Below are 64,473 nucleotides of genomic sequence, written 5' to 3' on the forward strand. Positions count from 1 at the left end.
GTGGTAAGCAGCTTAGTCCGCTTAAGCAAAGTTCCGATATCAAAACCTTGTGGATGCAAAAAATCCCCATTGGAAGACTCACCCACCATAGCCAGGTGTGTAACCCGGGTCGAACACTTGATTAGTCAGGGCAAAGCCTTCCATATCAACAAAACTCCATTGTTAATAGAGACTTGCTGATATGGCAATCCTCATTGGCATTGCTAATCATCATGAACACACAGCCACAGTTGATGGCCTGTTCGGATCTAAAACAAATGACTCAGTGGTTGCCTAAATTTGGAGGTCATTTTGGTCAATTTGAGTGATTCTTCGTTTTCTTGCTTAAGATGCTATAGATTTTTTGATATGAAAAATTCAATGTAGTGGCAATCATCAAGGACACATGGCCGTGGTCACCACCCAATCAAGAGACGAAATGGAGAAGTTATGGGTCACCAAATTTGAAGTGTGCTTCGGTCTATATAAGTGATTTCTCGTCCTTTGATGCAAAACAATGGAGTTTTGTTGATATGGAAGGCTTTGTTGGTAGAGGCAGCTGTCTTTGCAAACGTCACTCGATTAAGTGTTGAAACAGGGAAGTTATGGCTCTCCAAAATTTGAAGATGTTGAAAGAAACACCATGAAATAACGAGTCGAAAGACAAAACGAAAAAAATTCAAAAATTTAACGTGGTTCATACACTAATGTGGTATGTTACATCTTCGGGCAAAGAAGAAGAGTTTTTTTACTTTGTAGAAGAACATAAGTAAATCTTATCCAATCACCAAGAATGGCATTACAAAAACTCTCACCCAAAACTTGGAGAATCCTAAATATCTCAATAATGTTGTAGACGAACATAAGATATATATATATATATATATAGACTCCAATCAGTCAAACAGGTCGACCCATTGGGTTGGATGGTATTGTACCGCAAGGGCTCCACCCCCACATCCCCTACATAGACTGAGAATAGTGGTGGGCTTTGGGTTTAGGCCGGTAGGCCCAAGCCCTCTACTTCCACCATAGATCTTTGCAAAGTCAGTTTGGTCGCCCAACAAAAATATCGTTGCGGGTCCTTCTTTCAAATTGGTACAAGAATTCAGGTCAGAACATAACAAAAGGGCATTTTAGTTGATTTGAGTTTCTGTCAGTTTTCATATGTAAGATAGTGTAGATTTGCCAATTTTCCTATGTAAGATGGTGTAGATTTGCCAATACAAAAGATCCTATTGGTAGCAGGAATTGGCTTAGACACATGGTCGGAGATGAGACGGAGAAGTTATTGTGTAAATATTTTTTTTGGGCTGTGTTGTTTGTTTGGACCACATAAGGAATGATACACTGTAATGTGGCTAGCGAAGAGTTGAGCAGTTTGGATTTCGATCTTGGGTAATGAAGGAGATTCCGATCTTGGGTACCTCATTTTCTTGGATATTTGGTTCCGATCCAAACGTATAGATTAAGGGTCCCTTGTGGTCCTTGATTCAATGCATCACCAATGTAGAAGGCTAGTGTGGTCCTTAACCTCAAAAGATAAATAACATACAATGCCTTATATATATACAAAATATTTGGCTTCTCATTTGTCAACGTGGGACTAAAGTTTTCATGACAAAATATCATAAGAGAAAACAGTAAATAGATAAATACGTGAAAACATTTATAATTGATAATATTACATAATTAAATTTTAAGCATTCCAATAGGGATTTAGGTGTTTAGAGCAATAGGTGTTCATGCCATTTCTTGCCCAGACCATCATGATTCATGTGTATAGTTATAAGATAGTAGATTAAAAAAATTATGTAACGTGCTTCTAGCATAGTGATGGAGCTTCCTATATATGTAAATGTCTTAATTCTAAGAAAGTCATGGATTTGAACATCCATACCTACCACACTTTCTTTATCAACTTGATATTGTCAAACTAAATTAATTAAATTTCTATTTCTATCAATATACATCTACTTACTATTTGTTAAGAACATTTGAATTGTAAAAAAGAAAAGAAAATTGCATTAGGGTGCGTCATGTGATTGATGTACTCCTTCATTTAAATCATTACTACTGCAAAAACTACCCAAGGATATTGTCAACTATGAAGTTAACAAACTATTTTCTTTTTAAAAAACAAAAATCTCTCTCTTTCATCTTTGCTCCCAACATTCCATCCACAAACAGTCTTTTTTTGGGTCAGCTTCCACCAACAGTCTGTAGTTTATTTTTGGGAATCACTACCTGGTGGATGTATAATCAAGAAAATTATGAGAGTTCTAAGTTTATAAGGAAAATTGCATGGAGGAAAAGAGAATATAAAAATTTTAAATGGATTTCTTGTCAACGTTTAAGATAATGATGAAAGGAACATTGGGTAGTAGACAAGTTCTAATTTTCCTAAGAATATCCTTGTGACCTTTCTATTAGCCTAAAGGTTGTTAGGATTAGGGTTTAAGCACAAGGTTGTTTAAAGCATTACACCCTGAGTATCTAGATTGGAATACCCAGACCGTTGTTTCTAACTAGCATTTATAGAACCATACAGAGTTCTATTGGTAATTGAATTCTTCCACAAAGGTCCATTACACCTTTAGATCGTAACTAATTTGATGGCCCATATTAGAACATAACTTGAATATAACTTGAGTACCTCAACAATAAGTTGGGTATACTCAAATACCTCAACAAAAGTTGGCAATCAGCTAGCACAAAAACCCAGTTAGCTGCATGCATGATCACAAATTGATGCAGAAGCGTAGTCACTGTTCGATCGTTGGCTTGACTGGGCATTTTCTTGCAGGCCAAAATGTAATAATCTGCATATGCTTTTTCTTCATGTTCATGATGTCTTTACCTTACGCTGATGCACAAAACAACAGCCAATAACGGTTATTTAGGCATTACACTCTTCATTGTTTTTGGTTGCTTCTTCCTCTTCTTCGTCGCCAGTTGCATCGGCTGCTTCAGAAGCGATGGAAGCATTAATTAGTTTTCATGGCGGACATGCCATTATCTCAAGAGTAAGAAATCAAGGCCTTGAGCCCACCATGCATGATCGAGGGGTTCCCAACCTTCGCTTACCCAACGTGAAACTATTCTACATAACTCAATAAATACCAACTAGGACTCATCCATGTAGGCTCCATTTCACTCGTGTCTCTTGTATACCTTATCTCTTGTGTCACCATAAGTTTTATAGTGTTCTTTTTAATTATAATTAATTTTAAATAATAGTTTAGTCAGAAAGTAATGTTAAAATGGATCAAATTGGTTCTTTCAATGCCTCTTGTTTGTTTTTCCCTTGTTTTTTCCCCTAATCTATTTTAGTCGTCTTTTGAAAACCAAGTTTGTCACAAGCAAAACACTTTTGAGTCAACTCAAGACCCACAGCCTAGGGCCGGGTTGCTGGGGGAGGTGTCTCACAGGCCCAAGGGTTGGTGAGGTGGGAGAGGGGGCATGAAGTGACATGTCATACTTAAAGGCATCCTTGAATTCACTCTCTCTATACAAAAGGTTGCTAGTACTGTACCAAAAGCACATCTACGAGTCACATAAACTCTCCAAACTTACAAAATAACCAAAATTGATTAATAATTTTTTTTTCTTTTCTTTTAATTTAATTTGTAATCCTATACGATCAAAACTCACCAGCACTCTGCTAGCATTAGTCCACCATCATCACCAATTGCCCTGGAACCTATTCCATCCTCTTCAGGTCGCTTCCCTCCTCCAGTACCCTTTCCTTTTTTTGGTAATAAAGATGAACATTGAAGAAGGGGCCGAGGCCCAAGAATTACAGAAGAGTCATTTTGGGAAACAAGAGAGGAATGTGGCCACTTAGTCCGATAAGAACAGGTGAGCGCTTTTCGGCCTAGGGAATGGGCTAAACCATTTAACACCCTAGAAATATAGCCAAAATTACAACAATATTCAAACTGCTCCTTAAGGATCCCTATATCAAACAGAATCCCAACTATTGGAGATGGGGGTGAGGGTCCTGATATACAATAAGATTGATTGCCACTTCACAATCTGAGAACACTTGTAGCCTTTTAAGATCAAAGTGGCTACACTCAAGAAGAGCTGATCTAATTGCCAAGGTTTTGCCAACTAAAGCCTCTCCAAAATATATATGTTCAGACACAGAAGCCACCACTTCACCCTCATGACTCTGAATTGTAAAATTGATGCCACCAATATTGTCTTCAGGGGAAAAGGCTGCATCACATAAGACTACCCATGCATTTCGATCATTACAAGTTCGCTTGTCATTCACTTGGTGGGATGGATAAGGATTGTGTCCACTCTTTGGTTGATTACAACAAGCCTTTCCAAGTGCCCAAACATTTTTTGAGCTCTTTCAAACACTTCTTTTGGGTGCCAAGTCTTTGTGCCAAAAATTTAGTCATTCCTTGAAATCCATATATAACAACAAATGTACACACAAAGGCCAATGGTTTCTTTCTTCATTACCTTAGAGGGAATCATCATTTTGTAGAGAGACTCCAACCAACTACTGATATAGGGTATTTGATTAGATGGAACTAAGTAAGATAATGAATTTCCAAACCAGATTGTTTTTGCAAAGTTGTAACCCAATATGATATGGTATGAGGTTTCCATGACTGCTCCACATTCTCTACAAAAGGGGTCAATTTGGCATTGCCTCTTCAATAGATTTTCACATGTTGCCGTAGCTTTCGCACATAATCTCCATAGAAAAGACTTCATTTTTTGAACTAAGGCCGCACTTCAAATTATCTTCCACACACATTTGGGAACCGCATCCCACTTATGTACTCTAGAGGAGGAAGCTCTCATAGCTTGAGCTTTGTCTCTATTATTAACCAGCATATGATATGCAGATTTAATTGAGTATATCCCATTTCGCGAAGGTCCTCAAAGAAGTCTATCTTCCTTGTGGTTTAGGCTCAATTTGATTTTTCTCACGTCAGTCCGATTTCTCTCATTCAATATTTGATTGATTTTTCAGAGATCACACTCTCTATTGTTTTCATGTATTCAATCAACCACCAAATTTACCTGACAACCAAGTAGTTTCACTATTGACACCCTATAATCCTCATGTGAAGGAAGCCACTTGTTGTCCCAAATATTAATCTTTCGCCCATCCCCACCTCCCATAGAAGAGCATCCTCAAGTACTTCTTAACCCACTTGAATATTCTTCCATGCCTTAGAAGGTCTATTTCCAGATTTTTCTTGCATAAAATCCACTAATGGGAAGTAAATTCTCTTCATAAATCTTGCCCATAAGGACCCAGGATTTTGTACTAGCCTCCATGCCACCTTTCCCAACAAAGCATGATTATGAAATAGGGGTTCCCAGAAGCATAGTCTAGCTAGTTTACAAAATCCAATGAACCTTCTTCTCACTCTCCTTGTGCCCCCAATAGATGTTACAAATGTTTTCCTTATAGCATCATGGACTGAGGTTGGGATAGAAAAGTGAGAGCCTGTTTAGGTGGCCATAGATGAAGCCACCGATTTGATTAACACTTTACGGCATGCATATGACAGATACATATTCTTCCACCTTTGAGTCTTTGCCCTTATCTCATAGACAACTCCATAATACATCATTTTTTGAAACCTCAAATTTTGTAGGGAGACCTAAGTATTTAAAGGGTCCCTCCCCTTGTTTGACACCCAGGATTCTAGAAAACCACCTACGAAATCTCTGAGGGATATTTGGACTGAATGTTTGTCCATTGGCTGCTCAAAACAGCTCTATAGGGTTCTTCAAATTGGTCATTATCCTTTCTTAAGGAAATTAATATAAATAATTTATTATTGTTTTCAAATTATCAAATTATCCTTTTGATGTGTTAATCTGATGTAATCAAAATAAAAACAATTCTCGATCAAAAGTTATCCACTGACCATTCCATATGAGCATTCGAACTGAAAAAGATCTGCAATATTAATATCAACCCTTTACCAAAAAATCTAACAAAGTCAAAACTATGTAATTAATATAATTTTAAGAAATAATAAACGCCCATCATGTTAGTTACATTTCCCGAAATATTAATATCAATCCAAAATCCATCCAAGAAACTAAAAATGCAGGAAGGAAAAAGTGAATATAAAAAATTGAAATGGATTTCTGGTCAATTAATTAGCGTGCGTAATACTGGTTAGCTGCGAAGTTTCGTCCTAGGATTATCCATATTCACACTGTGACCCTTCGATTAGTCCAAGAGTTCACAATCAGCAGTACAAAAACCCAGTTATGAATCATAAGTAACAAAGTTCCTGCTATCACTTGTGAAGAAAGAAAGAAACAAATCGATGCCTAAGCATACTCACTTTTCGATCCTTGGCCTGTCTGGGCGTAGTCTAGCAGCCCAAAATGTAATCATCTCCATATGCTTTTTCTTCATGTTCATGTCGTTACCTTCCGCTAATGCACTGAACAACACCCAACAGCAAGCCCTCGCAATAATCGATTTCGGCTATTTAGGCATCACGCTCATCGTTTTCTCCTGTTGCTTCTTCCTCTTCTTCGTCGCCGGTTGCATCGGTTGTTCCCGGGCCGGAATCTATCTAAACGTTAGTTTTTATCATGCCGGAGATGCTGTAGTGGAAAACAAAGGTCTTCAGCCGACCGCGATCGAAGCGATCCCAATCTTCGCTTACTCATATTTGAAAGGTCAGAAATTGGGTAAAGCAACTCTAGAATGCGCCGTGTGCTTAACCGAGTTCCAAGATAAAGATACGATTCGATTGCTGCCCAAGTGTGACCATGTCTTCCATCGCGAATGCATCGATGGTTGGTTATCGAACCACTCGACCTGCCCAGTTTGCAGAGCTAACCTCGTTCCTGCACCATCCGAAGCATCAGCAGCAACTGGAAGCGATGAACCACATGAGGTTGTATTAGCAGTGGCACCGGAGGAGATTAGCCAAACCGGTAACTCAATGCAGAACCGGCCACCGAGTTATCCTGGGAGATTTCCACGGTCTCATTCGACGGGTCACTCACTGGTTCAACCGGGAGGAAAGGTCGACCGGTTAATCCTCGGACTTCCTCATATGGTGAACATGAGGCAACTGAGCTGGTCTGAGAGCATGGTGGCGTTACCGTTACCAACAGGGTTGATGAGTCAAAGAATGGGTTACCGGATAACCGGGGAAAGTGGTGGTAGAAGAGAGAAACCGACCGGAGCAGAAACCGGAAGGCTTCATGATCAGACCCTTCCGTCGTCGATAGTGTGCACGAAAGCCGCCGAAAGTGTATTGTCCTTGACTCCGTCTCCTGTTTGAGTCTCATGTACGGTTTTCTGAAGATCACGTTTATCCCATTATTCAAAAAGGTAGCCGATTTCCTAGCTAAGAAGGCCCAATCTGTGGCAAGTTGGACTGTGTGGCCTATTTACGTTCTTTGGTTTCTTAAAGCTTTGTAATCAGGATGTCTTGGCTTATTCTTGCCAATCTTAATTCTAATTAAATATCAGTTTACCAAAAAAAAAGCAATAATGTAAATACTAAGTAAAAAAAAAATACATTATAATATTAAAAATAAAAAAGAAATTTTTACATGGCACTCACTATTTTTTTAGATGAAACTAATGATCATTGACTATTATATTGTAAATTACATGACACCCACATAAAAAATTACAAGTTACCTACAATTAAGTTTTGTTGTTAAATGATGGATAAAATCACCTAAATACCTTTACAACCATTTAGTTTATTCAAAAAATAAAAATAAAATTACTGAAATGCCCTTTACGCAGCAAAATTATAGAAGTATTCCAACCTAAAACCACTGTGTGTCTCTCTCTCTACAACCATCTTCTCCAACCACCATTTGCAACCATCTCCTCTGTTTGGGTTGAATTCGTGTATCTTCCAGCTAGTGGATTTTTCCTTCCTCCGCTAAATGTTTTTGAGTCATGTTTTAAATCCTTTCTTCCAGAACCAAAACCCACAAGAACACCTAGCATAACAACGCTACCACCGATCATAGACCTAGAAATTAGGGTGTCGCGTTTCTTGTTGCTCGAAGTAGAAGAAGAGAAATATAGAGAGAACAACACATGGCAGTTCCTTTTTCATTCGATCCAAACCGATTAACGAAACCTGCAGCATAGATTGATGGGTGCCTAGTACTGACTGAGCCATTCCCAAATTGAGTGTTGCACAGGTAAGCTACCTGGTGGTTTGAAATGGTTGTGGTGCACAAAGTGCAAGGGGAGCCATTCTCAAGAGGTTATTTGCATGAATACTTGACATCTAGCAAAAGGGGATTTCAGAATTATTGATTCAAAGTGCGAATGAGAAGTGATATTCATATAACCCTAGGAAATCCAGCTGGTTGAAATTTGGAATGATTCATCGATTAAATATTGGTATGATGATGCTCTAATTTTCTAGCTTGTCTTGGGCTCGTCGTTGCAAATTTAATAAGACCCATTTAGTCAATTTCCAACATAGAGGCATAGATTTGGATATCATCTGGGGGATCTGAAAATTGCAATAAACATTTTCTATCAATGGCTTCAAATCAGAGTTTTGATAGCAGAGTTCTTTTGTTGGAAGTCAGTTCTTTCTTTGTAGCTTGGACGACTCTAGTTTCAATTCGGTCTTTCAAGAGCTTTGTCAGGTATACTTTAACACATCTCGAATGGTTTGCTTCAGCTTCTATTGCTACTTTGCTTCCTCTCCTTTTTCACTGCTCCATCACCTCTGTCTCTCTTCTTGATATTTGAGTTTTGTTTCTTTCTAGATATTAATGAATATAAATTTGAGTTGTGGTCGTTGTCAGGGAGGATAAGTTGCAGTGGAGAAGTCTTGGTGGAGAGAGAGAGAGAGGGAGACAAACTCGTAAAAACGAAGATGTTGAAGGAGAGGATAAGGGAGTTACCTGGGGATAATTAAGTAATTTACTAACCAAAGGACATTTGAATAATTTGAATTTCAAATTTTAAATGACTTAAAGAATAAGGGCATTTAAGTAATTTTATTAACCATTTAACAACAAAACTTAATTGTAAGTAACTTGTAAATTTTCAAGTGGAAACCATGTAATTTATAGCATATAGTGGGTGGTCACTAGTTTCACCCCAATAATAATAGATGCCGTGTAAAAATCTATATAAAAAAAAAAAATCAGATATCACTAGAATTTCTCCAATGTGGAGACCTGTTCAATAATTCCTAAACATTTGATAGGTTATTTATTTATTTATTTAAGGTTTGGTGAGTCTTTGACCTTGTGATCCATAACTTGTCTTTTCAGAGTTTCTCATTCTTTGATTGTTTTCAATAAAATTTAGAAACCTTCACCTACCCCTTACATTTTGGTCTGAAAGCAAGAATGTGTGACAAAAGCATTTTGATGTATCAATCCTTCACCTACCCCTTACATTTTCATCTGATAGCAACAATGTGTGATAAAAGCATTTTGATGTATCAATCTTCCCCTTGATGTACTTAGTGAAATATGCATTATAACTTGGTATTAACCTACCTATTTTAGCCATGCTTTTTTATTTTTTTAACCTTCTTCAAAAATACCAAGAACCACCTTCATCTTTGCTTCCTCCAAATAAATGGTAAACTTGCACTTGCACTCCACCCAATACACCCATAAATTAAACCATGCAACATGAGTTCCTTTCTTTATATTATCCTAAACTCTAAGCTTTGAAAAGTCAAATAATTTTATTTACAATGATAATTTGTTTGCATAAAAAATAATGAATTTATCAAAAAAAATTATAGAGATAATGATAATAAATCTTTCTAAATTGCAGAAAGCAAGTTATATCGTTATGACATAAGATATGTGAAATGAAATCATTCCATCATTTGGGCTAATTCTTAATTGTTTCCTAACAATTTATCCATTAATCTACCCAAAAAAAAATAAGTCCATTAAAATAAAAATATCCAACCAAAAAATTAATTAACAAATTATATATCCTGGTTTCAAGTACATCCGTACCATTATTCCAATAGTCATAATTTTATATTTAAAAATTCTAAGGCTTATCCTTAGAAGCAAAAAATCTAACCTTATTGTATCTTCAAAGGGGTTTACTCAGGAGGCAGTACTGAGAATTACCCCTTTATATTAATTATTAATATGAAGTGTCTATTACATTCATAGAATACATATTATTTTTGTATTGTAGTTTGAAAGACCATTGATGCATAATTATTCCACCAATATTTATCCATTTCAAACAATAATTTTCATACACAAACATTCTTAATTAGGAAATTATGTATTCTCGTTTAAGTGGTTTAAATTTCTTTTATTTCATTATTTAAGAAAAAAATGATGTTATAATTTAATTTTAGTTTAATTACTTGAAGCAAAGGTGTTTACTTCTCTTTCTTTGTACGCCATTTTATTGGCAGCTGCCAGCAAGGGTTGCAGAAACATTCCATTGATCCAAGTAGCCTCTAACTTGGGCAGCAACCAAAATTTATCCAAGACTATTTTAGTTAGAAAAAATATGTTAAAATAGATCAAATTGGTTCTTCCATGTCTATTTTCGTCTTTTTTAGTTGTCGTTTGAAAACCAAATTTATCACAAATAAATAATTTGAGTCAACCCAAGGCCCACAACCCAAAGGATGATGAAGGGGAATTGGGGAGGGGGTGAGGGCGAAGGTGTCATCTATTTTAATCATTGTCTGAATGTGAAATCCCCCAAAGATCCTAACTTGAAAATCCATATTGTAGGTCAAAGAACTCGAAGTGTGGGTAGAAGGCAACTGTGAGCTATCCAAGTAGAGACCATTGGATTGGAATTTGAACAAATGGAAGTGGATGGTGAAGATGCTGGATTGGAATCCAATGGTCATCCACATATAATGAACATGATGTTCTCCATGTCCTCTTACAGGTTAGCTACCGGTCTTGAGTGCAAAGAGCTCTTAACTATTATATGCAACTCTACCATTCAATGTGACAATGGGTTTGCTTGACAACACAGGACCCAACCACTGGTATCACGCGTTAATCGGCTTCAATACCCCTACCGGAAAGGTAGTAGCACTCATAGGGATATCTAGCAACACTTCTAGACACCTAGCATTCATGTAGTTAGGTTTAGATGCATTCATATACGGTCACTAAGGTAATGGGCAGACCCACAACCCTAGTTGGTAAATAGAAATAAGATAATCAAGTCTCAACTAATCTCATTCATTCTCATATCATCAACATAAGATTCGAAAAGAAAGAAAAGAATCATTCATATATCCTTACCTTTCGTTCGTGCAAAATCACACATAATAATAGATATAAAAATAAAGCAAGATATCATTAATGAAATTGAAATAAAAATATTTAACATGCAAGACATGGTTAGTTTATTCCTCACCTTTCAATTTGGTTTCGCTCTCCTAAGTCCCAAATTTCACACTCAAGAGTCGGTGATTATACTCAAAATAATCCTAATCACATAAGTGAAATAGTAAGTATTGACTAGGGATCAATTGGGGTTCAGAAGAAGCCCAACATGACACTTTCAGGACACAATCTGTTGAATGGCCTCAAACCCTCCGTTCTTAACCTAGTTTCGGCAAAAATCCTTATTTCACCTCCGATTCCAAATCGGATAGAAGCGAGACTTTGAGAACTTCTAATTAACAATAATAGGATTCTAAAAGTATCATTAATTTGTCTCAATTAGGCCTTAAATGAAAAGCCACAAATTTGGCTCTCGCGAGTGCTCGCGAGCATCTCTAAGAGGTTCAACGCGAAATCATTCTCAACGAATCGCATAAACAACTCTCAAAACTAAAGGGAAACATAAATAGGACTAATGGCAATCAATATGCCCCAACTACCAAAATCTAGCATTCATCATGAAGAAAACACCACTAACCTAGGTTTAGAGAAGAGAGGTTGAAGAACACTCACCTTTCTCAACGATTCCACAATGATTCGAGTCTCGACGTGCCTCTGTGTGATGGAATCCCAAATCTTTATTGGTTTCTCCTCCTCTCCAAGCTTCAACTTCACTCTAGCATTAGAAAATGCGTGTAAAGGGGAATAGAGGCATAAAATAGGGTTTTTAAACCCAAATTCCCAAAACTACCAAGAATTTGGGGATGAATGGTCAACCTAGACCGGTCAACCTGTCCGATTGACTGGCCCTTGGTTGACCCCTGAACCAAGGTCAGATTCCGGTGATTCTTGGCTTGAAATAAAGGTCTTTCAAATATTTTCATTGGGTATATTTACCTCATCGTTTGGATTCTCCATCATCGGTTTTCGGACAAGCCAAAATCGTCTTTTAATCCCTTTGTGATTGATCTTCTCTCTCCTCTTAAATTTTAGGAGAGAGGTTGAGTAATCACTAGGGTCATCCACTAACATTGGGTCCACTTCCGCACCTTCGGACTTGACTCGAATGGCCCACAGCTGTTGCCGACTCGAGTTCCAGGTTCGTCGCAGTCCTAAAATTCAGGGGATTTCACATATTTTCCATTCATGAGCATTGGTGGCAACAAACAAATTGAGATTGATCCTTGGGATTTCCCAACTGGAGCCAGTGCTTCTTGTTTATATGCTCCCAAATGTGCAAAACATTCATCGTAGTAAACACACATTTGAATACCTTGCAATTAGATTTTCAGCAAACGGAAAAGTTTGGCAACTAGTCCAAGAATAGGATTTCCCAAAACAAAGCTATAGAGCTTTGCAATGTTAGTGGATATCCTGATGCATTGCAAAAGAGGGTCTAAACACAGGGGTGGAATCTCAAGAATCAAAATTAGTAAACATAGGAAGGAGGCAACCAAGAAGCTGCTGAAAGGACGATTTCAGATTTTTCAAAATCAAAATATTCTTGCTGAAGATGGAAGATACCAGAACCATACGCCTCTTTTCATACACAAATTCTTAATTACAATAAAATCAATTGTGCATCTATGTAGCTTTAGTTGTGGCCCATTTTTTAGATTTCAGATTTTCAAAACCAACATCTTGCTTTGATGCTTCTACAAATGCAGTAGGTTCTAGAAGAAGACCATTTGCCGCTTTTATATTTTTCTTCCTCCAGAGATCAAGTAATTCATCACCAAGAGAGAGTAGATCTATGGGAAGAGGTACTATGGCAGCAGGGCTCAAGTCTGAAACAACAGGTAGAGCCACAAGGGCAGAGATGGGGGCAACAACAGCAGCAATAGTGGTTCGGTGATAGAGGCAGCCCTGGCCGAGTCAGAGGAAGGACGTAACCTAGTGGAAGACCTTACTATGTTCATAACAGGAAGACCTGAGAAAGAAAAAAGAAAACCATGATTTAACAAAATTGACTAATGGTTTGGACTAACGTATCCAAAACATGTCCAACTTTGGGGTGTGTGTGCTTATGAAACTTAAAGTGGGGTGTTAGCTAGTGTTTTAAGACCTCCAAGTTGGGGTGTCTCTACAATTTTCTCTTCTTGTTATATGGTGCAACACCACATTCAGTTGATTGAAGAAAGCGATTTTGATCTTGAGTACCTTATTCCCTTGGAACTTGAGATTGGGTCCAAGGGTTCAAATTTGTGTTCTACGGTAGCACTTGTTTTGAGGGGGATTTCGGTCTATATGAGCCATTATAAAAAATAAAATTAAAAAAATTATTACTTCACAGGATGGTGTATATTTCCCAATGCGCTAGATTCTGTTGGAAGCGACAATCACCGTGGACGCATGGCCGCGATCGACGCTCAATTTGGAGCTAAAACAGAGAAGTTATGCGTCGCCTGATTTGAAGGTCATTTTGGTCTATCTCAATTTTTCTCATTTTCCTATGCAAGACGGGGAATATTTGCTGATATGCCAATGTTCGTTGGTGATGGCAATAGTAATAGATGCATGGCTATGGTCGACACTCAATATCGAGATGAAGTGGAGGAGTTATGGGTTGTGTAACTTTGGAGGCATTTTGTCTTCGTTTTTCTATGTAAGACAATCTGGATTTTCTTGCATGAAAAACTTTATCAGTAGTGGCAATTGTCAATGGCAAATGGCCGTGATTGACACTCAATCTGAGGTCGAAACAAACAGGTTACTGGTTGCCTAATTCCTTTTGCCTAATTCTAAAAGGAATTCTCGTCAACCTGAGTTATTTCTTGTTCTCATAGTAAAATCAGTAGAGACTTGCTGATGTGGCAATCCTTATTGACAGTGCTATCACAAACACATGGCGCGGTTGATGAACAGTTTGGATCTAAAATGGATGACTCATGGGTCACCTAAATTTGGAGGCCATTTTGGTCAATTTGAGTGATTCTTTGTTTTCCTGCTTAAGATGCTATAGATTTTCTCATATGGCAAATTCGATAGGTAGTGGCAATCATCAAGGACACATGGAAGTGGTCGCCCCCCAATCAGGAGCTGAAATGAAGAAGTTATGGGTCACCAAATTTTGAAGTCCATTTTGGTCTATCCAAGTGATTTCTCATCCTTTTATGCAAAACAATGGAGTTTGTTGATTTTGAAGGCTTTGTTGGTAAAGGTAGTTGTCTTTGTGAGCGTCACTCGATTCGGAGCTAAGACGGGGAAGTTATGGCTCTTCAAAATTTGCAGGTGTTAAAACAAACACCTCGAATTGCGAATAAAAAAATAGACAAAATGAAAAACATACAAAGATTTAACGTGGTTCACACACCAATGTGAAATGCTACGTCTATTGGCGAAGAAGAAGAGTTTTTCACTATGTAGAAGAAGAATAGAAGGAGATCTCACGACCAATCGCCAAGAATGGCGTTACAAGAACTCTCACCCAAAACCCTAATTGGAGAATCCCAAATATTTCAATAATGTGGTAGGCGACCATAATATGTATATATATAAACTCCAATTGGTTAAATGGGTCGACCCATCGGGTTGGATCATACTGTACTACGAGGGCTCCAACCCCGCACCCGCTACATAAACCAAGATCAGTGGTGGGCTCTAGGCTTAGGGCAATAGGTCCAAGCCCTCTTCTTCCACCACTCAAATCTTTGCAAACGATCATTCGGATCACCCAACAAAAATGTCAATGCGAGTCCATCTTCCAAATCAGATACAAGAATTTGGTCAGAACATAACAGAAGGGCATTTTAGTTGATTTGAGTTGCTGTTTGTTTTCCCATGTAAGACAGTGTAGATTTGCTAGTACAAAAGATCCCACGGGTATTGGCAACCGGCATGGATGCATGGTTGCGAGCGGCTCTCAAATTAGAGCTGAGACAGAGAAGTTATGGTGTAGATTTTTTTTTCCCAGGTTGTGTGGTTCGTTTGGACCACATAAGAAACGGTACATAGTCATGTGGCCAGTGAAAACTCGAGCGGTTTAGATTTCTCTGCATTTGAGATGCTTTTTTGGTGGTTGAGATTGTTCGTGCTATATAGTGTAGCACCGTATTCGGTTGGTAAATGAAGGAGATTCCGATCTTGGGTACCTCATTTTCTTGGATCTTTGGTTCCGCTCCAAAGGTGTAGATTAAGGGTGATCCTTTTTTCTAGTGCATCACCAGCGTAGAAGACGCATCGCCAATCCAGCCGTTAGTGTTTTGGATAACACATTCATCCTAATCAAAGGTATGCAAGTGGTTAACTCAATGCGACTGTGTCACATGGAATCACGAGTGTTATGGTAGAACACCCACATAGCCTCATTGCCAGTTAAAGAGAGTCTTTATCCTCGCCGTTCTTTATATGGAAATCACAGGGAGCCGTTCCCTTGACTATGAGAATTTGACTCCACGAGAACTTTTGGCCTATTCCCTTGCCACATGGAATCACGAGCGTTATAGTGGGATTCTAATCGAACAATTCCCTCACCAAATGGCCAATCAACTTAGATATGTCCCTAGTCATAGATATATTATTAATTATTAATATTAATTAATATTTTAATATATTAATATATAGATCATATTCAATGGTTCTATCTAGTCTAGGTAGATGTCAAATTGTGCGAGAGTGGTCCTTAACCTTAAAAGATAAATAACATACAATGCTTTTTATATATATACCAAATCTTTGGCTCCTTATTTTCTGATGTGGGACTAAAGTTTTCACGATAAAATATCATAATAGGAAACAATAAATAGATAAATAAGTGAAAACATTTATAATAATTAATACTACATAATTAAGTTTTACGCATTCCAATAGGGATTTAAGTGTTTAGAGCAATCCGTGTTGATGCCATTTCTTACAGAGCAATCCGTGTTGATGCCATTTCTTACCTAGACCATCATGATTCATGTGTATAGTTATAAGATGGTAGATTAAAAAATAATGTAAATGTACTTCTAGCATAGTGATGGTAGCTTCCTATGTAGAGGACTTAATTCTAAGAAGATCATGGATTTGAACCTTTATACCTACCAAACCTTCCTCTAATTAATTTAATATGATCAAAATAAATTAAATTTCTACTTCTATGTTCTATCAACATTCATCTACCGACTATTTGTTAAGAAAATTATTTTTTTGGTCAACAGTTAAGATCATTCGAATTAAAAAACAAAAACAAATTGCATTAGTGCGCGTCATGTGATTTATATACTCCTTTATTTATATCAATACTACCCCCAAGAACTACCCAAGTATATTTGTCAACTATGAAGTAAACAAACTATTTTCTTTTCAGAAAACAAAAATATCTCTCTTTCATCTTTGCTCCCAACATTCCTTCTGCAACCCTTTTTTTTGGGTCAACTTCCACCAACTGTCTGTAGTTTATTTTTGGGAATCACTGCCTGGTGGATGTATAATCAAGAAAATTGTGAGAGTTTTGAAGTACTATTACCGGGAAAGTTTATATGGAAAAATGCAGGGAGGAAAAGAGAATATAAAAATTTAAAATGGATTTCTTGTCAACGTTTATCGGAAGAGAATATAAAAATTTCATATTGATTTCTTGTCAACGTTTAAGATAATGATGGAAGGAACATTGGGTAGCAGAGAAGTTCTAATTGTCCTAAGAATATCCTTGTGACCTTTCCATTAGCCCAAAAGTTGGCATCAGCTAGCACAAAAACCCAGTTAGCAGCATGCATGATCAGTTCCTGCTATCAATAGTGAAGAACAAATCGATGGAGAAGCGTAGTCACTGTTCGATCGTTGGCCTGACTGGGCATTGTCTTGCAGGCCAAAATGTAATAATCTGCATATGCTTTTTCTTCATGTTCATGTCTTTACCTTACGCTAATGCAGAAAACCACAAAGAACAGCGCGCTGTGGCAAGCGTCAATTTCGGCTATTTAGGCATCACACTCATCATTGTTTTCGGTTGCTTCTTCCTCTTCTTCGTCGCCGGTTGCATCGGCTGCTTCAAAAGCGATGGAAGCATTAGTTTTCATGGCGGACATGCCGTAATCTCAACAGTAGGAAATCAAGGCCTTGAGCCCACCGTGATCGAGGGGTTTCCAACCTTCGCTTACTCGTATGTGAAAGGTCACAAATTGGGTAAAGCAATTCTGGAATGCGCCGTTTGCTTGACCCAGTTCGAAGATAAAGATACGATTCGATTGCTGCCCAAGTGTGATCATGTCTTCCATCCCGATTGCATTGATGGTTGGTTATTGAAGCACTCAACCTGCCCAGTCTGCCGGGCTAACCTCGTTCCTGCACCGTGCGAAACATCAGTAACTATAAGCGAAGAACCACTTGAGGTTGCACTGGCAGTAACTGTGGCGCCGGAGATGATTAGCCAAGCTTCCATGCAGAACCGGCCACCGCGTTATGCTGGGAGCTTTCCACGGTCTCATTCGACGGGTCACTCGCTGGTTCAACAGGGAGAAAACGTGGACCGGTTCATCATCCGACTTCCTCACATCATGAGCATGAGGCAACTGAGCTGGTCTGAGAGCATGGTGGCTACTCCAAGAATGACCGGAGCAGAAACCGGAAGGCTTCATGAGACACTTCTGTCCGATTCCTCGATTGTGTGCACGAAAGCCGCCGAAAGTGTAGCGTCGTTGACTTCGTTTCTAGTTTAAAAAACAGAACAAAAAAGAAAAAAGAGCAAGGATCACGTTTTTACTGAAATGGATTGAAATCCTCTGCACTCATCCAGCAAACGTCTCTCAATGAGTGCCTTGAGAGCCACGTGTCCTTTATAAATTTTCATTAATTCTTGGATTACAACATTTTTAAGCCAGCTTAAGTAGTTTGATTCATCAATCAAACTGAATTGTGAGAATCCTAGGGTTGGAAATTCATGGAGGACACGTGGCACTCACTGAGAACAATTTGTTTGGATGGCCGCTCACTTGGACGTTGTAGCGAATTTGAATTCTATTCAAACGATATGGTAAATGCTTGTAAATTTCATAGAAGAGAAAACCATCAGAATATATTGTACATGAATTTCTGTAATGTGGAGACTTGTTCTTTTTTTTTTTTTTTTTATCAAAAATTGAAAATTTTCATTAAATAAAATTGTTTAAACTAGGAGGCTTTACGATAACAAAGAGGAATAAACTATAAACATTGGTGGAGTACTCCACCAAGACCTAGTCAAAGCTTTGATCCCTTAGCCATGAAATTAGCTAAGATATTAGAAGCCTTGGGAACATAACTAAAATGAACAAAATTAAAAATAGAACTTAACCTAACAATCTCTTGAACTAGACTATGATACATCCAATCTAGAGATGCTGGGAAGCCTTGAAGGGTCATGATTGCGGCATGCAATCCAAGTTGATTTGCAAATTTGATATATCCAAAGACCTCCCTAAAAGCAATCCATCTCTCACAGCTTTAAACTCTATAGCTGTAGTCGAGTTGTCGTGTCCCTCTTTGCATTGTGCTGCAACAAAATTCTCATTCGTATTCCAAGTAAAGCATCCCCTGCCTCCCTTGTTTACCACAGCATCCCATGAACCGTCCACAAACATTTGGAAGCATTCCACATCCTCACTTGTATTTTGCAGAAGACTTGGTTGAATTCTCCCCCTCATTGATAGAACCATTTAAATGGCTTTGAATATATGCACCCAGAAAGGAAAAATTAGTCATAGTGAGCACCATAGAAGCATCCTTACGACGATGTAGAGCTACATTCAGGGGCGGAGCCAGGATTGAATATTGGGGGGGGGCGAATATGCCTGGGCCAATGTGGGACCCACCGTGGGTCCCATCTCATAAAATTGTATTATAATTTGACATGTGGGGCCTACATTAAAAATTTAGGTAAATTAAGCTGAAATTCTAAGCGAGATTTGAATTTCCATTAATATGAATGAAATTTTAGAAAAAAGTTTAAGGATTAAAAAAAAAATCAATGATTATGATTAGATCTGATAAAATCTATGGTTGAATTCTAACGAGATTCAAATTGCTATTAGTAGAATCAAATTTTAGGAGAAAGAAGAACAACTAAATAAAAAAAATAAAATTATACTTTATTAAATGAATATTAAAAAAATCGTGATGAATGTGAGAGAGAGAGAGTGAATACTGATAACTGTGGAGAAGATTTCGAAAAATTCCAATGTCTGCTAACTACTCCAATATTTTGTGAGACGTGTGGAAAAAAAAAAAAGAGAGAAGAAATAGGAATAAAAGAAGAGATTCATTAGAGAATAAATAGGAATGAAAATATGAGAGAGAATATAGGGAGAAATTCATGGATCGTGAGTTAATTTTTAATTAGAATTTAACCATTTATTCCTTAAAACTAGGGGTTTAATGATAACCATTTGATTATGATTAAGAATGACATTTGTACCCATCATCTATATCTTAGATTTTTATTTTTAATTTTTGGAGGTGAGCCAAATAGTGGTATTTCACACGTAAAGTGAGAAAAATTAGGAGGGGGGGGGGGCCCTCCGGTCCACTGGCTACATTACACCAATGCACTCCATATTTGATTCACCCGGTCCATATTATCACATGCCCCGAATGAATTCCATCCAGTGATGAAAATGCTCTATCTGCACACAGAAAGGAAAAATTAGTCACAATAAACACCATAGAAACATCTTTACCACGATATAGCACCCCCTATTTGATTAACCCAGTCCATGTTATCACATGCTCTAAATTTACCTCGAACAAATTCTATCCAGTGATGAAAATGGTCTCCATGAAATTCAGTTGTATCAATACGTCTTGTTCAATTATTTCTTAACGTTTGATAGTTTTAAAATTTTTATTTTATTTTATTTTTATTTTTGAGTTTTTTACATGAGCCCCCTCCATTTTCATGGAAAACAAACTGCACCCCCTCTAAAATCAAAACCTTGCAAATACCCCCTCCACCATTAACCCCGTTACTTTGGATTGTTAAATAATTTTAATATGACCATATTACCCTCAAATATAACGTTTGAACTTCATTTTTAAGAGCTTTTTACATAAAGCCCCTCCATTTTCATGGGAAACAAGGCGCATCCCTTCTAAAATAAAAAACCTTGCAAATACTCCCTCCACTGTTAATCCCTCAAATATAACGTTTGAACTTCATTTTTAAGAGCTTTTTACATAAGCCCCCCATTTTCATGGGAAACAAGGCACATCCCCTCTAAAATAAAAAACCTTGCAAATACTCCCTCCACTGTTAATCCCGTTACTTAGAACTGTTAAATAATTTTAATATGACCATATTACCCTCAAATATGGTAACGTTTGAACTTCTTATTTTCAAAGCCATACCACCTCACTCCTCTCAGTTACTCACGATGCCTCGTAATCTGTCATCACCATTGCCAATCAACGTCCACGATTGTCACCGGAGCAACATCTGAGGAGAAGCAGTGCATACCTCATCTTGAGGAGAAGAAACGTTGCAAGAGAAGAAGAAGAAAAAAACACAAGTGAGATACACACTGCTTCTCCTCAACTGTCCCTCCGGTGTTAATCGTGGGTGTTGATTGGCAGTGGTGATGACAGATTAGGAGGCATCGTGAGTAACTATGAGGAGTGATGTGGTATGGCTTTGAAAATAAGAAGTTCAAACATTACCATATTTGAGGGTAATATGGTCATATTAAAATTATTTTACAGTCCTAAGTAACATGGTTAACGGTGGAGGGGATATTTGCAAGGTTTTTTATTTTAGAGGGGGTGTGCCTTGTTTCCCATGAAAATGGAGGGGGCTCATGTAAAAAAATTCTTGAAAATATAAAGTCCATACGTTACCATATTTGAGGGTAATATAGTCATATTAAAATTATTTAACAGTCCTAAGTAATGGGGTTAGCGGTGGAGGGGAGTATTTGCAAGGTTTTAATTTTAGAGAGGGTGCGATTTGTTTCTCATGAAAATGGAGGGGGCTCATGTAAAAAACTCTTTTTTTATCTAAGGTTTGATGATTGTATCATATTGTGGTCCTGTAACTTCTCCTTTCAGAATTTCTCCTTGTTCTTTGATTATTTTTAATAAAACTTAGAAACTTCCATTTACCCCTTGTATTTTGGTTTAATGGCAACGATGTCTCCCAAAACCATATTAGTATATCAATTTTCCCCTTGATGTATACTCAGCCCCATTAACTTCGAACTTAAAATATTCATTATAACTTCGTATTGAATGTGCTACATATTTTATCCATGCCCTTTATCTTCATCTTCTTCTTCGAAAATACGAAGAACCACCATTATCTTTGCTTCCTCAGCCTGATAATTGATAAATGGTAAACTCACACTCCATCCAACACGTGCAACCTTACAATTGAATTCGACCAAATACTAGCATCCCTAGATGTTATATTTTTATTAAAATATATTTTATATTAAGTTTTAAAATTAGTTTTGTATTTCTTTTATTTTAATTGTTTTGTTAGTGTGTTGGACCAATGAGTTAAGGGTAGTAATGATGCACTCATTGTTGTGAAAAAGTACAATGCAAGTGTATGCTGTTAAGTAATATAATGATAAAAGATCGCTCCCTCAAATACTCTAGATTAAGTACCAAATTAATTAATTAATTTTATTTGAACAAATAATAAGGAAGAGAATTATTCTAGACTATAATGCAAATTGAAATTTAAATTAAGATTATTAATAGCTAAAAACTTAGGGGTCAGATTTCACCATAACTAAGAATTCCCACCCTTTCATCCATCTTTATAATTTGAGAATTTTTTTCTAATTGATGTCGAGATTACTGTGGAAAACATTTCACCATAGAGACCAGCCGGTTTGCTCAGGCGCTTTCCCGGAATCCAAGAATTCACACCTTTCATCCATCTTTATAATTTGAGAATTTTTGTGGGGAAATGGATTTTTCCCCGAAACAACCCCCCCCTACCCACCGAAATCGCTCCTAAAGAGATGATGAACTCTATGTTTTTGAGTTCTAATGTAACACTTGATATGTGGGGGAAAGCTATGTTGATAATATGTTATCTATCAAATAGAATCCCACATAACAAGACCGGTATGGTTCCATTTGAGAAATTATTTGGTAGAAAATCAACTATAAAACATTTACGTATTTGAGGTTGTTTGGCTAACGTATTATTATCAGATTCTAAGAAAAGAAAATTGGGTTCCAAAACATATGATTGTGTGTTCTTGGGGTATGCGATAAATAACACGGCATATCAGTTCATGATAATTAAATTCATGGATGATGTTATCAAACCAAATAGAATCATTGAATCATAGAATCAAGGGGTGTTGAGTTTTTTTAAAGTATATTTCCCTTGAATTGTGCCATACTTATGAGTAAGGAGAACCAATTGATCAATGGGGAATTGGATCCAATTGAAAAGAATATCAATAAAGAATTGGCTAATAGTGATGCAATCAACTAAGAACGAGCAAGCGACACAAAAGACCAAAATATATGGATGTTGAGTGGCTTATTTACTTGGTAAATAAGGATCCTCTTAATTATAAAGGGGCTATTACATCACTAAATGCCATCTTTTGGAAGGAAGCAATCAAGAGTGCACTTGCTTCAATCTTGGCAAATAATACTTGGGAATTGGTGGATTTACCAATTGGCTATAAAACTTTAGAGACCAAATGGATATTTCAAAATAAGTTAAAAAATGATGGCTCTCACTTGATCGTTTTAAGGCTAGACTTATTGTTAAGGGATTTAACCAAAAACCAAATATCGATTATTTTGACACATTTGCCTGTGTGTCGAGAATTGCCTCAATAAGGGTTATGTTGGCAATAGAGTCAATTCATAACTTAGTCATCCATCAAATGAATGTAAAATTGCTTTTTAAAATGGTGATTTATAAGAATTTACATAAAACAATCAGAAGGTTGTATTATAAAAGGACAAGAGCAAAAAGTTTGCAAGCTTAAAAAAACCCTTATATGGATTGAAGGAAGCGCTAGAGCAATGGCATGAAAATTAAACAATGCTCTAATTTCAAATGGTTTTGTTGTTAATAACGCCAAAATGTGCTTATATAACAAGTTTTATGGTGATAAATGCATATTTATTCTACTTTATGTAGATGATCTGTTAATAATAAAGACAAGCTTACCAATAGTGAATCAGACTAAGCATATTTTGATGTTTAATTTTGTTACAAAAGACTGAGGGGAAGCTAAATTGATTTTTGGGTTCAAAATCATAAAGCAAAAAAATAATATTTCACTATCTCAAGCTCGTTATGTAGAAAACATACTTAAAAAGTATGGCTACCATGAGTTTTCAGTGGTCAAAACATATTTTAAGGTGGGATGTCATTTGAAAAGGAACTTGGGTGAACCAGTGAACCAAAAAAGGTATGCACAAATCATTGGTTCGATCTCATTTCTTATGAATTGTACACATCTGGATATTGCTCTTGCGGTAGGAAAGTTGAGTCAACGTACTCAAAATCCAAGTAAGGAGCATTGTAGTGCAATTGATAGATTACTAAGGTAGGTAAAAGATACTATAAACTATAGTTTATACTACAGTGGTAAACCAACGGTTCTGGAAGGGTATTGCAATGCTAATTGGATTTCGAATACAAACGAATTCTTAGCCACTAATGGGTAGTTACACTAGCATACGATGCAATCTCTTGGAAGTCCACAAAGCAATCATGTGGAACGGACTCTACCATGGAAACTAAGTTCATAGCCTTAGAGAAGATAGGAACAGAAGCCAAATAGCTTAGAAATTTAATGGTGGATATACCATTGTGGGAAAAATCGACACCATCGATATCACTATATTGTAATAACAAAGCTACTATTCACTTAGCCAAGAATAAGGTGTACAATGGTAAAAGGAGACATATATGCCTTAGGGACAATCTTGTGCGACAATACATAGATGAAGGAATGATAGTTATCGATTATGTAAAGTCAGAAAGGAATCAACCTGATATGATGACAAAGGCTATGTTTGTCAAAAAACTTGTGTATTGCATCTACAGGAATGGAGTTAATGCCTAACCTCGAATCATATGATGGATATCCTACTTATGTGAAGAGGCTAAATACCTTAATTAGATTCAAGGGGTACAAATGAAGTCATGGGATGACCGTACTATTTATAACTATTCCATTCTAGGGTGTAGATGAAGGTAGTAGTACTACCACAAAGGTAAGTTGAGTGAAACTCTTAATTAGTCTAATCTCAAGAAATGTGGGGGGTTTGGCCGCTGCCAATGATAACTTATAGCCAAGTTCTCTAAACATTCATGAATCTAAAATAAGGGACATGGCTGATTCAAAATTCTAAAGTGTAATACAAATGGTAGCTTCAAAAGTCGACCTCTAGGGCATGGATGATAGGACGGTTAGCTACACTAATGAGGAAAGATTCAAGGAGTTTGACTCTACTCATAGTTTGTAGGGTAGTTCATTAGATCTAGTGTAGGTTCAAGTCTAAAAGACACCTATAATGATGTGTCCTTTGGTGTTTAATATAGTCACAACACATGTCATTTGTAATTTTGAAACTTGTGGGGGATTGTTAGATTTTTATTAAGTTTCAAAATTAACTTTTTGCATTTATTTTATTTTAATTGTTTTGTTAGTGTGTAGGACCCATGAGTTAAGGGTGGTAATGAGACACCCATGAGCAAATGAGGCCCTTTATAACCTTGATTATGAGGCTCTTCATGACATTGATAAAGAGGTGTGAGGGGGTTATGAATATCAATTGCAATTAATATGAGAATTTTTAAGACATTGATCATGGTAATGAGGTGGGCATACTTGTAGGGTGGAATTTACTCAATTTCAAGCCATTGACCTTAAATTCTTATTGCACCTTCATTACCATTATCATGAGTGGGGTTAAGGCTATATTGAATGGATTAAATCTAGGTCATGCAAAAGAAGTGAATATGAGAATTAATTCTCCATTTAGTGGGGAGGTTAGATCAAGGTGATTTATCCTCATTAGTGGAGAATGACAAGTCCATTGACTTTCCATTAGTAGGGAATTGATTATCTCTTTTTTGAGGGAGGTGAGTCATTATGATTCAATGCCAATTCATTATTTTGAGAATCTCGAGGGGTGTAAGTTGTGGTTTGGGTCTATATAAATCCAACCCCTTTCTTGCATATTGAGTGCAATGGATACAGTCCTCACACTTACATTATTTGTTGCTTATTGTTTTACAAAGTTCATTTCTTTCTTTGAGTTTGTCATAGCATTGTATTGTAGCTTTTGGCTCCTTGAAGAAACTAGAAGAACTGTCTCATCTTCAAATTGAAAGTTGATTTATCTTGGAGGTGGTGGTGTGAAGAACCCTTGGTAGTAGAGTGCATCAATTACCTTAAAGGCAACACTCAAGGTATGACTTAATCTTGTTCATTGGTGGTTCATTCAATTGCAACATCAAGTTCTCTAGATTAGCAAAGTGTTTTCATTTTTCAGTTGTATTATAATTCCATTATTGTATTTTTAAAATTTGTAATATAATTACCCAACATTACCTTTGACTTTTGAATTTATAAAAACAGTTTAACCAAAAGAAACTTATTACACTAGTATATAGAATAAAATAAGTGAAGTTTCCATTACATGTAGAATAAAATACATTTTTTTTCTTCTTTTGAATTATAAGATGATTGATATATAATTATTCCCTAATAGTTACTCCATTTCAAATAATAATTTCATACGCCAACATTCTTAATTAGCAAATTATAATCATGATTTTATATATTATTTTATTTATTTATTTATTTTTTTGGAAGCTGAGGGTCATCCGGGCCAGCTTGCGTGCACTTTGATTACATCGTCAGGGGGGAGACGCTCTTTACAAGGTTCAAACCCACAACTCTCCACTGAGAAACATGAATTTTATATATTATTATTATCTTTCAAAGTTAACATGGGTACTAAAAATTATCTTTATATTAATTATTAATGTGAAGTGTCCATTACATGTAGAATACATATTTTTTTCTTCTTTTGAATTATAAGATGATTCCTACCAAAAAAAATATATATAAGATGATTGGTATATAAATATTATTCCCTAATAGTTTATCCATTTCAAATAATAATTTTCATACGCCAACATTCTTAATTGGGAAATTATATATTCTCATTTCAAGAACATCCAGAACATTATTCTACTAAGTCTCCAATTTTATGTCATTAATTAGGAAATAAAATGATGTTTTAATTTAGTTTTAGTTTGATTATTTGAAGCAAGGGTGTTTATTCTCTATCTTCTTACGCTATTCCAACAGCAGCTGCCAGCAAGGGTTGCAGAAACATAATTCCTCTGACCCAGGTAAGATTTTATTCTAAGAATATTATGTGATATACTTGTAGCCTTTCTCGCATAAAAGCTCCCAAAATGTCAACATAAAACCCTAATCAGGCGAGTCTCATGAGGCATGGTGAAGAGTTCCGACTATTACCCCTGAAGAAAAAGTTCATGCAGATGCAAAGCCACTGTTTGATCCTTGGCCTGTTTGGGCCTAGAGTAGCAGGCCAAAATGTACTCATCTGCCTTTACATGCTCCTCGTGTTCCAGTCGTTACCTCATGCTGTTGCACAGAACACTAATCAATTGTCAGCCTTGAATTACAATTTCATCTATCTCGGGATTACACTCATCTTCGTTCTTGGTTGTTTCTTGTTCTTCTTCCTTGGCGTCTGGTTCTATAGCTGCTCTGGGACCGAAAGGCATGAAAGTATTAGACTTAATAGCGTAGAAGATGGAATGTCACGAAGAGGAAATGGAGGTCTAGACCTGAACTTGATCGAGGTCATGTTTCCAACCTTGACCTCCTCATATGTGAAAGGACACAAATTGGGTAAAGAAGCACTGGAGTGCGTAGTTTGCTTAACCGAGTTTGAAGACAAAGACTTGATTCGATTGCTGCCCAAGTGTGGCCATGCGTTCCATCCTCGGTGCATTGATGCTTGGCTATTAAACCACACAACTTGCCCAGTTTGCCGAGCTAACCTTATTTCTGTATCGTGTGAAGACCCAGCAACTAGCGAAGAACAACAACAGGTTGCACTAGTTGTGGTACCGGATCACTAGCTGGTTCATCATGGAGAAATGTCCATTTTAACCGTGATGTATCTATTATACATACTCATCATTATCGCTCTCTCTTTGTCTGCATACATGTATATTCATGATGAGGCTTTAAAGTCTCGTAAAACCCGTGTTGATGTTGATTCAACTTGAAACTTGAACTGTGTTTTTTTTTTTTTTTTACTTGGGAGGTGGGGGGGGGGGGGGTGTTAAAAAAGGTCAAAACGCTAGTGTTGGTTTTTAGTGTGGGTGTGTTGGAGGGGGAGGGGGTGTTTTTAAAAAACGGGGTTATCTTAACCCAAATGGAAATAAACTTAAACATTAGGACCAGTATCCGCTAGGAGGATTTCCTTGAGGTTCCGTACAGGATCCAGAAAGAATAGCGAAGGCATCTCTGGTGCTGTTGATGCTTTCACCATCCCATTTGCAGCATAATTCATAGAGGTGTAAATGGATAATCGAAATCCGCTCCCGAATTCGCATCCGCATCCATTAGCAATATCCTAATCCGTCTGATTACTAATAAGATGCAGATATGGTAATGCCCCTTTCCAACCGATTATTATCCGTCCGATTAAAGTATCCGATTAATTTACTTATTTGGATTTATTTTTCTTATTTTTGTAATTTTTTACTTGAGATATGTGACTATTTTTCTAGATTTTCTACTAAAATAACTATCAAAGTTGTTAAATTCTTAAATTTCAAACCTAATCCTTACAAATAAAATGATAAAGCTGTCAATAGGTAGTTGAAAACTTGTATTAAATCTTTATTCATGCTCATTTATACGAATCTACATAAGAAAATAACTATCCGGTTATCATCCTGAATCTAACTGAATCAGTCTAAAAACTGATAGGATATTATCTGAATCTGTCCAAATATAATAGGATACAGATATGGTATTAACTATCTGATCCGAATCCGATCCGTTTACACCCCTAAATTAATTCAGTTCTCTATACACATGAGAGATTGCCATGGGGCTATGAGATGAAACTAGCAGTTTTATCTCATCGACTACTCTTGCAAGCTTTCCTTGCGCATGAGCGCTATGCTTTAGTATATCTATGGCCTTTTAAGAATCGATTCAAGTACACATTGGCAGCATTCCCATTTGCACAGTTATACTCATTGTTGTTAGTTCGGCTTCCAGAATGTTATTCTCTTGTATGCATTGTTGAAGACAATACCCAATCCAAGGATCCGGGTAATTGAACAAATCACCCTAATAAACAAAATAAACAAGGATCTTGAGCAACTAAGTTGAAGACAATCACAAAGCAAATAACAACAAACCACCACAAGAATGAAAGAGAAATACAAACAACACACAAGAATTTTACGTTGTTTACTAACCCAAAATATTCGTGATTAGCTACATCCATGGGGAGGGAATTCACTATTTTAATCTTCAAAATAGTACAAGATTTGAAAATAATACAATGTTACCTCAACCGGTTACATCACTTCTCAAACCTCCTTGAAAACACTCTTCCACCTTCAAGCTCTTGAAGAAAACCCTTCAATCCAAGCTCAAGCTTCAATAGAGTTGCAATGGAGAAGAATACAAGAGAGAAGAAACCCCTTTCTTGCAAAACCACAAGAAGAAGAAAAATCCCAAAAGTTCAATCCTGTTTTTGCTCAAAACCCACTTCAGAACTCTCTAGAAACTCCCTTTTTCTCACTTCATTTATCTCTCCCAAGGCCCTCTTAATGATACCAAACACCTAACCCATATTAACACTAAGTGGGACCCACCAAGTTCAAATTTAACTCAATAAAGATAAAGTGATTTTCATCACAAACCCAACAAACTCAATAAAGATAAAGTGATTTTCATCACAAACCCAACAATCTCCACCTTGATGAAAATCACTAGTTTGTCAAATCATGTTCTTGAAACCAAGAGAAAATAGATACCAATTCAACTTTTCTCCTTGGACAACCTTGGTAAGCATATCCGCCACATTCTCACTGGTTCCAACTTTTAACAATCGGATCCTTCCGTCTTCAATGACTTCTCGAATGTAATGATATTGTACCAATATATGCTTTGTCCTCTTGTGAAGTACCGGATTCTTGGCCAAGTAAATTATACTCATATTATCATAAAATAAATGCATACATCTTGACTCAATGCCAATCTCACTCATCAAACCTTGAAGCCACACCGCTTCCTTACAAGATTCAGTTGCCGCCATGTATTCCGCTTCGGTATTTGACAATGCCACTGTTGCTTGAAGCTTAGACATCCAACTTATTGGACCATTGGCATACTTGGAAACATACCCCATTGTAAATCGCCCTTTATCACGATCATCACAATAACTAGCATCCACTTGGCCTTGAATTTGTTTTCCACCTTTGTAAAATGTGATAGAGTAGTCATTTGTGCCTCTCAAATATCGAAGTACCCATTTTGTTGTCTCCCAATGCCTCTTTCGGGGATTTGCCATGAATCTACTCAACACACCAACCGCATGAGCAATACCCGGCCTAGTGCACACCATTAGGAACATTAAGCTCCCAATTAGACTTGCATAAGGACATCTTGACATCTTGTTCTTTTCATAATCCGTCTTTGGGCTATCATTGGAAGATTATTTGAATTTGTGATCGCAATGGAGTTGAAACTGCCTTTTCCTTACACTTACCAATCTTCTTAAAAAATTTCTTCACAAACGACTTTTGTGAAAGTGATAAAATCTCATTCTTTCTATCTCTTTGAATCTCAACTTCAAGATTTTGTTTGGCTTAACCAAGATCCTTCATTTCAAACTTTTTGCTCAAATACCCTTTAAGGTCTTCAATTTTAGTTTTATCATTGGATATTAATAGCATATCTTCCACATATAAAACTGAAATCACATATGAACTATCATAAAAAAACTTAATGTATAAACAATTGCCATATTCACTTCTTTTGTAGCCAAGACTTAAAATGAAATAATAAAAAAATTTGTACCATTGTCTTAAAGCTTGTTTAAATCCATATAAAGATTTCTTCAACTTGCACACGAGCTTCCCTTTGCCTTTCTCAACAAATCCTTCTGGTTGCCTCATGTACACCTCTTCAAGAAGATCACCATGTAAAAATGTTATTTTCACATCCATGTGTTCAAGCTCTAAGTCGTGTACAACAACAAGTCCAAGCACCAACCTAATAGTCACCAACTTCACAACTTGGGCAAATACTTCAAAGAAATTAATACCTTCCTTTTAAGCAAAGCCTTGGGCACCTCTCCACCTCGCCATCCACCCCTCTCTTGAGTTTGTACACCCATTTATAACCAATGATTTTTCTTCCCTTTGGCAATTCTACCAAATTCCATCTCTTATTCTTTTTTGAAGTGCTTGGAACTCTTCTTTCATTGTATCATTCCAATGTTTTGCATCATCCCCATTGATGGCTTCAAGAAATGTACTTGGTTCTTCATTTAAAGCCACCAAAGCTCTAAGAGTATTTGGATTAACACAATCCTTGTACCTTTCCGGCAAACAAGTTTGTTTTGTAGGTCTTTCTCCTAAAGATACCACAACTTCTTCTTCAACATCAACCGGTGCATTTTCTTGAATTTCTCCCCATACACATTGATTATCAAAATCTATAACATCTTCATCAAAAACACCCTCATTTGAAGATCTTGTAGGCTGCATGTGAAGTTCATATATATCCTCAACAATTGATTTTTCTTCATTACATTTCTTTTCCACTCCCTTAATCAACATAGAGGATTCATCAAATGCACATCACGACTTATGATGATCTTATGGGTTTTTGGATCCCATAACCGATACCCCTTCACATTCTTAAAATACTCTTTTGACAACTTGGAATCAAAGCATATACATCACATCCAAAAATTTTCAAATTCGAATAATCACAAAGAGTTCCATGCCATATCTCATTTGGAAGCTTTCCACCCAAAATTATTGAAGGAGACCTATTCACAAGATAGCATGTCGTCAACATTGCTTTAGCCCACAATTCTTTCTCCAAGTTTGCATTGTTAAACATAGCCCAAACTCTCTCCATCAATGTTCTATTCATGCACTCTTCTACTCCGTTTTGTTGTAGAGTATGCACAACCATATGGTACCAAACAATTCCTACCTCCTTGCAAAAACTACCAAATTCATTGTTTATATATTCCATTCAATTATTCGTTCTTAAAACTTTGATGCTCCTACCGGTTGTTTTCTCCACTTCAACCTTGAAGTTTTTGAATGCCATTAACACATCACTCTTTGACTTGAATTATCACCGATACTTTCCTTGAAAAATCATCAATGAAAGTAACAAAGTATTAAGCACCATTATAAGACACATCCGATGATGGACCCCAAACATCTAAATGAATATAATCAACAATCCCTTTACTTGTATGCATACCCGCTTTAAAAGCCCTTCTATGATGCTTCCCATAAACACAATGTTCACAAATTCCTTTTCTAAAAAAATTCAAACTTGGGGTAAATTTCTTTTCTATCAAAATTTTCATACATTTCTAGCTCATGTGCCAAAGTCTTCAATGCCACAACCTAAGAGGAATATATCCTTTGTCAACTGCCACATTTGCAACATCATCAATCATGGAACTACCCAACAACTTATACAAGAGATCAACCCACATTCCCTTCATGATAACAAGAGCACCTCTTGAAGTAGGTAAAAAAATCAAACATTTGTCATATTCGAAACATGTCCAACATTTTCAAGTATGCAAACAATACCATCAAACATCTTTTAGCGTACCGATCCAATGCCAAGTGTTCTACTAGTTGAGTTATTCTCTATCTTCACCAATTCTCCTTCACATGGCTCATATGTGCTAAACCAAGATTTGTGTGGGCACATATGATGTGTAACACTAGTATCAAGAACCCAATTTTGGTGAAATTCTGAATTACAACCCACTATCAACACTTCATCTTCAACACTAGATGTGGTAGCCATAACTTGATTTACCTCCTTAGAATTGGCACCCACAATCTCGTTACCTTTATCATTTTCTAAATTAAAACATTTTTCTTTCTTTTGGGACAATTCTTTTTAAGATGTCCACTCTCTTCACAAAACGAACAACTATATGTGTCATCATGCCCCTAGAATTTAGAATGATGTCTTGACTTTCTTCTTGAAAAACCTTTTGAAGAATCATGACGTTCCTTGCTTTTATCCCTTGTCATATTAGCTTCCGATTCCATCTCCATAGAACTTCCAGAGTTCCTCGGCAAGTAATGTACTACAAACCGAATCAAAGTTAAGAGAATTCCCCTTACTACAACTTAGGGTCGTCACTAAAGGATCATAAGATTCTAGTAGAGTCCAAAGTAAAATCATTGCCTTGTCTTCATCCTTCATTTTTTTCTTTAACACTTTCCAATTGACAAAATATGTTGTTGAATTCATTGAAATGATTAGAAATATTTGAACCATCCTTCATTCTTAAAGAAAATAATTTTTTCTTCAAGAAAATTCTATTTGTGAGAGACTTTGCTTGGTAGATGCTTTCCGACATTGAGCACAAATCTGCCATCATTTTTTTCATGTGCAATATTAAACAAAACTTCATTGGACAAACTCAACCGAATAGTAGACATGACCTTAAGATCCATCTATTTCCAATCACCATCTTTCATTCCCTCAGGTTTCTTTTTTTTTTTTTTTTTCCCCAACAATGCTTTGTGACAACTATTTTGAATTAACAAATCTTTCATCTTCATTTTTCGTAATACAAATTTTGTCTTTCTATCAAATGGCTCCACCCTAAATGTATGCGCACTCATTTGTCTCCAAAATAAATGCACAAAACCTATGCTCTAATGCCAATTGTAGACAAGACCCAATCCAAGGATCCAGATAATTGAACAAATCACCCTAATAAACAAAATAAGCCAAGAATCTTGTGCAAATAAGTTGAAGACAATCACAAAGCAAATAACAACAAATTACCACAAGAATGAAGGAGAAATGCAAACAATACACAAGAATTTTTGAATAGCTACATCCACGGCGAGGGAATTCATTATTTTAATCTTCAAAATAGTACAAGATTTGAGAATAATATAATGTTACCTCAACCGGTTACATCACCTCTCAAACCTCCTTGAAAACACTCTTCCACCTTCAAGCTCTTGAAGAAAACCCTTCAAATCCAAGCTTAAGCTTCAATAGAGTTGCAATGGAAAAGAATACAAGAGAAAATAAACACATTTCTTGCATAACCACAAGAAAAAGAAAAACCCCAAAAGTTCAATCCCGTTTTGTTCAAAACCCACTTTAGATCTCTTTAGAAATTCTCTTTTTCTCACCCTATTTATCTCTCCCAAGGCCCTCTTAATGATACCAAACGGCTAACCCATATTTAATACTAAATGGGACCCGCCAAGTTCAAATTTGAACTCAAAAAAGATAAAGTAATTTTCATCACAGACCCAACAGCATTAAACAAAGCCTCCTTTAAAAATTCCTTCCAAGTTTTTAAAAATTCCACCAACCAACAAAATCCCACCTTGACATTGTGTAGCATTAACATTGCATTTATGCATTAAACGAATTTATAGTTTGAAGAGTTGTTGCTCTCCCTCTTCCCACAGGCTGATCGCTTCATTTGGCAGCCCACTTCCTCAGATAAGTTTACTGTCAGTTCAGCTTACCGGTTAGCAACTTCTTCGCCCTGCCCCCCTCCCATTTGTACCCCACTTTAACTGGCTTAGGCTTTGGCACCTCCCCCTTCCTCCTAGAATTCTCTTCTTGTTGTGGAAAATGGTTATGGAAAACTACCTACGCTAGACCTGCTCCATCAGAGAGGCTGTCGTGTACAGCTCCATTGTCCCTTCTGTGGCCATTACCCCTTTTCAGCACATCACATGCCCTTTCACCACCCACTTATGGCATTCTCTTAACCTTCATCGATGGGATCCTACATGTCCATTCGACTTCCAAATTCAAGCCCTTACCACTCATCTTACCGGCTCTCCTCTCACAAACAGCAGCCATTTCATACTCTTATAGCCCTTTCAGCCCTTTGGAGATACTATAACACAATTATCCACTCTTCTACCCCCCCCCCCAAAGATTCTAGAAGCCATGTTGCGTTTACAACATGGGATCCATGCGTTTTCACCCCCAACCCCTCTTCACCTCCCTGGTAAACCTCTCTCTCTCTCATCATGTGGGAACCTCCACGTCCGGGCAGGATAAAATTAAATGTGGACAGCTCTTCATTTATTAATCCAACATGCTCGGGGATTGGGGATCTTGCTCGTGACTCTTGTCATCAGGTGATGTTTGCTTTTGGACAAGGATCGGGCTCTCAGAACTCTCTTACAGCCGAGGCACAAGTAGTTCGTCGCGGTCTTTGCCTCGCTCTCGACTTCCAGATCACACATATCCAAGTGGAAAGAGATAATCAGTCGCTTGTTCTTTCCCTTACACATCTGGAATCTTATGGAAGTTGGAAAATTTCACACCTCATTTCCGACATCTGTAGGCTGGTAGCGTCCTTTATGGAATGTTCCTTCTCCTACATCCCTCGTGAAGCCAAATTTACAGCCAATGAACTTGCTAAATTAGTGGCCCACACACATGATTGGTTTATGTACCGTTTCTCCCCCCCCCCCCCTTTTTAGCTTGGGTTTTACTCTTTGACTCTTTAATGTGTAAGATCCCCAAGGGATTTTAGTTAAATAAATAAAACTTTAATTTTCCCACCCAAAAAAAAAACTATTCTCTTTTTTATTCTTTTTCTTTTTTAAAATTTTATGTTGTGTAATTAATTGCAAATCTTTTAAAATTTCTTACTGAGTTGAATCCATTAGAAAGAAAAGTAAAATAATTTGTAATGACCAATGTCTCCTAATGAAGAGACTAGGTTCGATATTTTCCAAAGATATATTTAATTATATATAAAAATTATCCAAGATAGGCATAATTTGGTCACGATGAACTCAGATCTCAAAAAAATAATAAATATCATAATGAAATTTCTTTTAAAATGAGAAAATTTCCCTAGATAAAATTTATTGTCAAATAATATTTTAGTTAAAAAATATAAAATAGATCAAATCGATTCTTTGCGTCTTATGTTTGTTTTAAATTTTATTTTCCACTTGTCTATTTTGGTCTGGCCGGTTTGAGTAAAGTCGATCAAAAATGGCCAAAGTTCGTTAGAATAATCATATAAACTGAAGATTACAAAATGAACCAATGTATATAATATGTTTATATTGAATAATTCAGTTCAATCAAAACCACCTGAGTCCATCCATTTTTAAAACACCACTGCCCCTCATAATTTTTTTTTAGTGGGAAATGAGGACTTTATTTATTCAATTAAAAAAATATTTTTACTTAAAGGAACATAAAAAAATGGGTAAATATCAATTACCTCCCCTCTTAGCTGGACAAATAACATTTATACCCCCTCTTAGCTGGATAATATCACTTACATCCCCTCTTACCTAACAAATATATCAAACACCTCCCCTTTGTTAACTTTCTCGGTTAAATTTAACTTTTACCGTTAAATAATTTTCTAAAATCCTAAACCGTCCTTGGCTAAATATATATATATTTTTATTTTAAACCCTAAATTACCTTAATTACGCTAACAATTAAACTACTATATTTTCCTCAATTAAAAACTAAAATACCATAATTAAAACTTAAATTCTTAAAAGCCCAACATATCCTTTTTTTTTTTTTTTAAACACGTATTACTATCAAGTAAAATTAAAAACACTTAGTACTATTTTGGGGGTTTTTTTTAATTGTTTGATAAATTTTTTGATATATTGGGTTTTTAATAATTAAAGATAATTTGGGTTTTAACTATGGTATTTTGATTTTTAAAACTTATTTTAATTGAGGGTAATTTAGTATTTAATTGCTAGAGTGATTAGGTAATTTAGGGTTTAAAATACAAAAATATTTTTAATCCAAGGGTAGTTTGGGGTTTTAGAAAAATATTTAACGGTAAAAGTTAAATTTAATCGAGAAAGTTAACAGAGGGGAGGTGTTTGATATATTTGCTAGGTAAGAAGGGAGGTAAGTGATATTATCCAGCTAAGAGGGGGTGTAAGTGTTATTTGTCCAGCTAAGAGGGGAGGTAAGTGATATTTACCCTAAAAAAATTGATAATCTTGAGATATGATTCAGTTAGAGATTAGAGTTTATCCTCTCAAGATCAGGGGCTAAATATATAATAATCCTATACCGATATATAAAATCGGTGTGTTCCAAAGAAAAAAATATGATCTACCAAATGAATTTTTTTAATATCTTGATTTTTTTTTTCGTAATAATATCTTAATCTGATATCACAAAAAGATTCCATTTTCTATCAAGTCTATTCACTGACTATTTCTTAAAGGACTTGAAAATCAATTAAAGAATATGCAGAATCTGCAGAAGCATGAATAATGTCTCTAATTTGACGGATGTGCTTACAAGTTAGAAGTAGGTTAACTCTTTAAAGTCTTAACCTAGCTCTAAATATTCAATCGACCTTTGAGTTAATCTAAAAGTTCAAAAGCTGTCAACAGACTCGACACAACAAAGCAGGAAGACAATAAAGAAGCAGAAGAAGACAGTGAAGGCAACCACACAAGACACGAGCATCGCTTTCTTCTTTCATCCATCAAGAACAAATTGATGCAGAAGAATATCAACTGTTCGATCGATGGCTTGTTTGGGTGTAGTTCTTATGTTTTGTTGGTTACCTTTCGCCACTGCACAGAGTAGTAATCATCCTTCGGCTTCCAATTCCAACTCCTTAAGCGCCACTTTCACCTATTCTTGGGTCACACTAATCTTCCTTGTCACTTGTTTCTTTTTCTTCTTCGTCATTCTCTGCTTCTATGGGTGTTTCAGAACCAGAAGCAATCAAAACATTAGCATTCGTTGGGAAGAAAATGGAATATCGCGAAGAGGAAATAGAGGGCTCGACCGAAACCTGATCGAAACGTTTCCAACCTTCGCATATTCATACGTGAAAGGTCACAAACTGGGCAAAGGAGCTCTGGAATGCGCGGTTTGCTTAACTGAGTTTCAAGACAAAGATACGATTCGATTGTTGCCCAAGTGTGATCATGTGTTCCATCCGGTTTGCATTGATGCATGGTTATCTAAACGAACCACCTGCCCGGTCTGCCGGGCGAACCTCTATCCTGCACCGGGCGAACCATCGAAAACCCTAGATGCAGTACTGGACATAAGCGAAGAACCACCGGTGGCGGCGGTCGCGGTGGCGGTCTCGCCGGAGGTAATCAATCAGACGCCAATGCAAAACCCATCAATATATACGGGTAGATTTCCCCGGTCCCATTCGACGGGTCACTCGGTTCAACCGGGAGAAAACGTCGAGCGGTTCACTCTTCGATTACCGGACCACGTGAGGAAACAAATCATGAGCATGAGACAGCTGAAACGGACTACGAGCATGTTGGCTTTGCCAGTGCCAATGAGTCCACTGAAAAATTCCCGAACGCCTGATGAAAGCAATACTGGTGGCTTCGTGTTCTCCATGGTACCACCTTTCTTCATGAGATCCTCTTCTCCTCGGTAGTGTACGCATGGGATCTTGCTATGCTGGTGCATCCTACGTTGACTTCTTTTTTTGTTTGGTTTGCCAAAAATCTAATGAGTGGAAATCCAATTTCAGCAAGGATTATGTGTTTTTTTTTTTTTTTTTTTTTTTTTTTTTGAATAATAAAATAAAAGAATATGTAAATGAAAATGATGCAAAAAATCTGAATCATACATCATGCTTGGTGAAGGGCATTTTCTATTTATTCATTTTTTGAGACTTAAAAAACCTTTACTTGTTAAGGAGAACAGAGAAAGAAGGCTATACAAGCTAGCCCGCCATACAAGAATACAACAACATAACAAAGGATAAAGCCTGAATTTCTTGAATTAGCATTTGTTTGTTTAAGCCAAATCCAGAAAAGGAGGAATTTCTTCTGCTTCTTCATCTTTTCTTCCATGGTTGAATTGATGCATCTCAGCTGAAGAAGCTACAGTGATTGATCTTATGAAGGAAGGACAAGGCGAATTATATATAAACCCTTGCAGGTATATCTCTGCTAACTTGTTCGATGATGCCCAAATCTTATCTAATTTGATGAAGTGTTGGTAAGTCCAGTGATCATTCTGTGATTTCCCTTTCAGGGTTTAAAGGAGTCCTGTTTGCCCATTTCTCCATTGACAAGGTTGCTTTCTTGGCCTGTTAATAGGAAAATTGTCAAAATGAAAAGCCATACTATTTTTGTCTAACTCGTGGGTGCTAAGAAAATATTTTCTCTAAAAATTTTGAAAATTGAATTTACCTCATTTTCCCAATCACAACGAATGGTGATGATGGCTAATATCAATGTTTGGATGGCAGTCCCAATAATCATTCCAGTCCAAATACCCTAATTTTTACATTTATTTCACAACATTAGTTAAAAACAAATCATTAATAATCATAAAATTTATCCAAGATACTTCGAAAATCTATAATTATATTATGCATGGATCCAAGTAAATTTCATGCAATTAGAAAGATGAGAGCCGCGAAATTCACGTGAGAATGTAACTACATCCAAATCACCGAGTGGTAAAAGGCCAAGATGTCACACACGACAATGACAAGACCAAGTTGTCATGCACGACAGTACAATTAGTTTTTGAAGAGTCATAAAAGTCTTCGTACCTTTGCTCCGAGGTTGAAATACCATTCCAGTAAAAGTCCCAACGGGAGTCCAATGATGTAATAGCAACCCAAATTTATATATGCTACGTATGCTTGCCATCCAGATCCAATAGCAACTCCTACAACATAAACATATATTACTTGTGATCGATGAATTGAATACCTCAAAAGCCCAAAATTTTGTGTGTTTTTTTTCTTCTTTTTTCTCTCTCTTTAAAGGGAAATATTATCTTGAAGTGGGCAAGTAAGTTATATAAATAGAATTAGAAAAACACTTACCGGATAAGACAGGTTGAACGCTATTAAGGAGGATTGTGAAGGCTAGGAGAATGGACATCTTGTCCACGGCAGAAATGACATCTTCACTAGACGTAAAAATGAGGGAAAATTTGTTGTGAAATATCATAATTAAGGCACAAAATATGACACCAATAATTGTGGATGTTGTCACTGATACAATTGTTGCAAACCTAGCTCCTTTTCCATTGCCTGCTCCAAGTTCATTTCCTACCCTTACTCTTTAGTAAATTTTGCAACAACATGAACACAAAAGACCCCTTGTTACCATCTGAGATCATATTAAAATTAAGAAAAATTGCAAATGTAAAGAGAAATTCTTGGTAGTAGATGAAGACACAAAAAAAATCAGTATTTACAGCCATGAGTGAAGATAGAATCTCTTTAACAGAGGAATCTGCCCTTATGATTGGATTGGGACAATGACTTTCAACTAGAAACAATTTTGTGTTCATATTTTATTTCTAAGTTCCATAGAAGGAAGATTGCTTGTCAGGTATGGATAGTGACAGTGCTCACCATCTAGTCCTACTAATTTTGGATCCATCTTCAACTAGAACTTCTGTTTTGAATAAAATATCATCTAATAATTAGAATTTATGTATTCTTTTTACTCAATCTAGTGATATGATTGTTTAATTTTGAGTAAGAGAATAAGAGAACATAGAACATTTGTTTCCTTATTGCCGATTTGATTTTTCAATTCTACATGAGATTGACTGATGTAACTGCAGAGGAAATGTTAAATGGACAAAACAAAATTGAACTCTCCAATCTTCTCAGGGTCTGAATTCAGCCATGATTTGAGGCTTAACTTCATTGTTATGATTTGATCCCTCTCTTGCGGTAGACACTTAGTCAACCATTAAAGTCCAGTTTGGACCATCTGTAAGAAATTTTCAGTTTCTTGGAATGACTGATAACCTCTCCGCCACGTTTCTTCAGAGAAATAATCTAGAAGTAGTTTCCATTTGCTTATTTAATTCCGTGTTATTCTCTGGTCCTACAATTCTAATTTGTACGAATTGGGTTTTGGTAATTCAATCTTTTTAAAGCACGAAGAAGGGAAAAGCAAAGCAAAGATACAAGAAGCTTGAATTTTGTAAAGAAAGAAAATGATAAACTGAAAAGGTTAGAAAAAATCATACCCAGTTGCTGCAAAGAACGCCAGTGGAATCATCATCTCCCACCCATTAATGGTCATACTGCAAAAATTATGTAACACATTTAAGAACACCAATGACTTTCATCAGCTGAGAACCAGTTCCCTTTAAATGGATGTAGGTTGATGAAACATACCAGACGGACAGAGCATCCACTGCAATCTTTGCGTTCTTGAGATTTCCTGTCATCAATAGTAATATTCTGTAGTACCAGTTCTCCAAGCTGCCAAAGGTAGAACAGAGGGGTTGATTTAGGAAACCAAAACTGCAATAATCTACAAGTTTAAAAACATTGAAAGAGTTGCAGAGAGTGATATTTGTGTACCAGAGCATGACCCCTGAAGCAGCAGAGAGCTTGAGGAACTCCCAAAGACCAGTGAAGGCTTGAAAGGAGAAACCAGACCAAGTGAGAGGACAACCACCACAAACAGTGTAACCCAACAACCCAAAAACCAAAACCCACCATGAGAAGTTGAGAGTAATCGCAGTTCCAAACAAGCCCAGCTTAAATCCATACACGAAAAGCCAACTCACAAAGATATGAACTATCAGACCAGCTAAAGATACCCAAGCAATCACAAGAGTTTTAAGCTGGCACTGCAAGAATCTCTGCAGAGGGAATTGGAAAGCAAAGCTGAAGTGAAGAGGGAGAAGCCAAAGCGCCACCTGACCCGACAGCTCAGCCACATCGTCTGGTTCTCCTATCCATTTCAAAATCGGAGCAGCAAAAACATACACAGGAAGTAGCAGGAGAGAACACAAAAACAGAACGATCCATGATCTTTGCATGTAAATTCCCAACATGTGGTACTTCTTCGCCCCAAAAGCTTGCCCACATAGGGTCTCCAATGCACTAGCCATCCCTAACTGATTAATCCACAAAAACAAACAAAACCCAAAACAGAGGATTAACACTCAGATACCCTACAGAATTCTATCCATGCAAGAAAAAGGAATTAATACAGGAGTAGAAATTAGCTACCAAAAGACCAAAGTTGAAGCCAACAATGACGTTGTTGGCAATGGACATGGCGGCAAGGTCGAGATCTCCAAGGTGACCAGCGAAAGCTTGGGTGATGACATTCATGGAGAAGGAAGAGACACGGCTGAAGATTGCTGGACCCACAATGAGCCATAACATTTTTGATTCAATCCAAACCTTCCTCCATAGATCTCCCTCCCTTGGTGATGATCGCCATCTTTTTCAGACTCTTTTATTGATGTTTGGTTTTGCAACAGAGGAACCACCTCATCCCCTGTTCCACCGTTGCTGCTCTGCATGTTATGGTTATTTCTATCTCAGCCAAGAAAAGAAAGAGAGAGAGAGAGAGAGAGAGAGAGAGGGACAATGGGAAGAAGGTTTAATGCATTGAATCATGCATACAAGGATTTCATCCTACAGAAGCCGAGGTCCCCCATGAATTTAAAGACTAATTGTAGGAAATCTGCAGCACTAGTTATTTTCTTAGATTTGAAAGTTTTGATTTTCCTTCCTCTTCAATTCTCCACCCAATCAAAGGGAGCCAGACATTTGGATCTTTAATAGGGTCACTTGGGCCTTAAATTCTTTCATAAATTTAGCTAGCTAACTAGTCCTGTTAAAGAAAGGATCATGGCATCTTGTGGTTAAATGTTGCTGGGCTTGGATCATCTATCCACACGAGTAGGACATCACCAGTGAGATCACTAGTGAGATCATGGTTACTGTGCTACCCTATATAAGGTTAGAACTCAGAAGCCACTAGTGAGATCTTCTCCCGTATGACCCTTCTGACATTTATGTAGGATGAAGTGAGAGTTTCAATAGAAATGGGTGGCTAAATGTAGACAAGTATAATATTGCTACTGGCTAGGGAGTTCTCATCAACAAGTGTGAAATTTCTCTAATGACATTTAATGATCAGAATCAATCTCCACGCCCTGTAGATGATGGAACATTGATGTTGATGATCGAATGGTTTTCTCGAAACTCATCATTTTATGTATATACTATCAGAGAGAGTAGAATCTTGACTACACTAAGAGGTGTTAATGATTGCCAACTGAGCCAATCCTTCGACTTTGATCATCAGATATTGTTGAAATGTATTCAATATTATCAGAATTACAAAGAAATCTAGACTGATAGATGAGATTTTGTTGACGATTTGTTCTCTTCATCTTCTTGCATGTGAACAATGAACCTACTTCAAATGGTCATGTGGCCATGAAAGAACAGCCAAAATTGTAGTTTTGTCTTTCTCCATCTCTTAGATGCTGCAATTGATTGATTTTAGGATCTGTGGCTAGTTATAAAGGAAGAGGGCATCATTTGAAGCGTCACCAAGTTTGGAAGTAAACCATATGAATGTTAGGTTTGTGTTAAGACTGGTAGTTATTGAGAATATCACTGTCTTGTCTGATTAAGACATGCTTCATCATATGGAGGATTTTTATTCTTCTGTTTAATTATAGAGATGGATTAAGAATGATAATATATGGACTAAGCCACCATCAAATGCATGTCATAATCTGATTCTCATATTTATGGTAAATCTTTGTTATTTCTCATCAGATTCCATTCAATTGTTACAAACCATTGATACATCTCTCACCATTTTTTCAATAAAACTAAGATATGTCATTCTTTTGTTCCAAATACAATTGTTACTCAGTCACATTCAACCCAAATCTTTTCAATACCAAACAACTGTACCTTCTTCCAACCCGAACATCTTCAAATTCTGTTTCGAAGTTTGTTTTGACTTGTAGGAATTAGCTGAAATAGTCTACCAGATGTTTCTCGATTGTCATTCATTTCTTTTCGATCATCTCACCAATAAGAGAACCATAAATTTCGGATCATCCTTTAAGTATTTCCTAGGTTGATGAAGTTGTAATAAGTGTTGCATTCATTTCTCTGTGATCTGATTTTCACCATCCAAACTATCCTGTTTTGCCCATTTCTCTACCTTGAGAGTTGCTTTTTTGGCCTGTCAATGGTGAAATAGCCAGGTAAGAAGAAAAAAAATTAGTGGGTGCTAAAATTCTTTTCTCTGCAAAATTTTACAAATTGAATTTACCTCATTTTCCCAATCACAGCGAATGGTAATGATGGCCAATACCAATGTTTGGATGCCTGTACCACAAATCATTCCCATCCAAATTCCCTGATTTTTACCATTGTTAAATATCATTAGATCAAACTAAACAACTAGCAAACCCAAGATCAATCAATGATAACCTAAACAATACAACACACTGGAACTAGAAACATACCTTGGCTCCAAGATTGAAGTACCACCCCAATAAACATCCAAATGGTACTCCAATAATGTAATAGCAACCCAAATTTATGTAAGCCACAAATGACTGCCAACCTGATCCAACAGCAACTCCTACAATAAAAATATACAATTCTCATGATGAATCCACATCTTCCCCCCCCCCCACACATTTAAGGATGATGGGGGCAGATATAGGCCATGGGTCACACATCTTATGAGAAGTTCAGATCAGTCAGCATGTATGTACCCAAGTGGGCAGCATGATACTTATGTGATTTTTCACATTTTTACTCCTAAACCTAATCATATTGACATATTAGGCAACCATCATCTTCTTCCTGCAATCCTAATCTCTCCATTCTTTCTTTTTTTCTGCTTTCATGGCTGCTGATGTATTGGGATGAAAAATCACTGGTTTGGTTAGTTTTGTAAATCTAAAGTAGTTTTAGTTAGTTTTGTTAACCAAAACATTGAGTGGCTACTTTACTTTTTGTAAAGTAAAAGCATAAAATAGCTAAGGAACCAGCCCCCTCAGGCCCTCAAGGAACCTTTCCATACCAAACTCTCTTTTTAGAGATTCTCAAGTCTATTATTATTCTAAAGGCATGTGAAAAATACTTACCGGAGAGAACTGTCTGAACACTATTGAGGAGGATGGTGAAGGCCAGGAGGACAGAGAGTTTATCAGCTGCAGTGATGACTTCTTCGCTTGATGTGAAAATGATCGAATACTTGCTATGGAATATCAAAATGAGAGAACAAAATATAACACCGATAACCATAGATGTTGCCACAGAAACAATTGTTGCAAACTTAGCTCCATTTCCATTGCCTGCTCCGAGCTCGTTTGATACCCTTACTCTGTAGTGAATTTCGCAGTCACATAAACACAAAACTAGTACTTGTTACCAACATAATAATGAACTAAAATCAAGAAGCAATCTTACCCAGCTGCTGCGAAGAACGCCAATGGAATCATTATTTCCCATGAATTAATAGTCATACTGCGAAAATTAAGCAGATCCATTGTTTCATTGGCTCAAACCAATCCCCCTTTCTCAACAAAACACAATCAAACGATTTGGGTAGATGGAACATACCAGATAGACATAGCATCTACTGCAATCTTTGCGTTCTTGAGACTTCCTGTCATCAACAGTAGTATTCTGTAGTACCAGTTCTCCAAGCTGCCAAACAAATAGAAAAGATGAGTAAATTTAGAACTCAAATTGAGTTAATTTGGAACCCAAATTCAAAAGAGTTGCAGGAGTGATGTTGGTATACCAGAGCATGACCCCAGAAGCTGCAGAAAGCTTCGTGAATTCCCAAAGACCAGAGAAGGCTTGAGTAGAGAAACCAGTCCAAGTTAGAGGACACCAACCACAAACAGAGTAACCCAATAACCCAAGAACCGAAACCCACCAGGAGAAGTTGAGAGTCATAGTAGTTGCAAACAATCCTAGCTTCAATCCATACACAAAGACCCAACTCACAACGACATGAAATATCAAACCCACCAAAGACACCCATGCGATCACAGAATTTTTCAATTGGCACTGCAAGAACCTCACCAGAGGGAACTGGAATGTAAGGCTGAAGTGGAGAGGGATTAACCAAATCGCCACCTGACCCGACAGCTCCGCCACATCGTCCGGTTCTCCAATCCATTTCAGAACTGGAGTGGCAAAAATGTACATGGGTAGTAGCAGAACAGAGCAGAGCAGCAAAACTATCCATGATCGTTGCATGTAGATACCCATCATCTGGTATTTCTTGGCCCCAAATGCCTGCCCACATAGCGTCTCCAACGCACTGGCCATTCCTAACTAGTTAATCACAAAAAGAGACTTCAATGAATCAAATTAATATAAGTGAAGGAATTTGGCAGAGCAGAACAGAGAAGAACACAGGAGATCGAGGAGAAAAGATACCAAAAGCCCAAAATTGAAGCCAACAATGACGTTGATGGCAATGGAGATAGCAGCAAGGTCGAGATCGCCGAGGTGGCCGGCGAAGGCTTGGGTGATGACGATCATGGAGAAGGAAGTTATACGACTGAAGATTGCAGGACCCACGATAAGCCATAGCTTCTTTGATTCAACCCAAATCCTCCTCCATACATCTTTTTTCTCTGGATTTTGTTCGTCACTATTTTCACTCTCTTCTATTGATGATTTGTTCTGCAATAGAGGAACCACCTCATCCCCTGTTATGCCATTACTGCTCTGCATTCTATGGCTTTCTTCTTCCACCGACATGAGAGAGTGGATCTGCACCGATAAAACAAGAAAAAAAGATGGATATAATACACAGGGAGAAGAACACTGAACACCATAAGTAGCTTGCAAAGTTGATTCGTGGAAGAATTTAAAATTAATTAACTAGACAGATCCACATCCTCTGTTCCCTACTATTCCCTTCCCTCCTACGATTGTGCAATGTGACATTAACTAGTCCAACAGTAACCCAAATAATTGGTTCACCAAAAAACAAACCCAATTAATTGACATCCCTAACTACTCATGAATTAAAATCAATAAATTAAATTATAAAAAGATAAAAAGTTAGAATGTTTTTTTTTTTTTTAATAATTGGTTGGTATGGGTGTGGTCTACTATATATACTGTATATATTCTTCACTAAAAAGTGTAGATCATTATTAAATGAACTAGGTTCAATGGTAAACTATACATTTTAGATGAGGGCTAAAGTTGGTAGGACACTTGTTCAAATTGACAAGTGATCTAGCATTAATATTTTATAAGAACACGCGAAAACATTTGAGATAGTTTGCATCTCACATTAAAAGATGTTGGACTCTTAAATTAAAGTCAGACTTAGAGAATAATCGTTAGATATCAAAAGACCGAGATAATAATAGGGAATCACTCGGTTTGTACATGGATCATATGCAATTCAATTAGTAAGGTTATCATATCTATATCTTATTATATTTTGAAAGATTTAAATAGTAAGATTTTCAACATAAAATTTTCTCCATGGATACAAACTCAAATCGAGTATGAATTTTTGATCCATAGACATATCTACGATTTTGCTGATGAGGGTTAGGCTTCAGATTTTAGAGTTCAGTTACTACCCTTTCTTTTATTTTTATTAGTGTTTCTCTTTCTTATTCTTTTAATATTAATATTATTTCTTGATAATAAGATATATTTTACATTTTTATTACAATAAAAAAGAAAAAAAAAATCAGTTAAAACATATGTCTATTCTACAAAAATATTTTTATTTTCCTTCAAAAGAAGTCAAAACACAAAAGCAGTCAATTTAAACCAAATAAGGGTAAACATAGGTCTTCTTCAAAATGATTGGTTATAGTTCTAAATTGGCATATGGCTTGCGTGCTACGTAACCAATGCACAGCATAGTGTTGCAATGCGCAAAATTGAAGCACAACCCTTCAAATTGTTTAGAGATCATGTGTTGCTGCTTTTGGGCATAGGGGGATTTTGAATCATTTTTTTTTCTTTTCCTGAATGTAGTTATTTATAAGTTTTTCAATTTTATTGTTGTAATTCTATCCATTTTCTTACTAACAAGTAAAACATCAAATCCGCTCCGCCATAGAAGTAGCCTCTAAGTGAACCACGAAAAATTTCGTCTTGGATATATAGTTTTGCTCTTTGTTTCTAACATAATGTAAAGTTTTTTCAGTCTTGGTTTAGTTTTCCAAACCCCACTCAATAAAAATATTCTGCGAAAATATCATGAATGAATGATGAAATTTGTCTTCAAACTACTAGTATTGCAAGACTTCAGTCTATGAATGATGAAAATTGTCTTCAAACTACCAGTGTTGGAAGACTTCATTCTACATGTGTAGTCGCATTTTGGTCTGTGAATAGATTCCAGAAAAGAGAGAACATTTTAGATTACGAAGGGTGCGTTTGATAACGTTCTTAAAAAACATTTTTGGCATTCTTCTGTTCTTTGGGAATGGAAGAATGGGTTAGAGGCATTTGATAAAACGGTTTGTTCTTTTGTTCTTTAAGAACGGACCGGCCAAAAAAGTGTTCTAAAGAACTTTTTGCAGAACATAAAAAACATGTTTTTACCAAAGAACAGAAACGGAATTGATAAAATTGGATCAAATTGAAGCTTTAGAACAAGTTTATCAAACACCAACTTATTTTTCAACAAAAACAAAAAAAAACAAAAAAAAAAAACACCAACATATTCTATTAGTGTTCTAAAAACATTTTCAAAATGGATTTATCAAACGCCCATTTTCAAGCAAAGAACGATCTTTTAGCACAGAAACATTAAAAAACGGTTTTGTATAAGAACTGATTTTTCATAACAGAAACGTTACCAAATGCATACGAACCAACTCTTCTTGGCTGGATGGACAAAAGAACAGAAGAGAAATGAAATTTTTGCAATCATTATCAGAAAAAGTTATATGAATTACATACATTTTAAGACTAATTTATATTTTTCTTCGTAAAATAAGGGTTACATATGAAAAGTAAAATGAAATTTAATAACCAAGAACCATATGATTTGAAGTAAATGATAAAAAATAATAGTGTAATGGATTATAAAATTTTTAATTGTAGGTTTGAAAATTTCTCACTTCTGTTCCCTTCAATGTCTCCTGCAATCAAATGGAGCTTGTGTGTAAATGTAATCTAAATTTAGTGAATCACATTACCAGTCTCCCAGTCGCATCTCACAGTAAGAATAGTCAAGATCAATGTTTGAACCACAGTGCCACCAACCATTCCAATCCAGATTCCCTGTTTAATTAATATCATCAGCAAGAGGAATTAAGTCAACTAATGGCTTTTGTGTCTCTCTGCTACTGTTCTAAGTTTGACAATAACATACCTTAATATCAGACTTGAAGACCCATCCCAGAAGAATCCCCAGAGGAACACCAATGAAGTAGTAGCATCCAATGTTTATGTAAGCCACCCTTGCCTGCCATCCTGATCCAATGGCAACCCCTAAACAGAAACAGAACTTGATTTCTAAGATTAGATATCATAGTGTTGCAAAATTCTCAATTTCATTGAGAATGGTTATCTCACCAGAGAGAACTGGTTGAATGCAGTTGAGGAGGATGGTAGTTGCTAATAGCATTGATAGTTCATTGACTGCTTTGATGACTGCAACATTGGAGCTAAAGAACAGTGCAATCCTGTTGTGGAAAGCCATGATCATGATAAAAAAGAAAAGGGCTACCACCAGAGAGGTCACCATTGACACTATGGCTGCAAACTTTGCACCCTTAGTGTTACCTGCTCCAAGCTCGTTTGCTACTCGTACACTACATTATTTACATAACCCAGTAAAACCAATTTGCTGTCATGGCTTTGATACAGGAAGAATTGGAGGAAATTAGAAGAGACAAAAGGGATTAAGATTTAAGATTACCCTGTTGCTGCTAAGAACCCGAGAGGAATCATCGATTCACACCCAAAGATGGTCATGCTGCAAAATAACATCAATAGCTTGAGATAACCAGAGATTTAAAGGGAAGGAGAAACAACCAAGTTGTGAAGACTGGAAAGAGCAGGAGGAGATGATCCTAACCAGATGGAAAGGGCATCTACTGCTACATCGTTTTTCACTAGATATCCAGTCACTATGATCAACATTCTATAGTAAACATTCTCCAAACTGTCATTTCATCATAAAATTAATCAGACCCAGATTCTGACTTCTTTGGAAATACAGATATAGAGAAAGGCATACTACTATTACTACCATAACATGATACCAGAAGCTGTAGAGAGTTTGAGAAATTGCCAAAGCCCAAGAAACGCTTCAGAAGAGAAACCAGTCCATGTAAGACGACATTGTCCACAGATTGTATAGACAAAAAGCCCCAAAACCGTTAACCACCATGACAAATCAAGAATTATTGCAGTTCCAACTATGCCGACCTTGAGCCTATGGATGAAGAGCCAACTAACAAACACATGGAGGGCAAAAGCTAACCCAGAAACCCAAGCAATTACAGCGGTCTTAAGCTGGCACTGAAGAAACCTCTGTAGGGTGAACTGAAACACAAAGGAAAAATGGAGCGGAATCAGCCAAAGAGCCACCTCTCCCGATTTCTCTGCAACTTCTGTAGTCTGCCCTGTAAGCTTCAAGATGGGAGTAGCGAAGACGAAAATGGGCAAGAGCAGGATCGCAAAGAGGAACAGAACAATCCACGAACGCTGGAGATAAATCCCCAACAAGTGGTATTGCTTGGCGCCGTAGGCTTGACCACACAAAGTCTCCAACGCGCTTGCCATACCCAACTGAACAAATCCTTCGTTTCATCAAATCAAAAGCCATGGATCGTAAGTATGGAAGAGGAACATAATGAAGGTAAAAGAAAGGAACAGTACCAAGAACCCGAAACTGATGGAAATGATAACAGTGGAAGCAATGGAGATTGCTGCCAGGTCAAGATTTCCCAAGTGACCTGCAAATGCTTGACTTATTAGAGTCATGGCGTACAAGGCTACCCTGCTGAAAATTGCAGGACCTGCGATCTGCCACAACCGTTTCGATTCCACCCATATCCTTTGGATCACAGAATCTCTCTCCTCTACTAATAGATGAAGCTCCTCTTCCCTCATCTCTGTCTCTCTTTACGGAAGTTGTAGATTATCTGCTTCTTCTTCTTGTTTCTTCTTGTTTCAAAGGTAAAATTCAGCTTGCTTAATTTTCTTTTTTCTTCTTTTTGGGTACAAGAACGCCCGGGAAATTGGGGTAATTAAATAATTAAGAGGGATTAAAAATGAAATTTCATTTTTGTTATAAATCAAGTTGAGAATTTGAGAAAGGTTAAAAAGGTTAATGTAAGCATACCATCAATTATGGAGATTTTAATCTTTTTCCAATACAAAATCTACTATAATCTCAGATTCAACTGTTAATCTGCGATAATTAGCAAAAACTTGAATACAAAAGTCAAAACGCTTTATTATGATTTACAGTATACAATGTAATTCACTGAGAGCTAAAGTTCAATGATGAATACAAATATAATAACAATGAATCGACTCAAAAGAATCATCGCAGTCCATACATGAGTAAACACAGCAAAAGCGAAGGTGCCCAGAAAGAAAGAAGAAGAAAAAAATTCACATAAACTTCAAAGAAATCCTATGAGAAGATGAATGGTGATGGGTTCTTAGATCAAGGAAGCAAAAGCGAAGGTGCCCAGAAGGACAGAACCCACAAGTGCAACTCTGTGGAGTGAACCCTGAGCACCCGAAGAAGGGTTGTTTGTCGTCTCTGACGGAGGAGAAGCCGGAGATGTAGGTGGTGAGGGTGGTGAGGGCGGTGGTTGTAGTTGGAGATTCAGATGGAACTGGAACGAACTGAGGCGGTTGCGACATGGGAGAGCCAGCAGGAGTGCTAACGGGAGCAGGTGCCGGAGAGGTTGTTGGAGAGGTTGTTGGAGATGGTGTTGGAGATGGTGTTGGTGTTGGAGTTGTAGTTGGTGCAGGAGAGGGTGTTGGTGTAGCCATGGAAGGTGAAGGTGCAGGTGCCGGTGGCCCGGATGAAACCATCGGTGCCGGAGCCGGAGCCGGCGAAGCAGAAGCTGGAACTGGAGTTGTTGGAGCAGCCACAGGAGCGATTCTGGGAGCAGATCCCGGTGCCTGAGCAATTGAAGAACTCAACAACGAACCCAATACCAACACGATAGCCACGAAACTAGAGAAACCCATCTTCGTAAACTTGAAATTGTTCAGAGTATGAATTGGAAGATTGAAGAGAGGAAAATGTTAGAGTTCTTTCTATCTGCTCTGAATCAGAAAAGAAAAGTTGCAATTGCAGTGAGGGAAAGTGAGAAAAGAAAGGGATATATAAAGGAGATGGAAAGTCGGTTGTTCAGACTTTATTGATCTTCCGTGTAATTGTTCTTTAGTCAAGCCAATGATGATGAATGGTTTGAAGAAGAAGAAGAAGAAAGTTTCCTGAAATTTTAAAATAAGTGATGTAATCTGTATAGGCTCCAAGGTCATAGCAGAGGAATTCAAAGAAGGCGGCTAAGCTTTGCTCTCTCAGCTAAGCTGCTGCTTCTACTTCCTTCTTTCGTATCATATGACGACTCTGGCCAAGTCCTTCACAGCTTTTTTATACTTTGAGAAATTCTGGAGAAATTTCCCAGGTACAACGCTTGCTATACACTATTTCGCGTTTTGGATTTCCTTAGCTTAGCGCGTTTGGAATCGTTCTCTTTCGTTTTCAACTGATCATAATCTCATTTTCTTCTCCTAATCTGGTCTCCGCGTTGCCTGTCAAATTACTCCCATTATTATTATTTTTTAAATAATAACTTGAAGGTAACACTAGCGATTTGAGGGTAGCAGTAATGGATCGTTGATTGGTTGAAGGAAATATTTTTAGAGAAAAATTGAGAAGTGGGAAACAAGAACCATGGACAGGTGTGATGTCTCCACTAACCAGCAAGCACCAGTATTGAGTCTCCTGTAAAATCTCAAATTTTGAAGCCCAACTGCAACTGTGTTTGTCTTAGGTTAACTAAAGATCTTATGATGTGGGAGTTCAATTGAGAAGTGGGAAACAAGAACTCATGATTTGTAGATAAGATTGAGCCAAAGCTTTGGCCGGTTGGGTTGTGGCTTCACAACTTCCATGTCAAATGTCAATGGAGCAAGGAGAACGATGAGAATTATATCCGTTAATTTCTTAGGAAGCTACAAAATATAAAATGGTCGACTCATCAGAAGGTGAGAACACATCTGAAAATGTAAACCTTTGAAACAAACTGAAAGGAACCGATTTGAAACATGTCTAATATTCCTATGCAGATCAATGTAATCGTTGATGACCTAGCTACGAAGGCCTGGTTGATTTTAAGTACGGTGGCCTGTTTTCATTCCTTTGCTTGAGGAGTTGCTCATTTTTTTTTTGTGAGTCCGGTACTTGAATCCTTTACCCACACGGAAAGAGAAAATTCAAATCTACATTATCATATAGGGGAACACACTGATAATGTAACTGAAAGGGACCGATTTGAAACATCTCTAATATTCCTATGCAGATCAATGTAATCGTTGATGACCTAGCTAAGAAGGCCTGGTTGATTTTAAGTACGGTGGTTTGTTTTCATTCCTTTGTTTGAGGAGTTGCTAATTTTTTTTTTGTGAGTCCGGTACTTGGATCCTTTACCCACACAGAAAGAGAAAATTCAAATCCACATTATCATATAGGGGTGCAAGTTTGGTCTTGGCGGCCCTGACCCGCCCTAAGCCCGCCCTGAGCCCGAATAGGGCTTGGGTTAAAGATTTTGGCCCTAAGGGCAGGCCTGGGATTCCCGGCCCGCCCCTAATTTTGGCCCTGATCTTAACCCTAATCTTAGCCCTGATTCTAACCCTGATCTTGGCCTTAATCTAAGCCCATGATTTTGGCCTTGATTTGAGTCTGGACCCTCCACCCATATGGAGAGGAATTAATTCTAATCCACATGGGTGAATATTTGACACGTTTCAAATTTTAAAAACATGACCATGTTTTGTAAAAAATTAATAAAAACAAATTATATCCCCATTACCAATGTACTAAGCATCCATCTGATTTTGGCTCTATCCTAACCCTAATTTTGGCTCTAGTCTTAATATTTAATTTGACCCTGATCATGTACTAGATTGTTATCCTAATCTTCATAATAACATTGATATAAGTATAAGTCTCAACTTTGACCTTCAATCATTTTGATAATATTAGAATATGAGTTCAGTTTTTATATTATTTTTAAGATAATTTATATTTTTTGAACTAAGTCATTTTTAGTTCCCAAAAATCATTGATTTTTTTTTTTGGGCATAAGGCGAGATAATATATTATAAATAATAAAAGCTAATATATAGAAAATTAATATCTAACAAATCTACACCCCAACTTCTCATCATGAATATTGACATCTTTCTTTTGCCTACAACGTGATATTTAAAATAAAATAAAAAACAACTTATTAAGGACAATTAGCTATGTTTGTAATTAAAATATTATTTTCTTTAACTACTAAAAAATATCAATACTAAATTATCGTTGATTTACTTGTTAACAAAATTTTGAATATGAATTTTTTTGTTGAATAAGGATATCAATGGGAGAGGTTTTCAATTTCCATCACAAAAGTACTAATAGAGGTTTTCAATTTCCATCACCAAAGCAATGGGAGACTTTCAAAGTTTAATATAGAATTATAAAGTATGAATTTATTTATGTTTAAAGCAATACTATCAACTTATTGATTATTTTTTTCATTTTGTATGAGCTTGAATCATCTATTTTTATGAATTTTATTTTTAATTTACTTGTGATAGTTTTTATTTTTTTATTTTTTTATTACTAATATTTTTTTTTATGAATTTAGATTTGATATTTTAGGTCCAAGGATAGGACCAATTAAGGCTAGGCCCCCCTTGGCCTCAATCTGGCTCCGCCACTAACTGTATGTATGTTGGGTTTGACTATATTCCTATTATGCCTACATAATTAGGGTTATTAATTTACAAATTTTGGGACAACTAATTGTAGAGGGTGAAAATTCTAAATATATGAGGACTAGTAGGATATTGCTACGCTAGTGTTGCTGGTGGTGCCTATGGTATCCATGTTGGATGGTTGCCACCTAGACTTAAATTGAATTTTTGTCGCACAACACCATGTGGCCATATGACTTACATAAAAGAAATTTGTTTTTCTTTGAAGAGATCGAAACCATTTTTTGAGTGGTTGAAATTTATTGACGACTAAATAGCAACCATCCAACGTTGGGCAGCAGTCTACAAACACCACCATGTCATCGGCACTAGCCTAGCAAGATTTGTTTTGCCGAGCCATGGTAAAATTTTTATTAATATAAGTGTGTTTTGTTTGTGTTATTTTGTGTAATTGTGCATCTATTTCCAACAACATCATGCTTTCAACCTCCATAAAATGCTCTCTTTTATGGAATTTGGATTGGAGCAAATCTTGACGGCTCCACTGCTAGGTGTTTGAACATGAAGAATAAAATTTAGCGACTCTATCAAGAATTGATTCAAAATCACTAATTTGAGTTAGAAATATATTGAGAAGCAACAGAGTATGAACTTGGAGAAACTAAGTACTACGTGGTGTTGGTTCATCATTACTTGCAGTAGTTATAATTACAACTCTACTACTTGTTACAGTGATCTTGGTTGTTGTCTATCTTCTTTCAAGAGTCATTCAAAGTAGAGAAGGGGGTTTCTCTCGCTTTGTCATTATGGGGTTTCGTGTCTTATTTCTATGGTGAATTCAAAGCAAGCAAGAAGAAAAGCAATCAAACTTCAAATCCTAGAAGAAGCAGAGTCATTATTCAAGTTAAAAGCACCTTATTCTATTGTAATACAAATTAATATTGTTATTCTTTTTAAGGCTTTTATCAAGCATTTAGAATACAATGGTGTTATAACAAACACCACGAAATAACGAATTAAAAAAAAAATAAAAAAATAAACAAAAACTAAAAAACACAAAGATTTAACGTGGCTCACACACCGATATAGGATGCTACATCCACGAGGCAAAGAAGAAGAGTTTTGCACTATGTAGAAGAAGAACATAAGGAGGATCTCACAACCTATCGTCAAGAATGGCATTATAAGAACTCTCATCCAAAACCCTAATAAAAAATCCAAAATCGCAACAAAATGTGGTACGCAAACATAAGATACATATATATAGACTCCAATTGGGTAAATGAGTTGACCCATCGAGTCGGTTGTATTAGGGGTGTCAACGATTAGGGTTGGGCCCATTTCAGGCCGGCCCTAACAGTTTTAGGCTGAAAAACACTCACACCAAACATAGACCATTAAGAAAATAACGGTTTCGAACCTGTGCGGTTTGGGTTCGGGCTGACTAACGGTTTGGGCTAACATTTTAGAATTGGGTTTACTAATGGTTTGGGTTCGGGTTTACTAGCGGTATATTTTGAGTACCTTGTTGATATGTGAAATTTATCAAGAGTATGTGAACATATATAAGTATTAAATTATCTCCAAGTCTTTTGTGTTGGGTGTTTAAAACAAAAAACTTTTTTTCTTCAAAAAAATAAAACTTATAGAACTAATATACAAAAGAAAGTTGGCATCTTGATGAATTTTTGTGGGTTGTCTCTGCTTATTTTCCTCCCCCTTCTTGACATTTATAAAAATGAATCAAAATAAAGCATTAAAAGATTTTCAAATGATAATACATTTGCTAAATATTTACTAAGTCCATCTTCCAAATGGCAAAGGCTTTGACAAACTTGTTGTTTGCATATTCCAAAGCAAAACAATTAAAGAAAACAAATGGATACTTGGGGGTTTTTCTTGTCTTTTACATTTATTTTATTTTATTTCTTTATAATGGGTTTAATGGGCTGGTTTCGGGCCAAACGATCCGGTCTAGCGAGGTCACACACGGGCTGGCCCGACCCAGCCCGAACCATTGCGGGCTGAGTTTCTCAACCCAAACACAGCCCATTAAGCTTTGGTTCGGGCCAATTTGAGTTATAGCGGGCCGGTTCAGTCCGGTTTTAATGGTTTGGATTAGGTTTTGACACCCCTAGTCGTATATATATACCCCCTACATAATCCGAGATCAGTGGTGGGCTACAGGCTTGGGCTCAAGCCCTCCGCTTCTATTACAGATCTCTACAAATAGGTCATTCAGATGGTCCACCAAAATATATTGGTACAGATCCATCTTCCAAATCGGGTACAAGAATTCGAGTCAAAACATAACAAATGGTACTTCTACTGCAAAGCACTAACCAGTCCAATGAAAGATAAAGTGATGAAGTAGCCTTAACTAGATAAGAGTGATAGAAAGAGTTTTACAAACAAACAATGCAACCAACTAGTAGTCCATAAATTATTTTGGAAGTGCTAGAACATATCAATTTCCTACACCAACCTGAAGAAAGACTCTATTCAATGTGCTAAACTCATCAATGGAAAAACATCCATGAACTAGAGATTAGTAGTAGCCATACTATCATGTATGACTAGGCCCTCTTTACTAGTGAGTCAACTATAGTGTTGATATCCCTTGGAACAAAATGAAAATTATATTTATGAAATGAATAACTTCATTAAGGAACAAAGAAAAATATTTCAACAAACATTGGCCAAAATTCGCTAAATTTTGGCCGGTTTGGTGTTTAGTGATTTTTTTTTAGAGCAAAACCGACACAGATAAAAAGTCGCCCAAATTTTTTATGGAATTTCCAACCTATTTTTCTTGATTTTTTTTTTCTCTTATCCAAAGCTCTCGAGACTTTTTTTCCCATACTTCTTGCATTCTTGTCATATTTTTCTTCGATCTTTGACATATAGATGTAGGTCTCGCTTCATTCTTGACTGGCATAGCATTGTTTGCGATGGTTAGTATGAAATGTCATGGATTGACTTTAAAAATATTATGGAGGAGAGCTCATAACTATAGCTTTTGAGCCTTCTAGCATGAGATATGAGTCATATGACTCACAATAGATGGATCCACCAAGGCATAGTACTTGAAATTGACATGATACATGTGGTGCCAGCTCAAATATATACTTAGTTGTATTTGTATACTAGTATTTTATAATGATGTTTATTGTTCTTGTGCATATTTATTTTGGTTTAATTGTTTAGAATAATATTTTAGTTTTGCCCATATATAGTTGAATATGTGCCAATTAAAAACACCAATTTAGGTGAGGTTTTAGGCAAAACTAGAAATTCTAATATGTTTATTGGCATCAAATTAGGATCGACAAAATTTGGCCATATTTCGGCTGAAGTTTCGCACTATGCTCAGGATATTCTTAACATCCAACAACAAATTATTTTTCTATTTTGCTTTACGAAAAATCGATTCACCATAGAAATAGAATGTTTTCAAATTTCTTTCTAACATTCAATAAGGGCAAAATATGTCTTTTAATATTTAAAGTTAACGATAGGACATTTGTAATAGAATAAATTTTTGTGATAGAAACGTAATTAATTGAAAACCTAATGGTTGTGTATGTAAGTTAATTATAAATTTCAAAACTAAGTTAGGATAAACCTTTTTTTGGTAACCTTTCGGCTGCATTTGTTTGGAAAGGTGGGGTGGAAAAATTAAACATGTGGGCCCACAAGTAATGGGGTGAGGGAGAAGGATGAAAGGAAATGAAAGAATTTTGTGAAAAAATGTTGAATGTGGATCACATTTTGTTGTTTTCCACAATTTTCCACAAAATTTCACCTATTTTGTAGGATTTTGAAAATATATGATGTGAAAAAGTTAGTATGTTATCTCAACAGACAAGCTTTCCTAACTTAAAAAATTTGACCACCAACATTTTTACCCCCAGTAAATCAAATAAACCACACTTTGAGATTTCATGAGGTAGGAAAAAGTTTAAAAAATTGGGATTTCATGAGGTGGGAAAGTTTGGGTTTTTCAAACTTTTTCCCACCCACCTTTATTCCAGGAAACAAACAGTGCTGGGAATTTTTTTTTTTTTTTTTTTTTTTGAATCCGAAGAGTTTATATATAGGGTGGGAGAATATTACTAATATAGGTGCTGGGGAAAACTTTAGGTATAGTTTTCATCAAATTGTTTGTTTGCCCCAAAGATAGGCATCAAAATATGGGTTAAGTTAATTCTTTTAAAAATCAAATTCTACATAATGTAGAACATTTTCTAACTACCCTTATCAATACAATAAATCAAGAAAATTTTCTATTAAAGTTGTGATTTTTATATATCATTGGCTAAGAAGAAGGGATGTAAAGGGCTTGAATTCAGCATGACTATAGTAATATTTTAATCCGAATCCGATTATTAAACAAATTATCTTAATTCGAATCTGATATTTGTCATGTATGTAAATTTATAACCAAATCCGAATTTGTTTAGATAATCGAATTTTTAGATAATATTCAATCCAAATTCAAAGTAATCGGATGGATAAAAATATCCGGATGTAGTTTGAATATCCAACATCCGATTAGAGTAATTATTGGTAGCTTAATGTAATTAGTTACTATAAAAGAAAATTAATGAAGGGATAATGATGTATTTTTCAAAATTAAACTTCAACTTATACAAATAGTATTTGTCAAATATCTAATCAAATCAGGTAATATCGAACTTAAAATTGACATATCCAAATTCGAATATTAATCAGATAAATCCAAATTCAAATTGAATTCCAATCCGATTACTAATCGGATCATCCAAATTTTAATCCGGATTCGAAAAAATTGAAGTTTGGTGCTCTTAAACGGATACAAATACAAATCAGATTCAAATTTTCGATTATCTATGTACATCCCTACTAAGATTCTGGATCTTCTATGTGAACCTTCAATTTTAGCATTCAACTTGGTCACAACTTGTGGAAGAATTCAAAATTTAACTCAATGTCAAGTGAGTCAAATACGGGAGATAAACATGCGTTGGAACAAAATGAAAAGTATATTTATGAAACATCCCAAGATAAATTAATTTTCTATTTTGGTTGAGGAAAAGTTTACAAAAAAAGATTGATTCAGCATAGAAATCGAAATGTTTTCAAATTTCTCTCTAACAATCAACACGGGCAAATATGTTTTTAATAGCCCAATAGCCCCCTTATGGAAAAGGCCCAGACCATAATTGAAGACATTAAACATTTGAAGAAGACCTGGTTGATTGCGCATCGTGGTCTATTTTTACTCATTGGCTTGAAGAGCTGTTAAAATTCCCAAGCATCAGTTTTTTGCAGGTTTTAATGCTCTACCCACATGTAAAAGAAAAAAAATTCCATCCACATAGTTGGATGTTTTACATGTGTTTAATTTAAAACAAGATCTAAGAAAATCCCGAAAATTAAAATTTCTCTATGCTTTCGTAAAAATGAGGATTTTGTTTTTAAATCAGACGTACGTTAAGCATCCAACTATGTAGATTGAAAATTTTCCTCTCTATGTAAGGAGAGGATTTTGCCAAGTTTGAATCCTCTCTCTTGAGGAAATATCACGAAAAGTCTTAATGAGTTCTTAGATTAAAATGTTTACGTGTAGCTACTCGTGTAGGTTTCCTCCTAGGAAAGAGCAAATCCAAAGATTTTGCTCTTTAAATAAATTTATTTTTGGAAAAAAAAATTTGTATAACCAAAATATAGATTATTAAGTAAAATCTTTTCAAAATCAGATTCTATTATTAACGTAAAACTTTCTCTAAGTAACCTCATCCATACAATAAATGAAAGAAATTTACAAATAAACTGCGGCTCTTTATCCCCACTAGCAAAGAGTTAGGCATCGGGTGGAAACCCAATTCTCGATCTTCTTTTAGAGTTTATTTTTGTTCTCCCTCTTTCTGAAGAGTTCAGATGTGATCACAATACCTGAAAAAATCAAACCTACAGTTAGACAATAACTCAAAAAACGGTTAAGCATGAGAGTCCTCCTAAATCCAGCCGTTGAAACCATGATTTAGTTTAATAAGGAACCTCAAATTGCTAGCACAAATCATGAAGATTCGTGAACCACCTCAACTCTATAGGGTAAATTGCTAGCACAAATCATGAGGAGTCGTGAACCACCTCAACTCTATAGGGTCTCTCTCTATATAAACTTGGAAGCGTCTCTCTGCTCACATTAATTTCTCTTTGATCCTCTCTCTCAAATCCATGGAGATGGAAGCAAAGGAAGTGCAGGAGCAAGAGGAGATGAAACCAACAATGGACGATAGCCAATCAATGGAAGACCAGAAAGTGCAGATGGAACCAAAGGAAGAGAGCAACCAGCCACAGGTATGCAAATATAATGTATTGGTTCTCATTCTCAACCGTAATAACAAGGGAAAGAGTGGATTTAACCTTGGATTTCAAAGGCGGCTGGACTTTCACTTTGTTCACACTCACCGTTTTATACCGGTACTTCTTCCACCACCGTAGCAACAAGGGAAGAAGAAGTGGTGGTCGTCGTGGTGGTTCATGGCTTGCTCCGCTTGCTTGGATGCTTTCCTTGACGGTCAAACTCATTTTATTTGTAATTATAAATAAATTTCTAGTGCACCTCATCAACATGCTCATTTACTTGAGCAAAAGGATCGGTTATTAGTTATACAGACATCATCATGTCCTCCAAGATAGAAGAGGAAGATTTCATCTACCTTTGTCATTACTGAATTTCGTCTTTCATTTTTGTCTAGGGTTTAGTTGAGCCAAGGTAAAAAAAATAAAAAAGTATCTGTATTTTATTTCTTTTTGGATAGAAAAGCATCGTTTGGGCTATTCTTGTTATGATTTTTCATTCTTATTTTATCTATATAAAATTCATTATTCTTGAACTTCTTGTGAAGGAACTAAACTATTATGCTGATTTCTTGGCTTGCTTGGTACAATCCACGTAGAAAATTTATTTTAGCCCTAATGCTGTTAACACTCTTCTTTTAACATTAGCAAATATTAATTATTCAGCCTGATGCAAATGGTAAGACATCCATGAACTAGAGATCAGTTAACACTCTTCTTTTAACACTCTTCTTTTAACATTAGCAAATATTAATTAATCAGCCTGATGCAAATGGTAAGACATCCATGAACTAGAGATCAGATAGTGGCCGGCCAGGTGACTGAGTCCTCTTTACTTGGGGGGGGGGTGTTATAATATGTGATCACTAGAAGAAAGTAGTCATTTCAGCATATCCTCAACAGAGAAGCAATGGTTATCATATCGGCCACTCGATTGATCCTAGAGGTGTAAATGGATAACCAAAATCCACTTTCGAATTTGAATCCACATCGTTTAGGGGTATCTGAATCCGTCCCATTACTAATGGGATGCAGATATGGTAATACCCTTTTCTTACCGATTATTATCCGTCTGATAAAATTATGCAATTAAGTTACTTATTTAGATTTATTTATTTTTCTTATTTTATAAATTTTTTACTTGTGATATGTTGCTATTTTTCTAGATTTTCTACTAAAATGGTTACCAAAGTTGTTAAATTTTAAAATTTCAAACATAGCCCTCACAAATAAAATGGTGAAGATGTAAACAGTAGTTGAAAACTTGTATTCAATCTACATTCATGCTCATTTAGAATAATAATTTACTTAAGAAAATAACTATCAGATTATCATATGAATTTGACTAAATCCGTTTAAAAATCGATAGAATATTATCCGAATCCATCCGAATATAATAGGATGCGGATATGGTATTACCACTATCCGATCCGAATCCGGTCCATTTACACCCCTAAGTGTGATGTCCTTCAGAGTTGGCTGTTTTTGTTTTTCTTTCAACTCTTTCTAGACTCTATACTCCTGTGATTTATTTGCTTGGGTTCAGCGCTATAAATGTGCAAAACTATTAAGCAAAAGTTTCATCCGTCGACTGACTCAAGATCAAGATTTTGATCTCAACAAAATCTTGCAGTTGATTTTCAATGATCCATCGGCCCATATATGTCATTCCTTTTACCATGATCAATCATCATTGCATGTGTTACACTTCATGATTTTTAGAGACGTAGGAACAAAAATGCATGAAACTAACAAGTCATTATGACATAATTAGAACTATGGAGAGTACTGAAATATAAAACCAACTAGCCTAACCAAACTCGGAAATTAAACAGGTGTGCTTTGCTCTTGGTTCTAGAGATATAATAAGTGAAAGCATTGTCCTCTGGTGTCGGTTGATGTTTAACTTCAAAATTTTCTACTACCCTTCGGAGTTCATTATAATATTTTGAAGGAAAACTGATGAGATTTTCCATGACCTTATTTGCTTTTCTTTTAAAGAGTAAAATCAAATTGCATTGGCACTTAAATAGAAACCTTAAAACATTGATACCTCATTTTATCTTTAATAAGTAAAGACATCCTAAAGTTAGATTTTCATTAGACAGCTTAGTCCAATTCATCATCAATTACGGTCAAACCACCGTTATTTTCTTTTAATTCCAAAACTACCCATTTTAATGATATGAGGTTACTTAAATACCCTCATCAAATTTTGAGGAAATAAAGAACTCCAACATCATCGTCTTCATGCCAATACCTCTAAACGGCAAAACGGAAATTACTGAGATATAGACTTGTAAATGGATAGTCGAAATCCGCTCCGAATTCGCATTCGTATTCATTTAAGGGTATCCGTATCTGGAATTTTTCTTACCGGAAAATATTTGTATCCGTCCGCTAAGCAACTGGATTTAGATTCGAATTCGAATTTGGATAATTGCTTATCTGATCGGATAATATCAGGATAAAAATTTATCCGAATAGATTAACGTATTTAACATTTTTTTCTCTAAAAATGGATGATAATAGGATTCGGATACCGTAATCAGATTTGGAAACCGGTAATCGGAAATTAGATTAAAATAATAATAATAAAAAAGTGACAATCACCAATCAATAATCGGATCGGATATCCGATAAAGTTTCGGATTCGAATTTGGATGCCTTCTCTAAATTTCTGCCGGATTCGGATTTGAATTCGGATAGCGGTTTTGCTAATTGGATTCGGATTTGGACCAGTATCCAAATCCGAATCCGATCCATTTACAGGTCTACTGAGATATACACACTCATCTCGACCTTAACCATATATACTCTCTCCTATTTTACCTTGATAGCTGTCTCCGTTCTCTCTCTTTTCCTCATGATCAACTCTTTGGTCTCCTAGACGCTACTCGCACAAACATTGAAATTGGCTCCGTTGTCCATGTAGCAATTGCATCCATCGCATCATTGTTCTTTCTCTATTTTGCTACCAAATTGAAATTGGCTCCGTTGTCCATGTGGCAATTGCATCCATCGCATCATTGTTCTTTCTCTATTATGCTACGAAATTGCTTCATTCATGCGCATGATGGTCATGCCAAAAATTTTGGACCGTTGGATCTAAAATTTGGTTTTTTCGGTAAAATGCGCTTTATATTATAATTATAGATATATCTAATACATTACAAATTTAAGTACGGTAATAAATATGACCATTCCGGTCGGCATCAGTGATCACAGTGAGCTCATCCGGTAGGTAAGAAACCAAATAAGAGATCTCTGTTTCAGTCATAACATGACTTGCAAGATAATTAGCAGCAACATTAACTTCGCGCAAGTGATGAATGAAAACACATTGGTGGAATCCAACACGAAGCCCCCAAATCTCTTCCAACAAATCACAAACTATCAATCACAATGGACCAATATATATCTTATGATGGTTCTACCATTAAATGCACAGGATTGAAACAAGATCCATCATGATGTTGACAAATCCTTATAATTTGTTTCTATGAAAATATCAACTTCTGTACTTGCTAGTATTTCATCTATATATAGTATTCCATCAGATTATTAATTGGATCATCCGAATTTGAATTTGACTATTAATTGAATCATCCAAACTTGAAAAAATCGAAATCTTGATACTCTCAAACGAATAAGAATACAAATTGAATTCGAATTTTGATTATCTGTTTACATCCCTATTCCCTACTAAGGGAACCTTCAAATTTAGCATTCGACTTGGTCACAACTTGTTGAAGAATTCAAAATTTAAACTCAATGCCAACTGGATCAAATATTGGAGATAAACACCTGTAGAAACAAAATGAAAAGTATATTTATGAAACATGCCGTGTTAAATTA

General features: G+C 36.3%; 7 protein-coding genes across 7 annotated transcripts; 3 read left to right on the forward strand and 4 right to left on the reverse strand.

Moving 5' to 3' along the window:
• The first annotated feature begins 6,180 nt into the window (after positions 1–6,180).
• On the forward strand, positions 6,181–7,307 carry LOC149016420 (E3 ubiquitin-protein ligase ATL6-like). Its single transcript, XM_089157269.1, has one exon. The coding sequence runs from the start codon at positions 6,300–6,302 to the stop codon at positions 7,272–7,274; it is 975 nt and encodes a 324-aa protein (XP_089013395.1). The 5' UTR covers positions 6,181–6,299; the 3' UTR covers positions 7,275–7,307.
• A 9,695-nt stretch (positions 7,308–17,002) lies between these two features.
• On the forward strand, positions 17,003–18,409 carry LOC149016421 (E3 ubiquitin-protein ligase ATL31-like). The gene has a single exon (XM_089157096.1). The coding sequence runs from the start codon at positions 17,016–17,018 to the stop codon at positions 17,961–17,963; it is 948 nt and encodes a 315-aa protein (XP_089013222.1). The 5' UTR covers positions 17,003–17,015; the 3' UTR covers positions 17,964–18,409.
• Positions 18,410–26,728: 8,319 nt separating this feature from the next.
• LOC149016422 (uncharacterized) lies at positions 26,729–37,965 on the forward strand. Its single transcript, XM_089156754.1, has 3 exons — positions 26,729–27,376; positions 33,995–34,056; positions 37,059–37,965. Exons 1-3 carry the CDS (start codon positions 26,729–26,731, stop codon positions 37,963–37,965), a joined length of 1,617 nt encoding a protein of 538 aa, XP_089012880.1.
• A 206-nt stretch (positions 37,966–38,171) lies between these two features.
• Positions 38,172–42,314, reverse strand: LOC149016423 (protein DETOXIFICATION 27-like). Its single transcript, XM_089154546.1, is given in 9 exon segments — positions 38,172–38,625; positions 38,729–38,815; positions 39,097–39,215; positions 39,376–39,614; positions 40,542–40,598; positions 40,693–40,779; positions 40,882–41,423; positions 41,539–41,729; positions 41,732–42,314. Coding segments are annotated over 9 exon segments (1,506 nt in total). The 5' UTR covers positions 41,838–42,314; the 3' UTR covers positions 38,172–38,547.
• A 754-nt stretch (positions 42,315–43,068) lies between these two features.
• Positions 43,069–46,244, reverse strand: LOC149016424 (protein DETOXIFICATION 27-like). The gene is made up of 8 exons (XM_089154547.1): positions 45,754–46,244; positions 45,107–45,648; positions 44,923–45,009; positions 44,770–44,826; positions 44,445–44,683; positions 43,815–43,933; positions 43,619–43,705; positions 43,069–43,528 (listed from the first exon to the last, which is right to left on the reverse strand). Exons 1-8 carry the CDS (start codon positions 46,078–46,080, stop codon positions 43,448–43,450), a joined length of 1,539 nt encoding a protein of 512 aa, XP_089010673.1. The 5' UTR covers positions 46,081–46,244; the 3' UTR covers positions 43,069–43,447.
• Positions 46,245–48,109: 1,865 nt separating this feature from the next.
• LOC149016425 (protein DETOXIFICATION 27-like) lies at positions 48,110–50,650 on the reverse strand. Its single transcript, XM_089154549.1, has 7 exons — positions 50,191–50,650; positions 49,559–50,100; positions 49,385–49,471; positions 49,226–49,282; positions 48,880–49,118; positions 48,677–48,795; positions 48,110–48,585 (listed from the first exon to the last, which is right to left on the reverse strand). The coding sequence occupies exons 1-7, from the start codon at positions 50,422–50,424 to the stop codon at positions 48,484–48,486; spliced, it is 1,380 nt and encodes a 459-aa protein (XP_089010675.1). The 5' UTR covers positions 50,425–50,650; the 3' UTR covers positions 48,110–48,483.
• Positions 50,651–50,745: 95 nt separating this feature from the next.
• Positions 50,746–52,057, reverse strand: LOC149016426 (uncharacterized). Its single transcript, XM_089154548.1, has one exon. The coding sequence runs from the start codon at positions 51,520–51,522 to the stop codon at positions 50,932–50,934; it is 591 nt and encodes a 196-aa protein (XP_089010674.1). The 5' UTR covers positions 51,523–52,057; the 3' UTR covers positions 50,746–50,931.
• Positions 52,058–64,473: the final 12,416 nt, after the last annotated feature.

The sequence above is a fragment of the Hakea prostrata genome, chromosome 5 (assembly GCF_041222555.1).
Source record: "Hakea prostrata isolate BN-2017 chromosome 5, UWA_Hpros_2, whole genome shotgun sequence".
In the NCBI taxonomy this organism is placed as follows: Eukaryota; Viridiplantae; Streptophyta; class Magnoliopsida; order Proteales; family Proteaceae; genus Hakea; species Hakea prostrata.

What these genes read in the sequence shown, in the direction of transcription:
- LOC149016420 (XM_089157269.1), top strand. Translation starts at nt 6,300, where the DNA reads ATGCCTAAGCATACTCACTTTTCGATCCTTGGCCTGTCTGGGCGTAGT.
- LOC149016426 (XM_089154548.1), bottom strand. Translation starts at nt 51,522, where the DNA reads ATGGGTTTCTCTAGTTTCGTGGCTATCGTGTTGGTATTGGGTTCGTTG.
- LOC149016421 (XM_089157096.1), top strand. Translation starts at nt 17,016, where the DNA reads ATGCATGATCAGTTCCTGCTATCAATAGTGAAGAACAAATCGATGGAG.
- LOC149016424 (XM_089154547.1), bottom strand. Translation starts at nt 46,080, where the DNA reads ATGTCGGTGGAAGAAGAAAGCCATAGAATGCAGAGCAGTAATGGCATA. An exon ending in GCGTTCTTCGCAGCAGCTGG is followed by an intron (nt 44,684 to 44,769) that starts GTAAGATTGCTT and finishes AATTCACTACAG; the next exon opens with AGTAAGGGTATCAAACGAGC. An exon ending in ACTTCAATCTTGGAGCCAAG is followed by an intron (nt 43,706 to 43,814) that starts GTATGTTTCTAG and finishes GGTAAAAATCAG; the next exon opens with GGAATTTGGATGGGAATGAT.
- LOC149016422 (XM_089156754.1), top strand. Translation starts at nt 26,729, where the DNA reads ATGAGGCATGGTGAAGAGTTCCGACTATTACCCCTGAAGAAAAAGTTC. An exon ending in AACAGGTTGCACTAGTTGTG is followed by an intron (nt 27,377 to 33,994) that starts GTACCGGATCAC and finishes CTCTTCCCACAG; the next exon opens with GCTGATCGCTTCATTTGGCA. An exon ending in ACTGTCAGTTCAGCTTACCG is followed by an intron (nt 34,057 to 37,058) that starts GTTAGCAACTTC and finishes AAATTGATGCAG; the next exon opens with AAGAATATCAACTGTTCGAT.
- LOC149016425 (XM_089154549.1), bottom strand. Translation starts at nt 50,424, where the DNA reads ATGAGGGAAGAGGAGCTTCATCTATTAGTAGAGGAGAGAGATTCTGTG. An exon ending in GCTTCTGGTATCATGTTATG is followed by an intron (nt 49,472 to 49,558) that starts GTAGTAATAGTA and finishes ATGAAATGACAG; the next exon opens with TTTGGAGAATGTTTACTATA. An exon ending in GTAGATGCCCTTTCCATCTG is followed by an intron (nt 49,283 to 49,384) that starts GTTAGGATCATC and finishes GTTATTTTGCAG; the next exon opens with CATGACCATCTTTGGGTGTG.